General features: G+C 36.6%; 1 pseudogene; it reads left to right on the top strand.

Annotated features, from left to right (window-relative positions):
• The first annotated feature begins 5090 nt into the window (after positions 1 to 5090).
• LOC119251431 (guanine nucleotide exchange factor for Rab-3A-like) lies at positions 5091 to 39720 on the top strand (annotated as a pseudogene).
• Positions 39721 to 72089: the final 32369 nt, after the last annotated feature.

Here is a 72089-nt window from a genome sequence, read left to right on the forward strand (position 1 = left end):
CTTCACCTCCATCATCACCTGGCTTGCCTTTTCCCCTGCGTGCTGCACTGAGCTGTGTTGCACCTCCAAAACGGCTGCGTTATTACTTTTATCCTTGCCTCAGTCTCTCTTTTCTAGAAAAACTGAGCAATGACAGTTATATTTTCCTTGTAATTTGAGATAGGGAACCTTATCATTTTATTCTTTTTGTCAATAGATTTGTCAATAGATTTGTTACTTTGGGGGATTAAGAATGCTAGACTGTACACCTCCTAAATTAAAGTGACCTGATAGATTGTTATGAGCAATATGAACAAATAACTTGAAAGGGCCTGGGAAAAAAACAAATAATTAAATGTCTATTTTCACCTTATTGAGAGATCAAGATGATTCAGAATAGAGCAATGCATCTATTTATAAATATACTTAGGAGAAATGAAAAATACAATTAGATTAACAAAGCTCATGTCTTTTACTTTTCAAAGAAACCCTGGAAGAATCTAGCACTCAGAAGTCAGCAGAAGGGTGATTGCTGAGGAAAGGATAATCATTTATAGTGCACGGAATGCACTCAGCAAAGCTAGAAAATAAATGTGATTCTTGAGTACAGTAAATAGTTTTTTACAAAAGATAATGAACCCTATTTAATAGCTCAACAACAGGAGTTTCTTAGCTTATTTGTCTGTTTATTCCTGTTTGTCTCTAGCTTGTTTCTTGGAAAATAAATGTAATGATATATGCAACTCCCTACCCTCTTCCAATCAGTGGCCCTGATTAACTGAACACATACTATACAGAATCTCAGAGAAGAGCAAGAAGAAACCCTTATTCATGTCTACTGTGTTGCTGATTTTCCTAGTATGCAGTGACTGCTGAATGAAAAATAATTTTGAAATATGGCAAAATTGCCACGGTAAAATATGCCAATTTGGCATAAGGATTTGAGCTAAAGAGGCTCAAAAAAAATAGCACATGTAAGAAGGTCACTCTAATCTCCCCTTTTCTTCCTAAAAACAGAAGATGAGAACTCCCATGGCAAAGAAGGCCTCCCTGAGCAGAAAGACAAAAACATTCTTCCATTGGGAGTCATAAGAATTCTATACAAACACATCTTCTTAAAATAATTTTCATCTTCCTTTAACATCCTTTTACCTAGGAGGTTGCACTATCAGGAAAACCCTTAACATTATTTAAAGCTGTTAGTGAAGGTTTAGGTATACATTCCAGCCAACTGGTTAAACCCTAAGGCAACATATACAGAAAGGACACTCAGTGACCTAAAATTACCTGAGATTCATTAACATTCACTTGCCTGCTGAAATCCTTGCCCAAGGTGGTGGTGATAGGGGCACTAAGGGGCCACTTCCTGAGCATGAGCTCTACCCAGAGGCATGATTGGCCATAAAAGTACACTTCTCTTACCCAAGCAAGGTTCTAGACATTCAACCCTGCTCCAGCTGCTACCAATACCAAAAGTCCTATAAAAAGCCAAGCTACCATGGCTTCCCTGGTGGTGCAAGGGGTTAAGACACAACCTATGAAGTGATCTGCAGCCACTGCAGCATGAGTTCCATCCCACGCCAGGGAGCTACCCACATGGTGCAGCAGACCTCTCCTGACTCACCCGCTGCTCCCCTCAGCAGTGTATTTCAGTCTGCCTGTTCTGTTCCCCACTCTGTCTCTGATGATTTCTCTCATCCCCACACCTCTGGCCTGTACCCCATCTCTTGTATGCATAAATAAATAAGTCTTTAAAAAAAAAAAAAAAACATGCTACCTTTGAAAAGGAGACAATGCCTTGAGAGTTAGGTCTATGTTCCTTGTTTGATTTAAATAATGGAACTCCCATCAACACAAATTCCCAACTTGGTCCAGTCATTTGGCTGATGCATGCTAAGCAATAAACCCTTGAATTCAGGTACACTGCCTGGATATTTTAGCTACTTTTCTAGACTTGTCTCTTTTTGTTCAACCTAGTGTAAAGGTAATATAGTTTCAGCATATTAGGGAGACTTTATTTCCTAATGAGGGCTTCTGTGTCATGTAAAACATAAATAAATGTGTAAGCTTTTCTCCCGTTAATCTACCTCATGACAGTTTAATTTTTTCAGGCCCAGCAGAAAAACCCTCAGAAGGAAGAGGTACAGTTTTGCGCACCCCCCCCTACAATTTCCATCTCCCTCCACCTTCTCTCCAGTGCATTTTGATTCCTACTTAGCTACTGCTTGGGGCCAGAATCATTGGCAACAGCTGCTACTGTGAGCAATTGGAGGCCCCAGCAGCAGATCTGCATAGAAGAGGAGGCAATCAGTTGACACAGGATGCAGCAATCAACAAAATGTACTTTTCCAATTCTGTGTGGGCCTTTTGGCACTGAAGATTATTTCATGGTACCAGACTGACTAGAGGAATACAGTGATATAAAAGGGAATTGTCAACATGTGTTTTCACATAAAAATGAAAAGTGCTCGTGACCCCTTAAATAAATATTCAGGCTTTGTGCTATTGCAGTGTTTGACATTCTTCCTTTGAAATGTTTTCCTCCATTTTCCTTAGGGAGACTCTTTTCTCCTGCATGTTTCTCCTTTGTCTGCATTCATTTCATCTAGCAATTGCTAGTTTTCTCTGGAGTTCCACTCTAGACCCTGTTTATTTTTTTTTTAAGATTTATTTATTTATGCATACAAGAGCTGGGGTACAGGCCAGAGATGCAGGGGGTGAGAAGATTCACAAGAGACAGAGCAGGGAACAGAACAGGCAGACTGACTGAAATACACTGCTGAGGGGGGCCTCCCCAGTGGCGCAGCGGTTGAGCGCTGGGTTGCGAAGCTGCCTGCAGCCTCTGCAGCGCTGGTTCGATCCCCGGCTGCTCCCCGGCCACCGGAAGAGGGTCCTTCTGCCTGCTCTGCTCCCCGCTCTGGCCCTGGTGAATTCTCTCACCCTCCCGCGCTTCTGACTGTACCCAGTGCATGTACAAACAAACAAACAAATAAATAAATAAATATACATGCCTCTTTAAAAAAAAAAAATACACTGCTGAGGGGAGCAGCGGGCGAGACAGAAGGAGTCTGCTTCACCATGTGGGTTTCTCTCTGGCCAGCCGTGGATCGAACTAGTGCTGCAGTGGCTGTGGATTGCTCATAGTGTAGTGCTTAACCCCTTGTGCCACCAGGGAAGCCCTCTAGACCCTGTTTAGACCCTGTTTAAATAAAGGAGATAAAGTGCTTGACATGGTATCTACAGACCATAAAGAACATCTGGCTTCCTTTTCTTCTTTCAGGGTCTCCCTCTCAGTTCTTGGGAAATTCATTCAACAACAACTTTCAGCCATCTCCAGTAGGAGCCTGAAAATCTGTCTCCAGTCTGAAAAGCTCTACAAGGCCCAGGTCAATATAGACTAGTGCCTTTTATCACTTTCTCACACTCTCCTCTCCAATAAAATCCTCCTAATTCAAAGTATATGGTCAAATTTTTTGTGTGTGTAGCATTAGTGATGCCAGTTTGTCATGAATTTATAAGGCCAAGATGGGAGGTCAAGAGGATGGTTAGTAAGCTATTTTGTCAGAAGAAAGATTTTGAAGGCATTGTGTTGGTTGTAAAGATGGAGTTGGGGGTAAAGGGTAGGGAAGGAGATAGGATATACACTCAAAAAAAATATATAGGAGGTGAGTGAATTCTAAGTTGGGTATCAGGTTTCTGGCTCAAGTGACTGGGTAAAAAGTAAGACATGTCAATGAGATAGTTCTAGAGTGTTAGAGAAGGTTGTTGAGAGGATGTGGCCATTGGTTGAGTTGACCCTTAACTTGGACCTGGGCAATGGGAGACTCATTACATTCCTACCTTACACCCCCATTTGCACACTGGGAACTGTTGTAGGGAAGCAGCTTTGAGAGAGCAATATGTTGTTGAGACCTCTGGACAATCTATATGACTGAACCAACTTAAAACCTCTTTTTATCTGTACTTTTTTACTCTTGAGAACTGATACAGAGATATTTTCATCTTGTGACCACCCAAGACAAGCCTTCCGCATATGTTCCCTAACTTTTAAAACTGCTGCCTATTAATATGGAGTGGCCTGACTCTCTTCTACCTCTCCTTGCTCTCCAAGTACTGAACCACATTTCAGATTTCATTTGGGGAACTCTCAAGGGCATTGTTCAGTCAGGTTTAATTTTAAGAAACCCATAAGGCAGCCAAGTGGAGGTGTCCTGTAAATGGCTGGATATACAGGCCAAGACGCGGGGGAAAGACCAGAATAAAAATGCACAGTATGTTTTTCTAAGTAGTGAATCAGAGGAGAATGAGAAACCTGGACCTCTGATAACAGTTCCTCACTTAGTTCTTGAACTGGGCTTGAGATATTGTTTAAAAACTTCTGGAACCTAACCAGGTGTCACTTGGAGAGTAAACAGAGGAAGAGGAGGGGTTGCAGAGTTTGTTGGCAAAGTGATGAGACAATCTTGGCATTACTTTAAAAATGTAAACAATTAAACAAGTCATACCTAGGAAGTGATGGATAGGAAGGACAGAAGTTGTATGTTAGAGCTCCTTAATGGGGCATGTCTCTCAGATACCAGCACACTTTCTTTCTCTTCTTGGCACAGGTCTACAAGTTCCTCTAGGGACTCAAGAGGTTTGGCATCTCCGCATGAGTTCTTTATGACTCAGAGAAAGGTGCATTATTCAGAGAAAGAGCCAATAGCAAAAAGGCAAATGATTAACAACTTACTTCTTTTTTTCCCATTCAGGATAATTTCTACAAGTTTGCAATTCTTGAAAAGCCATATTTTATAAAAACACAAGAATCTCCTATTTATAGCACTCAAGATTATAAAATGGTACCTTGTACAAGTTGAACTAACTCTCCTCCAAACTGGAGAATAAATAGATTTTTCCCCTCATCACTGACCATTGTGTGAGGAATAGTCCCATGATTGCGATAGAATGGAAACCATCATTTTTTTTTTTTTTAATACAAGTGCAATAAGACTATTAGGTCAAAATCTTTGCAAATTTTTGCTAGCAATTTTAGTGAGGAGATCAGAGAAAAATAATGCAAAAAGAAAATGAAAATGAAACTTGTATAAATCAGTGAAGTTGATGGGGGAATGATGAGCACGGATTCCCTCCTCATTCACCTTCAAGGACAAGGGGTCTCTGGGTCTAGTCCACTCCGATCACTGGTAAGTCAATCTGTTGTTACAGATCAATTTTTCTAGTTATTTTTCTTGACACATCTTTGTGTCACAGCACCATTGTTGACATGTTTTCTTCTGCCTGAAATGCCACCCTTCTGACCTGATAAAATCCATGTCACCATTTAAACCCTCACTCAAATTTCTTTTCATTGAAACTTTCCATGACTTCGTTGCTCTTGCATGCTTCACCACTACTTTCTCGACAGCTGTAGTAATTCATCAAATGTCTTATAAATTTTAAGAAATGTATGATTAATGAATACATTTCAGTCTTTCTTCAATCTGTCATCAGCTTGCTACTACAACTGTAATCTTTACTGTACTATACATTGACATATGTTTATACCTGTCTCCCTTCCTAAACATGTTAGCGCCATGAGAACAAGAGGAAAAATGTCCCCACTTTCTTTTCTTATATTCGGCGTCAGCACCTAATATCTACTGTGGAGGTTCTGATAAAATGTCTTCTCAAATAGGTTTATTACATAACATTTTAAATTAGGAAATTTTTGCCTTTTGTATGAGCAAATTACTTATTTAATAATTTCTCTTGATTGGTTAATTGTATATCCCTTACTTCATACCCTGGGGAAAGAATCCCTGGTCTTCCGAGCCCACATAAGAAGCAATTGAACTTGATGAATATTGAGAAAGAACGCTAATTAATTAAGCATACAATTCTTTGTCTCAATTCGAAAATGGACCAAAAATACTCCTTGAAATTTCTTTCTGCTGTATATTTTTTTTGTTTGATGAAAAATAGTAAAAAATTCAGTTTAAATGGTTCCTATTTATTTACTTAATTTTATTAGTTTCTTTTAATACACCAGGTATGACATATAGTGTTTCTTGTTGTGACTGTTAGGGCATGTGAAGTCAAATAAGATTACTTCTACCCCCTAGATATGTAAAAAAAAGCACCAAAAGGCAAATGAATCAAGTGATAAACATAGGTACTGCAGTGCTGTGAAAGGATAAAATAGGAAAAAATAGCTCAACTGAGAGAACAGAATGTATTTCATGGAGCACATGGACATTTAGAGGCTATTTACCAAATAGGCCCTGATTTTTGATCCATTTCTAACCACTATTGACTCACTTTGGATTCTCCAAGATTTCATTTTTTCCCTTCCAGCAGTAACTAGTTTCCCTGTGTTAAATCCATTTCATCATTTCATAGACTAATGTAACTTTGCACATCATTTTAACGTCTTACTTGTTTAACTACTATGAAGTTCGGTACTAAGCACTACTTGGAAGAATGTATAGAACTTGCATTAAGTTAAGAGCAATGGTATTACTCTAGCATCTCTGAATTCAAGATCCTTGTGATAGCTGCTTGGAGAAGAATCTCAAAAAGTCATATTACAGACTTGACTCACCTGTTTTGTGAACAATGCCAGTTTTCCTGTGAATTGCTTAAGATGCTAGGAAAACTAATTGCTTTGAGATAACTCAGTCCCACCAGAAGTAAATGTTATATAGCATCAATATAGAATAAAAATTAGCTATAAGTAAGCAGCCATTCCCTTGTCGATCTTAGTTGAGGTATTAATAGACCCATCTCTTTTCTAGACTACATAAAATTGCTGCTCTACAAAAAAAGTATTAAAAATGGATTTCTCTATACTAATATTGAAAGCAACTAATACAATCATTATTTTGTATTTATGAGTTACCAGTAAATGTTTTAACATGTCTCCAAATCCTTACAAATTCTTCCCTACATCCCTGACATCTCCCATGTCTCACAATGTAACTTAAAATCCTTTCTCCTATAATCATGGATATAGGAACTCTCATTCTAGGAATAGAATGTTTATTCTTTGAATAAAATCTAAAAATTTATCAGTAATAAATTTAGTGATGAAATGTAATCACTAAATAAAGTACAGCCTACAAACTTGAAAGAATGGTGGAGTAGGTGGAGAATAGTAAAAATATGCTTTGCTCTTGAAGAGTACTCAAATATAGAGTCTTTCCCTAAACCTCTGAAATTTAAAAAAAATTCTATGTACATAAGGCATTTATGCTAAGGAAAGAAAAACTAAAGAGGCAATACCCAAGCAATATAAAGCACACAACAATTATTAAAGTATCTGCTTCTCATTAGAGGCAATGTTGATTAATGGAACTGTAATTTCAATCTCACTAATAATTCTGTATTATTGCACAATATATGTTAAAGTCTCTGTCTTAAGTTTCTTAAACAAATCATGTATGCAGTGTTTATTAACATTCAAAGAATGTAAGACTTTGTATGTTTTTATGAGTATAATTAATTTGTTGTGACTAATTAAATTCAGATTGTTTCACTTTACAACACTGTAATTTTTTGTTTCCAATTGTTATATACATTATTTAATCCACTTTATAAAGTTGAACAACTTGAGGTAGAAAGGGGGAAAAGATACAGCTTATGATTTATCTATAATACTTTAAACCAGCTCATATACTAATATTTTACCTCTCTGGTGGCATCTAAGTTAGCTGGGGAAGAAGACAGTGAAACAAGTATTATCTGTTTTTCCTTTTTGCTTTTTCATGGACCAGAAAAAATTGGTAAATGTACAGGATATCATATGGGTTCCATAGAGAGAGCAAGCAGATGTGGTCTTACCATGGCTAAGAAAGTTTCTTGATGGCTTTTATTGGCCTTGATAAGACCAATCACTGAGATAAGGATGTCTGTGTCTGATGACAACAGCCAACATTAATTGAATGCTAACTCTTTGTAGACATTGTGCTATGCAATGTGCATGTATTCTTAGTCTCATTTTCATTTCATTTTACATATGAGGAAAAGGAGACCTTACAGAGAAGTCATGTTACCTCTATACTGTAATAAAGTGTTACATTCTTTAAAAGTTTTGAGAAACATTGTATACATTATTTATGTTTTAGAAAATTGAGGCAGTAAATTCTTCCTGCATGAAGAATCCAAGGTCTAGAAATTTAGCTATGTGGTATACATCCAGGATGCCACATGGCATCACTGTTCACTAACCAAATTAAGCTAATTATCCACCTTTACATCATATTGTATTCAATTATCTAAAGTTGTCTAAAGATAATATCAATGACAGTGGTGGAGCAGGTTTATGAACATAATTTTCATTAACTTTGCCTTGCTCACTTCCAGCTATTTGTTCTTCCTTTTCAAATGGTGTGATAGCAGCAGCTACTTCCACTTCCCTAGTGAAGATAAGGAAAGGCAGTAGTTCTAATTTATTGTCTTTGAAAAAGCAAGAAAAAGAAAAGTGGGTCAATTTTAGACCCCTGGTAATTTTAACCCCTTAATATAAAGAAAATATGATGCAATTTGTATCCTAATATTCCCAATTTTCATGCCATCTCACCTAGATTACATTTTTCTAAGAAAACACTAACATTAAAAACTCAATATTAGAGAAAAAGAGAATATACAGAAAAAGAAATATAGGATAGGACCCAGTAGTTATGACCTTTCATATTCCTCCAGTTATAAGAATTTATTACTGAGAAAGACAAAAAAATTCTATTATCTATTAATCATTATTCTTATTATAAACTAGATAAGGTTGTGAGTTTCTGCAAATGATCTGAATTGAGGCCAATAAATATTATTTTTAAAAGTAAATCTGAGGATGAATTAAAATATCCAATATTTCCCAGCTAGCCTAAAGTTGAACAAAGGAAAGTAAATTTTAAAGGGCTCAATCTACTGTTCAATCCATTTTTTTAAAGTTTCAGGACAAATCATGACCTAGAAAACCAGAATCAACTTGTGAATTTAGTTGAAAGTAGAGAAAATGAGCACCCCTCTTAATTCTTATTATTTTCCATATTCATATCAAATCAACATCTTGAGATAGTGTAGAATGGGAACTAAAAATTCATTAAATTATTATTTCAACATAATCTTCTCAACATAAATTTTCTCATATTGTAGATGAAAATGTTATATATGATTTGATCTTTTGCCTCCTTACATGCTGAAAAAATAACTTGATTGCATGTGTGTAAAAAGCTGATATGTTGCAAGGACAATATGAAGAACAAAAAGAAAGGGCATGGCTAAGTGGTCCAGGCTCTCTCTGTATCTGTATAGATTCTAATCCCAGATGAGACATCCCAACATGAACCCAACATTTTCTCTAATGTAATAGCTCTCAGAATTACAGCTCTTTTTGTCTGCATGTTCTCTTATGTCAAGGTGAAGATGTATATGAAGTCACCCATAAGTGAGCAAAGTCAAATATAGTTTATTCCCTTTTCCAGAAGGTTACCAAATGCTCTCCCAAACAGGATGAAGAAAATGAAAGTTAATATGTACATTTTGATTTTTAGAACATAGATAAATCATTTTATTTGTAAATGATGGATTGTAACTACAGGAGTGTTCGTTACTATAAGTAAGAAATAGCTACATTACAGAGAAATGTCCTAGTTCAGAAATACATGGTATCAGTTGGTTAGACCTGCCTGGGACTCCAGGGATCATAAACTGTCCATCTTAATTTTATGGATGAGTCAATAAGAGAGACTGGGAAAGTGAAAGAAAATGGATAGGGCCTGAAATTGACCAGTGGGGACTAAAATGACAATTTCTTGACCACAAAGTGGTACATCTTTCATTGCCTTACCTGCTGTAACCCACTTCCTCAGGAACACTGTCCTTGTAAGATCATTATTAGAACTCTTGAAAACTTCTTTGTTCCTTGGATGAGTGAACATATTTTAAGTGCTATTGCCACATGCAGAGCAATGAAACTGCTATGATATTCTGTGTGTGTGTAGATGTGTGTATAAATAAAATAATTGTAATCAAATCAATATGCTAATGATATAGAACTAAAAAGACAACTCAGTGCCACAGAATAGAGAATCCAAAAATAGATCTCAATATATATGGTAATTTAATAGATGATGAAGATGACATCTTTATTGAGGGGAAAAGATAGATTATAGTACAGCCAAAGGTGTGTGTGTGTGTATAGATATATAGATAGATATATATATATTACATAGTATAGCCGACCGTATATATGTGTCATTCCCTATACCTGTTAGGTTTGTTTTCAGCCTTAAGTAACAAAAAAATCTTGTGCTAGAGTAACTTAATCACGTGGAGGGTTGTTTTTTCACATAAATCTAGTGGAGTGTAATTCCATTGTGCCAGCTGCTCAAGGACACAATCTCTTTTCTGTCTAGTTCTGTTCGCCTATCTTCAGTATGTTTTTTCTCCTCATTGCAAGATGACTGAAGAAACTGAGGTATATTTGTTTTTAGACAGAAAGAAGGAGACAAGTGTATAGGGAGAAGGAGTTTCATGAATTTTTTTGGTTTGTTTTTGAAAGACTTTTTTTTTTGGTCAGAAAAGTATGCCTCCCCCTAAAGACTTTTGCAGATAAGCCCATCCAGAGTCAACAGGTCCCCAAAATTCAAAACAATGTGAGATATCAAGTATTATTTGCTTCAAGTTCTGGTGACAGAAAATGCCATGAAAGCAGAATTTGGGGCATTTTTGTAGAGTAAATCAACTCATATAATCTGCTAAATAAAAAAAAACTTAAGATACATAAGGAATAAAATATAAATGAACAGAAAAGTTTGTTTAAAAAATTAAGGAGAATAGGGTCTCCCCGGTGGTGCAGCGGTTGAGCGCTGGGTTGTGAAGCTGCCTGCAACCTCCAGCACCGGTTCGATCCCCAGCCACCGGGCGAGGGTCCCACATGGCCCGCAGACCTCTCCAGCCGCCGTGCCCGCTGCTCCCCTCAGCAGTGTACTTTGGTCCTTCTTCCTGCTCTGCTCCCCGCTCTGGCTCTGGTGAATTCTCTCACCCTCCCGCGCTTCTGACTGTACCCAGTGCTTGTTTAAATAAATAAATAAATCTTTACAAAAAAAATTTAAGGAGAATACATATCCATCAAGGGGTGGAGGAGACATTCTTAACCTAGACTGGAAAATTATAGATAATAACAGAAATACTTATTTAATAACATTCTAATAAAAAATTATACAGTAAACAAGTAAACCTTAAGAAGATACCTGTTAAGTATTTGGCCAACAAACACTCTCTAACACACATCCACACACATCCACGTGTACACACACACACACACACACACACACTCAACACAGATTCCTTTCAAATTTAAGAGATGAAAAGACCAAAAGAATAAAGACAAAAGTTATTGTTGGGGAATTCATAGTAAATTAAAGAGCAAAATATCATATAAAAAAATACTCAGCTTTCCTAGTTGTCAGCACAATGTAAATTAGATTAACAATAAAACATCATTTTATATTTATTGGACCCATAAACCTTTTCTAAAAAGAGAGAGAGATCTTTTGTGGTGAAGTCGAGCAGAAGTATGTGCTTTTCCCTGGGGTGGAAATGTCAAACTTTATATCCTTTTCAGGAAGCAATCTGGCAGTATCTTTTAAATTCTAAAATGAATACACTCTTGACCTTAGAAATATTCCTGGGAACCTACCTCATAAAATAAAAGCACCAGTACATAAGGATGTAACTATAAGAATATTAATTGCAACATTATTTATAGTGGCAAAATATTGGAGGAAAATTTTAGTATCAATCAAAAGGAAAGTTGTTGACAAAATTGTGATATATTCACATTCTGGAAAAATATTTTGGCCACTATCAAAAAATATTAAAATTTTACCAAGTGATTTGAAAAGTTTTCATGACTTTTTGTGGTATGAGAGTGGAAGTACAGAATAATGCATGCATGATCATCCCATTTTGGATAATAAATATATGTACACTCAAAGATGATAGGTATTTGCGTGCGTGCATGCATGTTTGTATATAATTACATAAATATAGAGGAAATATGTAAGAAAATATGTTAGCTTGTTAACATATGACTGGGTATAAGGACCATCTATATGGAGGGTAGGAGATGTGGTAAAACAAAAAGAAAAAATACAGTTCTTAGCAACAATGTAATAGATACAATCATGGGCCTTCCTGGTGGTGCAAGGGGTTAAGCGCCACAATATGAAGAAATCCGAAGCCTCTGTAGCAGGAGTTCGATCCCCGGCCCACCAGGGAGCAAGACACATGGCAAAGCAGACCTCTCCTGTCTCGCCCGCTGCTCCTCTCAGCAGCGTATTTCAGTCCGTCTGCCTGTTCTGTTCCCCACTCTGTCTCTGATGAATCCTCTCACCCCCCACCCCACCAAGCCTCTGGCCTGTACCCCAGTTCTTGTATGAATAAATAATCCTTTAAAAAAAGAGAGATTACTTTTAGAAACATGCTATAAGCATTTGAAAGTGAAATTTCCTGATATTAAAGACTTGCTTCAAAATTATAGAAAAGGGAAGAATTGTTTGAGTACAAATGAGACAATATAAAAATTGCTTATACTTTAAGCTGAACAAAGAGTATTTGGGAGTTCAACATATTATTTTCTTTTTTGTAAATAGTTGAAATTCTCCAAATTATCTTTTTGGTTAAATCACCTCTTGATTCTCTCTTACATCTCCAGCAAATGTCCATATATCTCATTTACAGCATAAGAAATCATTGACTAAGTTATTCAGACTAGTATTAGCATTTCTTTCCCTTCAATCTCTTTCAAACTACCACCATCCCACTTTTTCACTCTTGCTACCACACTTCAACTACACTTTTCAACCTTAGCAAAGACTGGCATATAATTAATATCAGTGGTGCTTTTTAGTCCTTTTAAGTTTATATTTTGCCTCATTTATTCCTGTTATTCATTCATTTTTATAATAAAACTCATCCCTGTCTGATTGCTTATTGTATTTTTCCTCTAAGAGACTACAAATCATCTAACAGCAGAAATCTTCTCCGTCCTATTCATTTCGGTTTTCTGAGCACCTCACAGTCCCTAGTTCAGAATATTATCTTAAAACATTTATTAAATGAATTGTTAGCCTCACTGTTTGTTGGATGAATGGCTTTTCCTCTGTGCATGTTTTGTTCTTTGTTCCAGTATCCATAGAAAATTATCTTTGCTTGCACCCAAAATTCCTGACTCAAATCCAGCACAAGCTTTAAAGTGCACAAATTTATTTAAAGAATAAATTAGGGCAGTGTTCTAAATTCCAAGCACACAATCTACATTAGTGGATTAGTGGAGTCAATTTATAATTTACAATTAATTAAATACAATAGAAAATATCAATACATGTTATCTTGTAATATATAAGCATTTATTGTAATGTTTAAAAATAAATATATGATTATTATATGTACCTATATGTATTTGCTTATATCTGCATGTATTATACACAGGGTTAAGATGCAAAATGTATCTTTATTTTCTGCAAGTCTCAAAGCAAAGAATGTAAAAGGCCTCCACTAAGATTCAAGCAACCAGAGTCAATAAAATAAGAATGATTTTTTTAGCCAGAGAATTTACTCTCAGTGATTGCAAATAGCCCATGAAGAAGCAGTCAGTTCCTCTGGATATGGATTTTAATAAAAGCAATAGTTTTTATAGTAAACTGGTAGATGTAGGTGGCATTACCATTTAAAATCCACCAAGGAAGATTTGACATGCAATTTCCCTAAAAGCACCTTGACTTTAAAGAGATGCATCTCCTACATAAAGTCAAAGTAACTATAGAGGAGAAACCATTTGCTAGACTATATCAAATCGCCAATGAGGATTTCTTTCTTGGATATATTTTCAGATCCTTTCCAAGAAGCAATTTCCATATTGCATTGCTAAGCTTTTCAAAAGTATGTCAAGTTTGTCTACCCCATTTTCTACCATAGCCCAGCCTCATATCTTCCTGCTTACTAAATCATAATTCAGTGGTTATTTCTACCTTCCCAAGCCCCATGTGAATATACAGACCAATTGATCCATTACATTTTCTCTTCCAGAACCATGATCCTTTGTTACTCTGACTTTCAATTCTAACAGTATTCTTTCACTCTCCTTTAGTTATACAGGATTTGAGACACCCACCCCTCCAGTATCCCATATATAGATGAGTGACATTGAAGGACAGCGGGATAAAAGGAACACAAAATTAAATTCCTTGGCCACAGTAATATTTTTTGCTAAGGTTGTCCCTCAGGTACTTTTAAAAATGCAAAAGAATCATAAGTGACACTGAATTGCAAAGTACTCTTATGGTCATAGAAAGTGTGGCAGGGATTGAGGAGGGAGGGTTATGGGAGAGAGAAAATTGATGAGCGAATGTAGGTTGAAGTCTTTCTTTAGGCTGTGAAAAGAAAAGTGATGGTCGGCAAGATGGATGGAACTAGAAGGGCCTATACTAAGGAAAATAAGCAAGAAAAAGAAAGATAAATACTGGATGGTTTCAATTATAAATGGAATATGGAGAAGCCAAACAAAAGGTCAGATGAGAGGCCTCCCTCATGGCGCAAGGGGTTAAGCACCACACTACGAAGCAGTTCACAGCCTCTGCAGCACAGTTCGATCCCTGGTGGCCAGGGAGTTACCCACATGGCGCAGCAGACCTCTTCTGCCTTGCCTGCTGCTCCCCTCAGCAGTGTATTTCAGTCAGTCTGCCTGTTCTGTTCCCCACTCTGTCTCTGGTGAATCCTCTCACCCCCCACACCTCTGGCCTGTACCCCAGCTCTGGTATGCATAAATAAATCAATCTTTAAAAAAAATGGTCAGATGAGGACAAACCTTGAAAAGCTGACCGTAAGTAGGAGGCATCCAGGAAAGGAGAGGGGAGAGGAAGAGAGAAGAGAGGAAGAGAAGAAGAGAGGTTTAATGGAGAGTATGAGGAGAGGGGTGAAAACAGGAGGGGAAAGCACAATGGACTATGGCTAAGAATATCAGAAGAGGAGTGTGGTAGGGTGGGAGCAGAGGGGAGAGGGGAATCTAATGGAGCATTATTGGAGCTTTGGTGGTAGATGTAGTGAAATAACACACATTTGTAAAATTATAAAACTATACCCCTAAGATATATACACTGTGTTAAAGATCATCATTACCTCAACTGATATTCTTTAAAAAAAAAATAAAAGAAAGAAAATTGATGGTCCATGAGAAATACCTTGATGTTGTCTGTCCAAGAAAAGATGTTGCCTCGAAGCTAAGAAATGAGACAAATATATAGTATTTCTACTATTAGCTTGGAAAAATAATTGGCAATGACCTATTTAAAATGCCATCTTGTTAATTTCTTGGGGCTTTTTTCCAGGCATCTGCTTCATTCCATTGCAGCACTTTCTATGGGTTGACCCAATGGCCAGAAGAATCTGAGATGAATTCCTTTTGGAGAACATCTCTTTTTGAAAGTGAATAGGAAAAACAATTTAATCAGCTTGTTCACCCATTTAATACCATAGTACACAAATCAAATTGTCAATGTTTTGAAAACTTCTAATTCTAAAATCAAGGTCAGTGTGCCATATTTTATAATAAAATGTTATAAAATCCATGATGTAGGTAGAAATTTTTTTCTTTTTTTTAAAGATTTATTTATTAATTTATATAAGAACCAGGGGATAGGCCAGAGGCATAGGAGGGTGAGAGGATTCACCAGAGACAGAATGAGGAACAGAACAGGCAGACTGATGAAATACACTGCTGAGGGGAGCAGCGGGCAAGACAGGAGAGGTCTGCAGTGCCAAGTGGGACCCTCGCTGGCAGGGATGGAACCCCTGCTGCAGAGGCTGCAGGCAGCTTCACAGTGCGGTGCTCAACTACCTGAGCCACCAGGAGAGGCCCAGTGGAAATTATTTCTGTGTGGACTAATTAAAAAGATTAGAGTTGTACTTATTCTACATATTTTCATAACAAACATTTTCATAGCATAACTTTGAAATCTATGAGTAAAGTAAAATTATTAAAATAGATGTATAGTAAAATCACCATCTTGTCAAATTAATTTTCTTGGTATTATACATTATACAGTTTTCCCATATGTACAAATTCATTAAATGCCTTTGCATTGCTGATGTCTGAACATGGAAGACCGGCTAGTATTAAAACAAATTTACAATTTCGTTTTATTGCTGAAATTTATATTAGAGCATCCTTTCTCTTTCAAGTTTCTGATTGTCAAAGATTTGATTTCCTTTGAGTATAGCAGACATTCTTCTCATATTACATGTGGATTCATAGCCAGAGAAATAATTAGCAATAATAGAATCACAAAGGATGAAGACTACAAAGAATTGTTTCAGCATTTTAAGAAACAAAAATATAAAGAAATATTTTTACTTAAGAAACAGTAAGTTTCCTGTTTAAGAAATTTTTGTTTAAGAAACAAAAATAGTGTGTAATCACTAAAAGCACTGAATAATCTGCATTTTGTATCTCTCATGACATGTTTGATTTAGACTTCTCTTTCTGTGTGAGCCACATTAATGGTTTCTATTTAAGATATTGTTAGCTTTAAAATGAAGTACTAATATGCAATTTATCATCCATTTTTTAGTTTGTTTTATAAAGAATTCATTTATGCATGTAACATCCTAATAGACTTCTTGTGCACCACAGTTATCTCTAAAATTTCTGAACACCTCAGACATACATGTAACAATAATAAGTGAGGGTCAAGTAGCATCTGAGGGTTAAAAAGTACCTTATTTACCCTTCATAATACATAGAAACAGCATTGTGGACACTAGGGGGTGTCCACCGTAATGGGTTTAATAGGTTTAATGGAAAGTTCCTAGAGTGAGGATCAAGAAAGCATCACATTCTAGTGTAAATTTAACCACTAAATAGTTCTGGGACTTCAGGCAAATCAAACACTCTACTGTGATTTGCTTATCTATAAATAGCAAGGATTGGGCTAACTGGGCTTAGTTGACCAGGGTTTTTTCCAGCTTCTGCAAGCTGTGATTCTGAGTCAAATGATTTTTCTCACGTTAGTTGTGGTGTGTTCAATTTCTTCTTAACTATAAAAATGGTAAAATTGAGGGTCTCACTTAACCCATTGACTGGAAAGGACATGGCATAAAACCTTGCCAAAATAACTAGAATTCTTATGAAAGTTAGAGAAAAACAGAATATTTTTCACATTTTGTATATGATTTTTTAACTATTATTTTTACCCACAAACAGGATATATAATGTGAAATTTGATTTGAATGTTTTGTTGCCATTTATATGTATCTAAGACTGTATCTACATAAAGCACATGACTTGAACATAATGCCGAGACATTGTGCTAGTAACTCTCTGCTTTGCAGCAAGAAATATAACTCCAGAGCAAATGTTTATTGCCTTAGATGTTGAAAATTACTGTTGCAACCTTCATGACACCAGTATAGTCAGAATTGACTGGTTTTGTCAACATGTAGGATGACTCCAGAGTTCTTTTGATAAGATTGAACTTAACAATTTCATTTAAGTCTTACTTGACATGTTAATGAAAACAATGGTTGGACTATTCTATATTAATTGGAAAAAGGATATACTGTATCTCAACAAATATTACAAGCTGTCAACTAAAACTCACTTTTATTGTCTGCAGTCTTGAAATATATAAAGCATCAATTAAAGACAAATTTACCCACTCCTATTCTACTTTCTTGTTTTCTGGTATACAACTCTGCTATTTAATGACAAGCCACAGTTTTGAAAACATTTTAAATGTCAAACTCAATCACCAGTACAAAGAATCCAATTTCTATTACTTCAGTGATCACAAAATGAATACCAAGTGGCTAAATGTGTGTTTGTACATAGTCTGATCTCTTCAACATGACTACTTCTGACTGATACTGACTGCTGGATTATATTGTGATTTCAGAAATGCTCAAATGTCAACAGCATAGAATCAATAAATTGTAATATACCTTAATAAGAAATTACTATATGAATATGCTTAAAAGAAAAAAACATTCATTCAGTTGTCCAACAATGCTAACATAATAGCTATTGACGTACTGCATAGACCTTTCAGATTGTCCCTAAAGCAACTAGTCTAGCCTGCACTCAGATCACTCTTTTTTATATACAAATGAACATAACTACTCAGATGTTATCCAGACAGTTAAAATTTAAAGGTCCCCAAAGTGATCTTACCTCCCCAAATTACCTCCCTTCCATATATCTTCCAAATTGATTAATGCTATCCCTCTGCAGTGGTTTTACTTAGAAACTTTGGAAACCAGTTTTTAAGAATTAAACCACCTTTATTCTTTACTCTCAACATTTTTCCATAACCATGTTTTAAATATTCTGCCTCCAAATGATACTTTTCAATTCTGCTCCTTCACTACCATCCCCCAATCATGGTATTTTATTAATGTTGCCATATTATTCAATTTTAAGACATTGATGCTTTTGAAATGTGTGTATTTAATGCACTTCTCCTCTTTCATGCAGGAAGCTATAATAAAAACAAAACCTTTTTATAATGAATCTTGGAAATGAATAAATATGATTGTGATAGTTAATTTTATATGTCAAATTGACTGGCCTAAGTAATGTCCTGATAACTGGTAATTTATTATTTCTGAGTAAGAAGTCTTCCCAATTCCTCGCTTTTCCCTGTCAGTTAAGATTAGATGTGTGAAAAGTTGACCTAAGTGGAGCAATTTTACAATGGAGCCAGGGCAGTCATATCAGTGGAATTGCCTTACATGGACCAGGCCAAATGCCAACATTCCAAAAAGTCAGCAAGAACATCACAAAAGGACTGATTAAAAAGTCAACTTTTACCTATTTTTACTGTACAACTCCTTCACCTGACCATTATCTCATCCTTTTCTCTCCACAGCATCTGTCTTTTGTTCCACCTTCAAACATGATTCTGGAGTTCTACCTGGATTTGTGCTCCTGAATCAGAATTCTTTGATTTTGAAAAAAAGTTCTTTGCCTTTTTAATGGGTTCCTGACTGTTTAGGCTGACATATTTTTAGAATATTTTATTCTTTCTTTGCTATGCTCGCACCTGACATCTCTTTCTAAGACATGTCCTTCTATGTGTTCAGTTGTATGAGTGACTGCTGTGGGGGAAAGATCCTAAGATTCTTAGTAACACAATATGGCATTCTCTAAATATAATTGGTGACCATGATGTTTCCCTATATAACTTTAATCTTTCTGAATTCCTTCAAAGGTATATTACACCCATACCCAATATTGTGAACCCCAAGGCATTTCTCTTTGAGAGCACATTGCTGGCTAGAAAAACTGTCTAAATTTTATTGGAAAATTAAACATTCCATGTTTATTCTACCTGCCTCTTCTCATATTTTTTCAGTCAATGGCAATTTTAACATTCTACCTGGAAACTTCTCTAGCAAGAGCCTGAAATCATTAGATAATATTTTCTATCATCTACAATACTTCAGGCCATCATTCCATTGTTTTGCGAATATATAACTTCTCCCCAGCCTAAAATAATAGTTTTCACACTGTTCTTCAAATTTTCACAAATCTTCTCCTCCAGTTTTCTCTAACAAGCACCTTGAAGTTCTTCCAGATTTTTCTGTCACCAATCCCTCCCTGAGTCAATGCCACAGAAGTTCTGTGTTACAGCAGTTCTCTCCTTTTAAGGCAACATCCTAAATTCTGTTTCAATTATCTATTGCTACATAATCAACTACATCAAACAGTCATTTAAATCAGAAGAAATCTATTTTTTTCTCACAAATCTGCTATTTTGACAGAGCTCAGAAAGAAGGATTTTCTCAACTTCATGTTATACTGCAGAGCTGACTGCAAATGGCTGGGGGCGAGAAAAACTTCGGACTCTACAGGGATCTCTCTCCTTTCATATGGTCTCAAATTTTCTCAGGGGGCCTCTCTATAGGATCTTTCTAGACTGACATTTAAAGTATCTTAATTCCTTGTAAGACTGTGCAGGGCTCTAAGAACAGGTATTCAAGAGATCAAGCAGGGTCTTGCACATCCTTTTAGGAGTATGCTTTGTTACACAGGGTATTCTTCAATTTAATAAAGGGGATCCACAAGGGCATGTTAATAGATCAGGATTATTGGGAACGAGGGTTACCCTAGAAGCTAACTTCCATAATAGCATTTCTACTCCTACACTCTACACAGAAATCTTTAACTTAGCAGTTATTCCATAGGATTATAAGCATCCATTATTTTACTTCCTCCTTTATGCCAACAACCCTTAAAGAGACTATGCCTTTTCAGGTCACCATAGTCACAGTTTACTTATTATTTATATGTAATTATTGATAACACCACATTCTTTTTTTTTTTTCATTTTATTTTAAAAGACAGATTTCTTAGGAAAGGGAGAAAAGAGGCATCTGCATAGACATGGGAGGGCAGAGAGCAACTGCTACAGCCAAGGATCACATTCTGGTGATGAAATATTGGGTCACCCCTCTCATTATTGTTGTTGTTACATATTTAGCAACTCAAACAATATTTGGAACATATTTGGTAAATAATAAATGTCAAAATAGTCATTTTAACAATCATTACAAATTCACGGCGCTGAGAAACTGTCCACAGCCTCTACAGTGCGGGTTCGATTCCCCGCCGGCCAGGGAGAAACCCACATCAGACCTCTCCTGCCTAGTCTGCTGCTCCCCTCAGCAGTGTCTTCAGTCTGTCTGCCTGTTCTGCTCCCTGCTCTGTCTCTGGTGAATTCTCTCACCCTGCCACGCCTCTGACTATACCCCAGTTCTTGTATAAATCTTTAATATATATATTAGAAAATTACACTTGAGATATTATAAGTAATGCAGTATAATTGCAGCATGAAGTAAACAGAACTCATCCTGTTGTGTGAAGGAATCATCCTGAGGTCTTTTATAGGGTTACAAATTGCTAACATCAAATCAATCTGATGTATAGGTCACCTATATCTAAAGTAGTCAGCTCTTCACTTACAGCATTCAAAACCCATTTATCTTAAAGTTTCCCAAAATAAACACATATGAATATTTCTCTTTTCCAAACAACTCCCACAAGTCACTTCTTTTTTCAACAGATCTTTGTCAGATCTTCCTTGTATTTTTCCCTTTCAAAAACATAGGGTCAAATGTAAGAATCGAGAATTTTATATGACATTCTCAATATCCTTTTAACATACTCTTAAAAATAATTTTTAAAAAAGTAACTCCACAAATGGAACAGAAATGTTATTATCTATTTTTAATGATATTTCCCTTTCCTTATATAAACCTTGAAAAAAAGAAAAGGTAAACTTTAAAGTGCAAAAGAGACAAGGTCACTCTTGAGATTCGATATCACCTTTATCTCCAGTATAAGGAGTTCCCAAGTCATATTGGCTTCTAAATATATAAAGACATATAATGTATTTCCCAGTTATAATTCCTTACAAGATATCTTGTAAGTAATTACCAATCAATGATTATTTATTGAACAATTGCTGAGTTTTATCTGCCATTATCTTGCCAAGACTCCAAATAAATTCCTCATATTCTCAGTGTTCTTATTATCCATTAATAACAACAATGACGTTTACTTGTAATAAGTGTTGACATTATTGTTAATGCTATTAAGCACAGAATCCTAAAGCTATGTTTCATAATTTATTTATTATAATGTTTATAATATTCATAGGGAAAATATTAATCAATTAAACAAGATCTGTACTTGATTTGCAATGTTCAATGTGATTAGATTTAAAGACAGCTCAATAAATTAAAATCACTGTTGCCTAAAATAAGGTCTTTACAAGAATATTTTCCCTACTGTTTCACAGCTCTTTCTCTGCCATAACTCAATGTTAGTAAGAACTAACTACTGGTATTGCTTTCCTAATCATAGAAATAAAGCATGTGCAGTTACCAAAAGCATAAATTCAAACTTCAGATGAAAAGAATCAGTGTTCTAATTCCACTTAGGTGCCAAGTATCATTGCTCTCTGAAAAAAAAAAAAAATGTCAGATAATCTTTTAAAAACTTTTAAATTTTAAACTTTGAAATTTTTAAATAGCTATTAAAGAGCATGATGAGCAGAGAACAGTGGCACTTTTATTCTTGGATTTAATATCCTAGTCTAGGTATTAGTATTTAGTGAAGGTTATAAGACTTTGCTGTAATAGGAAAAATGAGCTTACATTTTTAAAAAAGTACAGATTGGCATGAGATATAGAAAAGAGGCCCTAAACACAATGCTGATTCTTGTCAATCAAAAATTGTCCCCCATAGGGCATTCACAGAGAAAGCAGTAAGATGGGAAATAGAACTGAAAAAAAAATATTCTTACAATGCTGAGGATCCAAAGAATTGCAGGAAGAGAGATCTTGATTGTACCCCAAGGACATTTAATATTTGATATGAAACAAACTAAGCAAGACTGCAGCCCAGGTCCAACACAATTCAATTTAACCAAAGGGACTATCCCTTCACCCTGAACTGTATGATGGTGAAAATGACGAGCATCTTAGGGGAAAAACATTACTTCCAGTGATAATAGTGTTTTAAACACAATATTTTATTTAAAATTAAAACATAGGAGAAATATGAAACCGAAATGTGCCCCATAGTAAAGAATGAAGCAACCAATAGAAATAAACTAACAAATGATTCTATTAAATAAACACTTAAAATAAACATTAGAAATGAGTTAAACGACTAAAAGAAGAGATAGATAAAACAAGAAAGGAGTTGGAGTACTTATAAAGATATACACAAACTCTAAAAAGAACCAAATAGAATCTATGGGGTTGAAAAATATGTAATATTTAAAATAAAGAACTTTATTGTAAGATGAACACAGACAAATGAAGGAGCAATGAATTAGTCACCTGTTAGAAAACCCCAATAGTCTAGCATATGTGTAATTGGAATCTCACAGAGGAAGAACATATATATATAAGACATAACAACTGAAAATTTTTACAAAATTCATGAAAGACATCAACCACACACTCAAGAAACAAACAGGATAAATGAAAGTATAACCACAACTAGGTTCATCATAATTTAACAGCTAAAAAATAAAAGGAAATTAGAAAACCTTCAAGATTTTTTTTTTAAATAATAAATTTTATTTTTATATTCCCCCATACAACTGCACATGCCCCCCATTCTGACCCCAATCCCTCCCCTCCCGGCCCCCACCCCCCAAAAAGTGTCTCTGGTTCATAGTTTTTTGTTGATTTTGATTTTCACTTTCTTATAGTTATTCATTTTCCTAATCCCTTATTTAAGTTTTCTAGATTCCTGCTATGAGTGAGACCATCCGGTATTTTTCTTTTTCTTTCTGGCTTATTTCGCTGAGCATAATCCCTTCCAGCGCCATCCATGTTGCTGCAAATTGCATGTGTTTATCTTTTTTGAATGCTGAGTAATAGTCCATGGTGTATATGTACCACATCTTCTTGATCCAGTCATCTATTTTTGGGCATTTGGGCTGTTTCCAAAGCTTAGCTATTGTAAACAGTGCTGCTATAAACATAGGGGTGCAGGTGTTCTTTGGAATTGATGTTTCTGTGTCCTTTGGGTAAATACCTAGGAGTGGAATTGCTGGATCATATGGAAGCTCTATGTTTAGTAGGTCCAGAAATCTCCACACAGCTCTCCATAGTGGTTGGACCAGTTTGCATTCCCACCAACCGTGCAGGAGAGTTCCTTTTTCTCTACACCCTCGCCAACATTTGTTGTTGCTAGTTTTTTTAATATGTGCCATTCTCACTGGTGTAAGATGGTATCTCATGGTAGTTTTGATTTGCATTTCCCTCATTACAAGTGATGTTGAACATTTTTTCATATGTCTGTTGGCCATTTGCATTTCCTCTTCAGAGAAGTTTCTTTTTAGCTCTTCTGCCCATTTTTTGACTGGGTTATTTTCTTTGTTGTTGTTGAGTCTCATCAGCTCTTTGCAGATTTTTGTGATCAGTCCTTTAGAAAACCTTCAAGATTATGAGCAAAACCAAGGTTATTACATTCGTGTGAAGACAAAAAGAGTTGTACACAAATATTGTAATCCAGATAGTATATTTTCGCAAGATTATGATTAGCAACCATGAAACTAGGATTTTAGAAGTTAACAAACATGAATGAGAACCAGATTTCTTATTGTAGGAGAAAGGAGTGATAAATAAGAACTGAGGTAAGCTAGAATGAATTTCAGTATATTGGATAGGAACTGGAGAAATGAGTATATACTAATAACTTTAATGTGTATTATGTACTTATTTAACATGTAAATATATATAGAATGTATATATTATGTTTATATGAAATTCATATATAAATATATAGAAATCAATATAGATATTTTTCTAGATGCCTGTGTATAACTACTGTAAAAGACCTAAAAGCATTAACACCGCAGAGGCAGTGAACATAACTAGTGTATATATTTTGTTTTCTGAAACCAATCTCCAATAAAAATAAAGGATACTAGCAAAATGACTGACTCCAGGCCTGAGCAGGAAAAACACTACTGTAGATGAGCATGGGATATCTCATGCTGCCAGAAAGTATGCAAATGCTTAAAACCAATTATTGGAGCATGTAGAAAGGAGATGGAAACAAATTTGAAAAAAATCTCTATGACCAAACCTGAGCAATTTGAACAAAAATAGGAATAAAAATAGTGGATTATAAATCACAGGAAAACATCCATGAATCCATGCCAATATAAATATATATTTGAACAAATAAACAAATGAGAGGGAAATTGGCAGTTCTTCCTTAAGGTACAATTCCAATTAATAAATGCAGAAGAAATTATGGAAATAAAAATATGGCAAGCATCACTGTAAAAATTTTGCAGCCAAAGATGTTCAATGAACATCAAAAAGAGAAGGGGAAAATATGATGAGAAAAGAATAATTGCTAAAGTTAACATTATCTACCCAGAAGATAATTGTTCATTACAATGAAAAAATTACTGGCGTTACATGAAGAAACTTATTTGACATCATCTTAACCAAGTTGTGAAGTTAACATCCCCATTAGTGGCACGGATGGATATTATACACCTTCTAATGAAATGCACTGATAAATACACAGTATTGCTTTCATGATGTTCTTACAACGTGTGAATAACCCAAACTTGATCATCAGGCAACATCAGACAAACCAAATTGGGGGATATTATGTAAAATAATTGGCCATTTCTCTTCAGACATATAAGATCATTAATATATAAGATCTCATATGTTTGAAAGACAAAGACTGAGTACGATTCTCAGACACTGGAGGCAACTTAGGCAACATGACCACAAATAAAACATGCGATCATTGGGTGGACATTTTGGAAAATGGGAAACTGTATATAGTCTGTAGAATCATTAATAATATTGAATCAGTGCTAATTTCCTGTTTTTGACACACTTTAGCTAAATGAACTACTAAACTTTGTACAAGAAATGTTAGTTCTGTTTTTGCAAACTGATACATATCTAATTATTTCAAAATGAAATATTAAAGATAAACAAAAAATGAACTATTTTTGTGATTATACAAAATTCTTGTTTTTAAAGATTTATTTACTTATGTATACAAGAGCTGGGGTGCAGGCCAGAGGTGTGGGGGGGTGAGAGGATTCACCAGAGACAGAATGGGGAACAGAACAGGCAGACTGACTTAAGTACAATGCTGAGGGGAGCAGCAGGCAAGTCAGGAGAGGTCTGCTGCACCATGTGAGTTGCTCCCTGGCTGACTGGGAATGGAAGTTGGTGCTGCAGTGGCTGCGGATAGCTTCATAGGTTGCGTCCTAACCCATGCGCCACCAGGGAGGCCCTATACAAATTCTTTTTAGCTGATATGTAACTACAAAATAGTAAGACAGATCTTTTAATAAACATGATAAATTATATATTAAATTATGCTTTAATATATAAAGCATATATATATAGAAGTATTCTCAGAGATTATTTTAGTAATGATTCTTTGTTCAAAATATATTTCAAATACTTTTTCTGGAATTGCCACAAAAAATAGATTATATGTCATTGAGAATATTAATTACATTAATTAAAATGTTAGGTTTATACTTGTATAGACAAATGAGGGTAAATAACAGAAGATAGGTAGAGAAATATATGCTTATTTATTTGTGCACTAATGAATATATATACATATATTTACTCCACCATCTTAGCTCTGAATTAATTACATCTGTTTTTAAATATGATCATCCAAAAAGAATAAATTTTGCCACTGGGAATATTTAAAATAAAAACCATTGCAATAATTCTTAAAAATCACAAAATATTTTTATGCAATGATAGATGTGCTGTCAGTGGTACACAGACTTCTAAAGAGAGCACTTTAAATTGTAGAGCACCCATAATTTCTGCTATGTTTATAAAATTAGCTTCATTCAAAGCTTGGTCACAGACATTTTAAGGACCCGAGGGTGCATTTTGAAAGTTGTAATTCAGCAATGCCAGCCTAAAAGTGCTCTACTGACTTGTTAAATAGGACTTGCCCTGCTATAATTGCTGTGAATGACATAAATCAGTACAACAGAAAACAGTTTACCTTAGTTGATTACACTTGAAAAGGACAGAAGAATTATGGGTAATAGGAGTAACTCTAAATGTCCATATAAGAATCTACATCATGGCTTCATCTATCCAATAAAATGGGATTGGCTGGCTTCTGCATTTCAATTATGGCATGAAACATTCTAGGATATTAACAACCAGCTGGTAATGGCCTTTTTCATTTCATGGCATAACATTTTTTAATTTTAAAGTAATAATTATGTGTTATGCCACTTTTCACCATTAGTTTTTCCCTCTTGCCCTCATTAATCTTGGTAATTATTATGTAAAAATCTACTTATAATTTCTTTAATGACTTAGTTGTGTGAAACATCAATTTAGCATTATTTACATACTGTTGAACATAAACATAATTATTAATTAGATTAATTGTATTAATCCAGCACAAACGCACATTAGGAAAATATTGCCATTATTTTTCTTTTTTTGGTACTGATTTTGTTCTGTATAAAATTTATAATATTTATATTCCAGATACCACTAGGAGCTTCAGATGTAATTCATGAATATTCAAAATGCATTTACTCAGCATTCTTTATGATATCAATGAATTCGGAATTTTCTCTTTTAAAAAGCATGGAGGAGGCCCAATGATCTATGGTGGGAGTGAACTCATACCTCTGAAGCATATATTGCATTGTATACCAATGTTATCTCAATATAAATAACAAATTAAATTAAAAATAAGATAGAAAAAAATCAAATGTGGGGCCTGCCCTGGTGGCGCAGCGGTTGAGTGCTGGACTGCGAAGCTGCCTGCAGCCTCTGCAGCGCCGGTTCAATCCCCGGCCGCCGGTGAGGATCCCACATGGCACGTTAGACCTTTCCTGCCATGCCTGCTGCTCCCCTCAGCAGTGTATTTCATCAGTCTGCCTGTTCTGTTCCCCGCTCTGGCTCTGGTGAATTCTCTCACCCTCCCGTGCTTTGACTGTACCCCGTGCTTGTATAAATAAATAAATCTTTAAAAAAAAAAAAAAAGAAAAAAATCAAATGTGTTTTCAAACACATGCGATTCTTATGTACATGATTTAGGGAGCAATCAAAAGTATTGGTGGACAGATTGGAGAGCTCCTTCCTTTCCTCTTTCTCCCACAGGATTACTTCATACTTTCAGGTGCAAGTGGTTTCCTGGTCTCTCTTTCTTTATTTCTCAAGCTATCAAGACATCAGGTTCAACTTGTGCTGCCATACATCTGCTGCAAAAGAGGACTCCACTGGGCTCAAAGATGAGAAGATGGGTACTGTCTTACAGGTTCTATTTTCTCTCCTCTAAGATACTGTAAACTTCTCCCCAGAGTCTAAGCTTCTGTTTATTTTCTAGTTGGTTTAGTTATTTGCTTTTGTCTAAAGTAATATATGACCATTCAAAATTCATCTTTATCATTAATAGGACCTATCTCATTTTTTCTTAAAAGCACTGTAAAGTATATTTAAACAAATGGCTAACACACTGGAGGACAGTGAGGTATGCTCTAGATGATTTAAGGGAAATGAAGGACTAAGGGAAATGAATAATTGGTGTTTGAGTTTGCTCTTCTGTCACCTACCACCTCTGACATAGACCATCATACATGATTATTAATAAAATATCAGGTTCTGAATTTTTATGATGTAGAGATTTCATTGAGATGTTTAATAACAATTCTAAGTTTGCCTACTACATAATGTTTACCAATGGAAGACCTAGGTATGAAGAAAATGCTTTAATTATGCAAAGTTCTAGAACTTTCACAGTCATTCACTACAACCCTGCTTTTGGAGAGAATGCACAGAATGCTGATATTTTACCACAAAATTTATACATTTAACATTAGGAAACCAGAGGCTCTGCCATTCAACAATTAAGATTAAAAACAAACTAAAAAGTTACCTATTTTTAACTAATTTATTTAAATTCTAAGAATCCCTTTCACATTAGAAAGATTATAGAAAAAGAGAAACTTCCTAAATTTAAATGTACTTTAAACTTTTACTCATGCAATTAATACTATTCAATTAATTTCTGCACACTGATGTTTTACAGCAAATAAACACTCATGTTCTGCATTTATTAGGCTGATAATTAATAACTAGTGTTTAGTTTTTTCATGGGCATGTTATAGCAAGAAATTTTCTAATTTAACTTCCAAATTTTGAACATTAAGTAAATAATGAAGTTATAAATTACCTTCCAAATCAGATTTTCTCAGAATCAGAAATTTTTAAAAATAGTAGTAGTAGTTTGCCTTTGGGAAAAAAAGTTTAGCTTAATTTTCAACAAACTGAATCAGTTTTTAAAAGTTTTTTTACTGAATTACATATGCTAAACCTTCAAAATAATAATTTTAAACTAATTCTCTTCCATTGATTCAACACATACATGTATTTACATTTGAATCTGCAGACATCTGAACTTATCTCTTTCTAAATATATTGATGATGTCCAATGTTAGTGAATATCAATTATATAAAAATTATCACTCATTAATTGCAGTTAAATACACAGACACTGAATATTCATAAGATTTTACTTCATGGGGCCTCCCTTGTGGCACAGGGGTTAAAGTCTCAGTGCTATAAAGTTACCACCAGCCACTGCTGACTGAGTTTAATCCCTAAGGGAGCTGACCCACATGGCGCAGCAGACCTCTCCTGTCTCACCCGCTGCTCCCCTCAGCAGTTTATTTCAGTAGATCTGCCTGTTCTGCCTGTTCTGTCTCTGGTGAATCCTCACATTCAACCCCCCTACCAGTACTCCCCCCTTGTATGCATAAATAAAAATATATTAAAAATATATATTTTTAGTTAAAATAATAACCATTGCAAATTCTTTAAGTATTTATGATATGCCAATCTGAATTAAAATACTCACAAAAATAGAGTTCAGGACACAATCTAATATTATGACTATATACAGTAACTAAGTATCAATAAATACAAATTATTACTGCAAATGCAATACTTTCATGTGATCCCTTAATAAAAAATGCAACATATCATATGATTATTTCATAGCAATATATGCAATAAATTATAAAATAGGAAAGTGATTAGAATTAAGGTATTAAAAATTATTTCTTTTGAAGGCATTTTAGATAATAAATTAGGTAAAATGTTGAAATTCTAGGAGTGAGCTCTTGAACTCCAAAATGATAAAAAAGAAAATAGATCAGAATATTTTTGTATTCTCAAAAACTTTTAATCTGTGGGCATCACATTTGTCAATATTTTATTCACATTGAATTAACCCATTCCAGCTGAGGCTAATATCTAGGGGATTAGGTGCAATCCAGGGCAGACAAAGCCATACAAACTTGAGTGGCACAGTCGCTACCTAACTAGGGAGTATTCCCACTGGACTTAAGTTGGAAATGAAGGGAACTATTGACTGAGATATAAAACTTCATGATTTTCCTTTTTCATTTCTTCCTTTCCCATTCTCTACTCCTCCTGCCCTGCCTAAATTTTACTAAATTTAGTAAAATTAAATCAAACTAAATCAAACTCCACTTCCCTACATCTGCCAGGGGTAAATATAATAAAGGCTTTGGTTATGCTCTGATTCAATACAATGGTAAGGAAATTAAAGAGTGAACTGACAGGCGATGAGTTGATGTGTCCCTATCACTCAGCTGTAGTCTGTCCAGTATCCATAGATGTAGACAAGCCATAAATGGAGCTAAAGTTGTAAGAAGCACTTTTGGTTTCATTGACACAAATGGAAAGCCGGATGAGTTGCTTTCTATTTTCTGTGTAGTTACAGATAAATCAGTATTCTACTGAAATCCCTTGCACCAAGTATGTTGTCATATACCCCTTGGATGCTCAAAGGCTAATAACTGAAAACAAAACAAACAAATAAGTCTTGGAAACTCATTTTGATCCTTGTAATAGTCAGAGACCCCAACCCCAAGGAAGAACAGTGGTTTACTCTGCCCCTTGAAAATTCTAGAGCACCCCATATCTGGTAACACGCCACCACATTCTATTTTTAATTTTAAAGACAAAACCCCTACACATGTTTAACACCCATTTACTTTTTAATTGGAAGGCATATCAATTCCCTAAGCAAAGAGGCTAATCAAGACCTATACATGAAGTCACTACCTACAGGAAGGAGAAGGGAATCCATGATTTCTGTATGGGCAAACCAACATAGAAATGCTAAAGTTGAAAAAAAGTTTTATTGATATCCTGGACCTGGGAGTCAGAGGAACTCTGACTATTTCTTTGGGAGTAGATACAAAATACTTCTCCTGAACCTCATTCTGCTTTTTTAGTAATGCAGGGCCAACAATTTAATCTCCCATGGTTACTAAAGGACCAAATGAAGGCTTTGGCAACAAAATTCAATTTCTAAGAATCCTTTTGTTTTACAGAAGCAGTTCACTGACAAAGCTGGAGCTGGTCATCCCACTGGGCCTTTGAGGTGGGCCTTTGAAGTGGTAGCGCTAAGACTTAACCCGCAGGTCACCAGGGAGGTCCTCAGATCCCACATTCTGCAATCAGCATACACAGACACAGAAAGGCATTTCTACCATGAACACACTCTACATAGAAATGAGATTCAATTCTGAAGATATACTGAGCTGGCTTCTTAAATTTTGGTTAAACACTTTATAGACTCTTGTGTCCATGGACTTTGTGTCTTTTAAGGTGAATTTTCCTATAGGCTCAGCCTACTTGGAGAATGAGATACTGAGAATTACCTAATGTAACTAACACACATCTTAACTATAATAAAGCTGTCAGCCTAATCAATGAAATTAACTCAGGTAAATGTTTTCAGTCATGTATTGGCAGAGTTGCTGTAGAACAGACAGCGCTCTACAGTGTTGATTAAATGTAACAAATTTTTCTCATGAGCCTTACAGAGATTTGTTCTCCACTTCTCTTATATGATCAACTTTGGAAGATAGGGGACAGAATATTGGCATTTATAATTTGCAATTTAACATTAAATCTAAACCTTTCCCACTGCTGGATCACACTGACAGATTTCTCTTCACACCAAACATCCAAGTACAAAGAGAACAGTGAGAGCATGAGGAATCTATCTGCCAGGTTATCTCTAAACTCAAAGTCTTTTGGTTTTGTTTTCCATAATCTACAAAGATATAATTTGAGAAAAACATCTGAAATGTTATGTGCAAATAATTGCTTATCTCACTGAAGCCACTACACACTAAGAGGAAAGATTTTCCTAACCTGAAATGGTTTGAGTCTAACTGAATTGTACAGCATTATCACACCCTACACCTATTCCTTGCCACACTCTTCTTCTCTTGAGAGTCATTTTAAAAGATCAGAATTGTTGGAATTGCCGACTGCTTCTACTTTCTTTTTTTCCCTGACAATTTTCTCCTAGCCATTTCTGCAAAGACTCCTAGACTTCAGGCCCCTTTGTTGCCTTTTCTCAATTTCTGATTTTACTTGTTTACCTTTGGGCACATTTGGATCTCACACACACTGCAAATGACCATTCACTTTATTCTCACCTAAAAGGCAGAGAAGATTACACAGAGGAGCAGTAGAGCATCAGAGTCATCAAAACATGTTTAGGCCAAAGCCAAGTCACTCCTTGCTGCCAGAACACTCCCCAACTCAGCTCAGGAGATCCAGGCCCCTTTCACATCAACTGGAGTCAGGGTCACTTCCTATGCCTATTTGCTAATCTGGCACATTTGTTGTGAGGAACAGAAACTTTTGATCAGAGAAAATGAGATCATGCAGTCATGAGTTATTTTTTTCCTTTGTCATTTTAGAAAAAGTCTAAATTATTTCAAAACTATTCAAGTCAATTATTTCAGGACTAAGATATCTATCAGTTCTCATGAGCAGTATAATTTTGTTCCTATCTCCAACTTTCCATTGCCTGCTCAGCCCCCAGCACCCTTAAGAGTCCCCCTTTTCTCCTCTTCTTCACATCTGTGTGCTGTGCCACTACTCTCCTGACAAGAGGTCAACAGGTAGCTCTTGCATGAGCCCTGGGGCCCTTATCAAGGAGGGCTGCCCCATGTGGTCACTCATCTGTTCATTTTGCTGTTTTCATCAACACTGGAAAAGAGAGAGAAGTGAGGATCAAGTCAGGTACAAAGCAAAGAGACAGAGAGACAGTGATTTAGAGGCTCGTCACAGAAAGATGTCAGGGTGGAAGAATGCCCCAGAGGGCAAGGCCCCTAAATGGATGGAACCAGCATTCAGTAATTCTCTCACACTTGGGTGGAATGTTCACTGGGATGGCATTCACAGTGACACTGGTTTGGGTGGATGCTCTCCAATCAGTTCCAATCATTGTATTTGATTTTATGTTCTAGCTCAATGATGCATCTACCTCCTCTGTATTTCTGGCTGCTTTCAAAAATAAGTCCATGTTTCCAGCCCAGGTCGGTTTGCAGATTGCACAGTAAATGTTGGAAACTGCATGCAGTACTGTTAGTAACACCTGCTCTTCTTCAGGCCCTCAGCCTGAACTCACTGCTGAGGTAAAGAGGTACGCTCATCCTTGACTTCCTTGAACAACTTGGAAAGGAGTTACACATGATTGGCCAAGTGGGCTCCTCAGCTTGAGGTTCAGTGGGAGGTAAAGCAGATATTCTTGGAAAGTCTTGGATCTCATCATCTTCGCCATTGTCAACCACCCTGTGAGAGGAGTGAACTCCAGGCAGTGTGCATGGCACCCCCACAGGATGAGTAACACAGAAACCACCTGAAGACACAGGTCAGGACCCTGATTTAGCAGGGGCCAAGTATGAGATACACTGCTGCATCTTAATCCCTTGTGCCAGCAGGGAAGCCCCTGATTCATCTTTGGTTTAGCAATAATATATTTACTAGTGCTTGCTCTAGGAATTAAAATATGTAGTTTTAGCCTTCTACTCTAAGTAATGTGAAAACTGCAGGGTTACATGCAAAATTTTGGGGAAATTAAAAATTTTGGTTTCTATTGACTGGAATTAGCTTTAATTATTCTTTACCCTTTATGTTTTCATTTTCATATATATTGCAAGTATACACATTATAAACCTTAAAATGCAATGTTCAAACCTTTTGTTTTAAACATTCATATACCACTTAAGTTTTCAGTGACCTTCTCCTTCCTGTATATCTAGTTATTATTTGGAGTCATTTCCCTTCAATCCAAGGAACTTCCTTTACCATTTTTGATAATGCATGTTCACTGTAATAAAAATATAATTTTTATTTGAAAGTTATTTTATTTTACCTTAATTTTGGAAAGATAATTTAATAAGATATAGAATTCTGTGTATTTTGTAATTTTTATTTAGCACTTTAAAGTTGTTGATCTTTACTGACGAGAAGTCTGTTGCCATGTGAATTATTGTTCTTCTACAGGTAGGTCAATTTTTCTCAGATTGTAGCTAAGCTTTATCTTTGTGTTTTAGCAACTTGACCATGATGAGCTTAGGTATGATTTCCTTTTATCCTGCTTATTCTTTTCTTGAACTTCCTAGACCTCCAGTTGCTAAATTTCAAAAACATTCAGAGTATTTTTGCTGTTAATTCTTCAAATACTTATTCTGTTCTCATCTCACTTTTGAGACTAATAATAGGTATTTTAGATTACTTATGAAAGTCTTACACATCTTTTGTCTGTGAATTTTCTGTATTTCAATAATATTCATATTGGATAATTTTGCTGTATTATCTTTAAGTTCACTAACTCTCCTACTGGTGCCAATCTGTTTTTTAGAACATTAAGTGGATTTTTCATTAGTTAGCATACATTGTAGCTCTGGAATTATCATTTGTTTCATTATTATAGTTTTTAATTATTTGTTGAGATTCTCCATCTTTTCTTTCATTGTGGGAATTTTTCTATAAACCTTGAATATATAAAAATATATCTAATTTAAATAATTGCCACATCTTAGTTACCTCAGGGTTGGTTTCTATTGACTGCTATTATTTTTAGTTATTAGCCACATTTTTTTTTATATTTTTGGTATGTCTATATCTTTTGGATGGCTTAAAAAATAACTATTGCATGTTGATTTTTTGTCCTATCACAGTTAATTTGAATTAATTCAAATTCCAAATCCTGTTTTCATATGGTGGGTAGAAATTGAAATTTCTGCTTACTCTCTTCAGTATTCACTGCTATCTTTTGAGCCCCCTGGGTGTTTTCTCTTTGTGCATATAATTGAACAGTCAGCCAATTTGTGGGTTCAACTGCCCTATTGCTTTCTACCTTCCAGAATTTCCACTCCAAACTTCTGACAGCTCCTCCAGCACTTTAGGTGTGCTTTCACACCTCATGTATACATGCTTGTGACTTTCTGATGCCCATATCATGAGTCAATCAGAAGTGTTCTCATATAAAAGTCACAAGGTCACAAACCTTTCCCACACTAATTCCTCTTTCAAGTGTACACTCCTCTACAGTTTCTGTTTGGTTTTTATTGCTACCCAGTTACTAGAAATAGGTGGTTTTTATAATTATTATGTTTAGGAGGAATAGTCTGACCAACCAAGCTACTCTACCATTACTGAAAATGAAACTGATATATTTTTAAATGTAAAGAAACTTTCCTATAAAACATTAAGGTCAGATAAGCTTCGTTTTTTTCTTTCAGAAATTTTGTTAGCTGTGCTGTTACATTTTCCTATCTTAAATCTCACAGGTAGTTCTAGTTTCTACAACTATTTCATGGTCTACTGATTTCAGTCTTTTCAATATACAGAATGTTCAAACCATAAAATCCTATTTGCCAACACAGGAAAATAACATTTATTAAATTTCTAATCTGTGGCAGACACTGCACTAAGCATTTAGCATGTCATTTCTTTTAACATATGTTGTGCAGCAAAGTCCATGCTTGACTTGGAAACTGTGGCACTTCAATTTACTACCAGATTGGATGTGAATGATAATAATAGTGATGATAATGAATGTTCTTGCACCTGATCTCTTATTTGTCAAAATGCTAGGAATCCCATTCCTGCCAGTACAACCACAGGGCAGTTCAGAAATGTTCTTTCATAAATTTAAAGATATTTCCTTGATGCAACCAGTGTACTACCTTGTGTCAGAGCTTAATGGCTTTACATGGTCCTCCCCTGCTAGTATAGGAACTATACGTAGACTAACTCTGGAGATACCACATTGGTATCGCTCCTTCTGTCTTTATATTTTACATATGTTTGTGCTGCTTGCTCTTTGAAACACTGAGTGTCCCCAATGGTGCTGAAATTATTTTAAATTTCAGAACACAATGACCTCTCACATTTTACAGCACCTTTAGTATTACTCATAATTACTTGATAAATGCTTTTCATTTCATGAAGAAATTTTGGACAGATTCCTTTTAACTGACATAAAAAATTATCATCTCAGTACAAAGTAGCTTCCCCTGAGGAAAATTAATTAATATTGTTAAAGTTAAGAGTCATCACTTCATGAGTCTCCACATTGCAAGTGCATTTCTTGGGCACATTTTATCCCATCTGAACAAGGGGGATAAAGTGTTATATAAGGTCCTTATATAAACATAATCTCTGGGGTTAATATATGCATTTGCTGATAGGGTTTTTGAATCCCTAGATAGTTCAAAGCTCACCACAGATATTTGCTATATACTGAAATTTTGGGTCAGTAACTCCAGAGAATGACAATAGCAAACATTTACAATAACATGGGTGCTCTAGGGGGGGCAAAGGATCAGGTGTAGAAGCTATGCTATTTTAGATGATTTTGTCATTATACAAATATCATAGCATTTGCATTATTTTCCAAACAGCACTTTTCCATTTTGCTGATGCAGCAATTCAGAAGTGCATCTTGAAAGAGGAGCTAAGTCACCCATGACTTATTGCTTTTATAGTACTGTGGCAATGTGTGCTTATTGTAGGGTTGAAAACTTTGGGTTCTCACTGCCCCAGATCACAAAGTGTTTTTGTAATCTATAACATTGCCTCCAAATATAACTGTAATTCTGTCCTTAAAAGCCTTGAAACCTGGCATTGATTTGGCCTTCAATGGATGAAAGTCCTTTCAGGCATTCATTCCAGAACAGAGTTTTCACCCATACTGATGATTTGTTCTGGCAAGTAATTTTCTTCCACAAGCAGCTTATCTAGAATTTCCAAAAAGTTTTAAGCTGCCTTTACAGCAGCTTTCACAGACTCACCACTCACTTTCACATTATGTAATGAACAACTATTCTTAAATCATTTAAACCACCTAGAGCTAGCAGTCAATTCAACATTGTAGTTGGGTTTGACCTTTTCCTTCAACATTGCAAACAAATTTTTTGCTTTGGTTGTCATTGTGATGATGCTGAGAGGCAGACACTTTTGTCTAGTCTTCAATCCAGGTCATTAAAAGATTCTTAGTATCAGGCCTCCCCGGTGGCGCAGAGGTTGAGCACTGGGCTGCGAAGCTGCCTGCAGCCTCTGCAGCGCCAGTTCGATCCCCGGGCCCCCAGCAAGGGTCCCACATGGCACGCAGACCTCTCCTGCCATGCCCGCTGCTCCCCTCAGCAGTGTATTTCATCAGTCTGCCTGTTCTGTTCCCCGCTCTGGCTCTGGTGAATTCTCTCACCCTCCCACGCTTCTGACTGTACCCAGTGCTTGTATAAATAAATAAATCTTTAAAAAAAAAAAAAGATTCTTAGTATCAATAGATTCTTTCCAAATTTTTGTTTGTCTTTTACTTTTAATGAAGCAGATTCTTCAGCTCCTTGTTCTTTAAGATCATAGGTAGTGATGGTTAAATGGGACAAACCTGACCAGCAAGCTGTAACGATCCGATTTTCCACTTTTATAGTCCTTAATCACTTTTAGTTACATTTCCTAGTCAATTGCAACATGGCCTCTTACTGGCAACATTAGCAGTAGATTTTGTACATTTTGGAGCTATGATGAACAAAACCTAAGATGAAGTCAAGTACAAGGGAAAATGATGGTATCAAGAGATGCAGTACTCATGACATATGAGGCTGCTACTGGTGTAGCAATATCTGGGCCTCTCTGGTGGTGTAGAGGTTAAGTCTCAGCACTACGACCACTACAGCCTGAGTTTGATCCCCAGCCAGGGAGCTAACCCACATATGGCACAGCAGACCTCTCCTGTCTAGCATGCGCTTCCCTTAGCAGTTCATTTCATTTAATGTACCTGTTCTGCTCCCCACTCTGTTTCTGGTGAATCCTCTTAACCCCCACACTTCTGGCCTATACCCCAGTTGTACACACACACCAAAAATGTCTATAATATTTATGCTAACTATGACATCACTAGGAAACAAGAATTTGGGGAATACTGTCACATCTGTGGTTCATCATTGACTAAAATGTCAACAAGCAGTTCATTACTATATAGTTCAGGCTGCCTCTGAAAGCTGAATGGTTCTGAGATTAGTCCAAAAAGAATGCATCCCAAGCCATCTGCTTATTCATACTCCCTTCTGTACCAGAAGAATCCTGTATAAACTGGGCATATGCCTGTGAACCAGCTGCTAGGAAATCAGGGAAAATATTTCTGATTTCCATTTTGGGAATGCACAAATAAGTGACTCTTGAAATTCCCCCAAAACACAAAATTTCAGAGGTATTACAATGGGATTGTGTTACATTTCTACTAGATGATCATCAGCACCTAGGTAGAAACTTGCATCATGGATTTAGATGACACCACCAGGAAAAGTACATGGTATAGTATTTGCCTGGCTTTTTCAAAATGATTTATTTCTTATGCTCTTCCTAAAAGAGCACTTGTGTATTATCCTATTTTTTCAGGGCAAAACAGATTCCATAGAAACACAAGAAGTCTTAAGACAAAGTGATAAAGAGATATTACAGTAGAATTATGGCCCAGGCAGAAACCAGTGTCAACATATATTTTATATATACTGGTTGGTAGATCTCCGCATCTAAGAACATCTATATAAAATGAAATGACTGTTTCAAGTGAGATCCAATGGTTTCCTGCCCGGAAATGTTTTTCTCGAAAGGGATCCAACAGCAACCCCCTCACCACCAGCAGCCTTAAAATGATGAAGAGTCAAGTATAATGTAAGAACTGAGGGCCTCCTCCGGTGGCGCAGGCAATTGAGCTCTGCGCTGTGAAGCTGTTCGCAGCCTCTGCAGCGCCAGTTCGATCCCAGCCAGCAGGTGAGTGACCCACATGGTACAGCAGAGCTCTCCTGTCTCACCCACTGCTCCCTTCAGCAGTCTGCCTGTTCTGCTCCCTGGACTGTCTCTGGTGAATCCTCTCACCCTCCCACGCATCTGGCCTGCACCCTGGTTCTTGTATAAATAAATTTAAAAAAGAAAAAAAAGAACTGAATGTGAGAAACTGCCCAAGATGCAGGAACAGCTGGAGCGGGAGATGGAGGAGCTGACCGCCAGCCTGTTCGAGAACACCCAAAGATGGTAGGAGAAGCCAACATGAAGCAGGAAGCATCAGAAAAGCAGCTGAAGGAGGTTCCAGGCAAGATCAACACCTTGCAGGCAGATGTGACAGCCTTGAAGACCCTGGCCATCACATCCATACCAGCCCCCTGGACCACAAGATCTACCCACAGCTGCTGAGACCCACCAAGCCTGGCCACTCCAGGGCCACTCTGGCCATAAGACACCAGCAGCACCCTCTACCCCCCCACAGGAAACATTATTACCAGGACAAGAAAGCCAAAGAGGTGGACGCCACCCTGTTTGCAGGTTTCCAGGACTGGGGGGAATCACCCAGCCTGGACAAGAACTCCCCCTTCCTGGAAATGTATACTGGGAGGACGTTGGCCCCTTCCTGGACTTCACCATACAGAGATCTCACACTCATACAGTTCGCTGTGGAGAACAACATGCTCACCATGGAGACAGCCCTCGCAAATGCTGCCAGTGTGAAGTGTGGCAGCACCAACCTCTGTTCCTTGAGAAGACTGGCCTGCTCCTGCTGCTACCACATCCAGATTGAAGACTCAGAGCCAGGAGCTACTACTACATCTCCCTCATCCCACCCCAGGCCAGGATCACCCTGTGTGCAACTTCTTCACCTACATCAGCTACTTATAGGTGAATCCACATACTGCAAGGCTGGTGCTGCAGGACCCGGAGCGGATGTTCTGGGGGATCACCTGGCTGTGGAAGGAGATGTCTCTGGCCAAACTCAGCTTCTTCCCCCAGGAGCCCCAGACATAGCCAGGCCTCTGAGCATGCAAAGTTTATTTGCTAAATGTTGGTGGGTTTTTTTGTTTTGTTTTGTTTTGGTTTTCTTTGTTTGCATTGGTTAAATCAATTCAAAGATCCCTGAGGCTCTTTATCACATAAGATTTTCTTTCTTTTGCTGAATTGCTAAGTACTATCCCTTGATAGACTTAGTGCATTACTTCTAGGAGTTTTCGCCCCCTTCTAGCCATTGGTCAGACAAATCATTGATCCTTAATTTCATTCAATGTTGTAACAGATTTCTTATATTTATTCCTACATGTAAGAAATTCATGGAAAATGGCAAACAGTAAGTATTGTCAGTGTGTTAGAGTGGGGATTAGAAAAGACATGTGAAGGGGCCTCCCCGGTGGCGCAGCGGTTGAGCGCTGGGTTGCGAAGCTGCCCGCGGCCTCTGCGGCGCCGGTTCGATCCCCGGCTGCTCCCCGGCCACCGGAGGAGGGTCCCACATGGCGTGCAGACTTCTCCTGCCGCCCGCTGCTCCCCTCAGCAGTGTACTTCGGTCCTTCTGCCTGCTCTGCTCCCCGCTCTGGCTCTGGTGAATTCTCTCACCCTCCCGCGCCTCTGACTGTACCCAGTGCATGTATAAACAAAAAAAAAACAAACAAACCAGCAAACAAATAAATAAAGCATGCCTCTATAAAAAAAAAAAAAAAAAAAAAAAAAAAAGACATGTGAAGAAAAATACAACTATAGGCACTGACACATATTCATCTCTCAGAATGCACAGGAGGAGCCCTGCCTCCTTGACCGCATCACCAACAGTGAGATGTGGACTCACCAGTGTCCACAGGTGATCACCAAAGATCCCACGACTTTGCCTAGCAACCCCGTGCATTTTCCTAATGTGCTTGATTTTCTAATGTCGAAAAGGACTATTTCTCACTTTGGTTTCTGTTCCCAAGTCTACTGTCCCATCCCCCAATCCACCCCACTTTGTCTCTCAAATGTCTCTGTCTCTCAAATTAAGAAATTGGAAACACCATAACTTATAGCTACACATCTGGCAACCATCTTTCATTTGTAGTGGCTCTGCCATCATATCAAAGACATGAGTGCAGTATTTTTGATCCTCTCAAAGGCTCACACTTCCTCTCTGATTGGAATCCCATTCCTTTCTCACAGAATCTCTCCTTGAATTTTCTCCCTTATATACTGCTGCACCAATTTCTCAATGGATCATTCTCAATAGCAGCACAAGTACTTATTAATTCCCAATTAACAACAAAAAAAATAAATAAATGAAAAATTCTTATATCACAAAATCTCAATTTTTCAAAATACCTGATCAATAAATATAATTGAAAAATGTTCTTTTGGGGTAGACAGCCCCATCTAATTTTCTTTTTGTTAAAGATTTATTTATTTATTTATACAAGAATCGGGGTACAGGCCAGATGTGCAGGTGAGAGGGTGAGAGGATTCACCAGAGACAAAGCAGGGAACAGAACAGGCAGACTGATGAAATACACTGCTGAGGGGAGCAGCAGGCGAGACAGGAGAGGTCTGCCGTGCCATGTGGGACCTCCCCTGACCGCCTGGGATCGAAACAGTGCTGCAGAGGATACGGACAGGTTCACAGCACTGCGCTCAACCGCCTGGGCCACCAGGGGAGGACCCCATCTCATTTTCATATGACACATTTTGTCTCCTTTGCTACCTCCTCCTCTGCTTGATGTATTAATATTGGGGTGTGCCTAAAGCTATCCCACACCTCTCTCTCTACTTTATTATCCATCCAAGGAAGCCTACATTATTTCTGTACAACTCTTAGTTTAAGTGCTATACATATATTAGGGAGCCACAAATTATTATGTCTAGCATTCATCTCTTACCTTTATCTCATAGTCCTTATAAAATGTCTTCCTTCTAGCTTACCATAGAGTGAACTCCCATTCTCTATCACCAACAACCTGTCTTTCCTTCTTAAAACTCTCACCTTACATTCAGTATTGCAAGTCAAATAAGCAGAAGTTATTCTTGATTCTTCTTTTTCTTTCATTTCAATTGCATGACAGGTACCTGGCTAACTGAACCACATAAGAGCTTCATCTTGACCAAACTAGAAGTAGGGATTAATTTAGATACAAATCAGGCTGACTCATATTTTTGGCCTCTTTTCCAGGGCAACCTCTAGTATAAACCTTCTTAACACTGCCATCATGGCATGAGTAAGATTCAATAAGTGATGATCACAAGGAATATCACACTGATTAATAGTCCATTTGTCCTGTCTTAGGCTTACTCACTATAATATCTATTATTAATACTTTGACATATTAATGATACTCCTTGGAAGGATTATCTATGCAGATCAGATGGTCCTGCCCATATTATTCTGGGAAATGAAGGAGGGCACCTGAGATCATCCCAAAGAGCAGAGCATACCACTCACATTACATCTTATGTGCGCGCATACACACACAAACACACATACACACTTCTTATTCGTGTTTTAATGGGCACTCACTTAGTTTCTAGGTTATTTTGTGCTGTGGGTAGCTGAGGGCATGTTTTTGCCATAGTAATTTTACAGTAAACTTGAAATATAAGCTGGGCTCTAACCTGTGTTTACATTGTTCTTTTTCATACCTTTTTTCACATTCAAAATTATAAAACTGTCAATTTCTAAGACACAAAGTACACACACACTCCATGTCTATCTCAGAGCAAGGAGGTAGAAACACACTGAGAGTCAAAATGTCACATTTCTATCCCTGTATAACACCAACTACAGTCTCTATGTCTCAGTTTTCTCATGAACTTTCATGGGGTTAATGTGAAAATAAAAGGGAAATATGTAAGTTAAATGTGCTAACATAAAGATTTGTATTAAGATCGTCACAGGGACAGGCAGCATATTTTTTCCTGACTCCAAAAAGGCTACAGCTCTCCTAACTCTTCATAATGGGTTTTCTATTGATATTTTAATGGGGATATTATAGAAAGAATCACACACACAAATACACATACATGTATGCCTCTCACATAAGCTGTTATAACTATTTGAAAATTAATGTAAGTACTAATAAATTGATATAGTAATATATTTATGGATAGTTTTGTTTTTTATTTTGATGAACAAAAAGTATGTTCTGTGCAGCTTCCATGTGCTACTCATTCTCCATTCATCTCTCTAACATAGTCCTTCTCAACCTTGGCACAATGGACATTTGGGGCCAGATAAATCGCTGTTGCTGCTGTGCTTCTTGAAAGGTTTAGTACCTCTCACTTCTCTATCCACCAGATGCCAATAATACAAAAACACCTCTAGTTTTAATAACCAAAATATAACTGTGGGGAATAAAATTACCTCTGGTTGAAGACCACTGTTCTAACAGAATTAAGAATGGTTTTCCTTTTAGAGATGACTTTTGTAAGATGACTTTTGTGAGAGTTAAGGAATAAATTATGCTTTATTACAAACTATATGTGTAACACAGGTTAATTTGGAGGACCTATTTCCAAGACAGAATGAAGAAGAGAGTGAAAATCATGGAGAATCTTTGTGTCACTCTACATACAGATCTTCCTCCACTTAAGATGGGGTTCATTGTCATGAATCCTTTGGAGTGACTTTTTGAAAAATCTATCAAAAACTTTCTAGTGAATATTTACTATATATTTAGAAAATTCCTAATGCTTCTAATGAGGCAAGAAAAGAGAACTGCATCTAATACTTGAAAATCTGTTGTCTGAACACTGTGCTTGTTTTTCATACATTTTATCTGTTAGCCCATTCAATAGAGCATTGGTTTTGTAAAAGACAAACATGAGTTTATCCCTTCTCAGCTACTTCACAGTTATACAATATTATATACATTATTTAACTTCTTAGAGCGACAGTTTATTTTGTATGTATGGTTAACAATAGTTCCACTTCATAAGATTATTATAAGGGGGCCTCCCCTGGTGGCACAGCAGTTGAGTGCTGGACTGCGAAGCTGCCCACAGCCTCTGCAGCACTGGTTCGATCCCCAGCTGCCTGCGAGGGTCCCACATGGTGCGCAGACCTCTCCTGCCGCACCCGCTGCTCCCCTCAACAGTGTATTTCGTCAGTCTGCCTGTTCTGCTCCCTGCTCTGGCTCTGGTGAATTCTCTCACCCTCTCACGCTTCTGACTATACCCAGTGCTTGTATAAATAAATAAATAAATCTTTAAAAAAAGATTATTATAAGGTTGAAGTGTGATAATGCATGAGTAAAGTCACAAACTAATGCTCCAAATGTTCCCAGATGTGACATAGGAAACATTGGTCTTTCATCATACTAAAATAGGGCAATTTGCAGGACATTTAACCTTCATGTCTTTTAAATCAAATTTCAATGATTTCTTTTTGTTTACTTATCTAATTTCTTTTTGCGTACATAGTGCAAGTTTTAAGTTTTTCAGTCTCGGGAGATTAATGCTATATGACAAATTCTGTCAGATTTAAAGTGATAATGTCCTCTGGCTTATTTTCAATAACAATTAATGAGCTATTTTGAGGCCCAGTGTCATCTGTAAAAACAAAAGTCTAAATAGTGAAGAGTAGATGTATTTTTAATGCACTCTATGAATAATAATAAGAGATTATAAACTGACAACATGTCAAAGAGAGGAAAGTACAAATCTCACTGCTCCCTTCCTTGTGTTGTTTGTATTTGACATTGTCATATTTAAATAATTTTTTAAAAGCTGAATTTTAAAACTGGTTGATTTTATAAGTATAACACAGTCACTTGAAATGTTTAATTTTTGTCAATTTTGATATCACATTGACACAGAAATGACCCCAAAAGTGATGTCCTAGTAATTACATAGACAACTTCTTGACTCCTTTTCTCTGTCTCTAGAAAAGTCTAATTAGATCTGAAAAGTGAGTGAAATATCATTACCCTGTCTCTTTATATGGTTGATTCTTAGATGACAAATTTTGTTAGGAATTCTAATTGCTGAATTTGGAAGAGATATAAATCATAGACCATTTGAGGAACAACTGAGCAAGTTATATGATTCTACACGGTCTGTTCTATAGTTCAGTGAGAAAAGTCCAGGGAAAGAGAAAAAGATTGATTATATTTAATTCCTGCTCTTGATTTCCATATATATCATTTAGGTCATTTAGGCTTATCGTTTTAATCTCAAATATTTAAAGTTTATAAATATTAGATATATTAAAGATCAATTCATGATCAGATTTACAGAACTACTAACTTGCATTTAAATTATGATAGTATAGAGGCCTACCCAGTGGTGTAGGGGTTAAAGTCTCAGCGCTATCAAGCTATGCCAGCCACTGCAGTGTGAGTTCAATCCCCATCCAGGAAGCTAACCCACATGGCACAGCAGACCTCTCCTGTCTTGCCTGTTGCTCCCCTCAGCAGTGTATTTTAATAGTTCTGCCTGTTCTGCTCCCTGCTCTGCCTCTAGTGAATCCTCTCACCCCCTGCACCTGTGGCCTACACCCCAGGTCTTGTATGCATAAATAAATTTTAAAAATCTTAAAAAATAAATTATAATGATATCTAATTCCCACAGAATTCATATAGGAAAAAAAAGTGTCAGTGTCTATACAAAAATGATTTAAAAATTCAATGTTCACAACAAGAAAATATAGGTAACTTTAAATACTAAATCAGCTATGACCATAATAGCTAACTAACTCTTGCATACAAATAAATTATGTTTCCTTTTTTCAAGACAATAAAAAACTATTTCAGAAATTATTCTGGTTACAGATTTAGTAACCGAGCTGAACCTAATTTTGGTACTAAGTTTTAAAGTGGACAACTTATATTAAAATCTTGTTTTAAAATTTATTGAAGATATGCATTTGAAGTATTATAATGAAACATTTTCCTCAAAGGTACTTAACTTAGAATTCATAAGTGTTATGCGTTTGACTGTTGTATCTTTGGAAGAGCACTTTATTTACCGTCCTGAGGCTGTAGTTTGTATTTAAATTCTATTTACTAAATCTATGGACTTATAAAGTCACATCACCTCTTTGAACATCCGTTTATTCACTGAAAAAATCAAGATAATACACACTTTACATTATCCTGAATGATAAAATTTACTATGCAAGGAACACTGTAAATAACAGTGCTATGTACCTGAAGGATTATTACTAGCACTTTGCTACCAGTTTGCAAACATGGCAAAGACATAGTTCCTGACTACCACTGAGTTTATAATCGTAGTAGATATTTATGGAAACATATATAATTAAGTCACACAAGCAAGACTTGCTGTAGAAAGGTGTCCATATAAATAAGATTCAATCTACAAAAAAGAGATATTTTCTTAAGAAAATCAGGTTTAGTGTTAGTATTTTCCTTCCTTTCTCTTCTTAATCTTTTTCCTTCTAGTTCTTGCCATTCAATTCTCCAGCTGCTTCCATGATAATGACATAAAAAAAAATTCATAGATCATATAAAACAACAATGAAAGAAGAGTACAAATCTTGAAAGACTTGTGTCTGTGGTCACATACAAGAGTCAACAGTTCATATTCCACAGGGATCCTTCAGAGTCTTTAATATGTCAATATGCCTATTGTCTACAAAATTTAGAAAACTCATTTGACCTTAGGAAACTGTAGTTCCAGTTTGTGGGCTGAAAATTCTGTGGAAAACACAGAGAAATTATTTTTTTAAAGGTTTATTTATTTATACAAGAGCTGGGGTACAGACCAGAGGTGCAGGGGCATGAGAGGATTCACCAGAGACAGAGTGGGGAGAAGAACAGGCAGACGACCAAAAAAGACCGCTGAGGGGAGCAGCGGGCAAGCCAGGAGAGGTCTGCCGCGCCATGTGGGTAGCTCCCTGGCCATCCAGGAATCAAACCCACGCTGCAGAGGCTACAGACAACTTTACAGTACTGCGCTCAACACGCTGAGCCACCAGGGAGGCCCCACAGAGAAATTATTTTATGGAGTCTAAAAGCACTTGAAGAAAGGGGGACTTGGGGCATGATTGATAGAACAAAGGCACTTAAAAGGCTGAGCTTAGACTATAGAATAATTGCTCAAATCAGTAAGACCCTCTCTCTCAGGATGTTTTGTGGGATTTTCAGAACATCCCCCATCTTATCATTGGTGCTCTGTCATGTGCAAATATCAGAAAGGCTTCATTTACTATACAAGTGAACTTCAGCCCTGTCCTTGGTGGTCCACCTCTGCATAGACACTCAAGGAGGGCTCCATTGCCCACCCAGCAGCACTGTGCACAAAGCTCAGAGCTGGATCTAGGCCTACTCAAATGCTTTTACTACTTCTCCAGCAGTTTCCAACTGTGGTTTTAGGCCACTTTTGTAGATAAACAAGCTATCTTGCACCTCACATTGAATACAGGAATTCCTGACATTGATTGTGTGTTTCTTGGTATTAGGGTCGTTGGCCATAGTTAAAGAGTTTTTGAGTAAGCCTCCTATTTCAAGGGTGATAAAAACATTCATTCATCCATTCAATTTAATTTATTAAAGGTTGACTAGTGTTTGAAATCCACAGCAAAGGAAGAGGAGTTAGCCATGATTGGAAAAGGAATACTTCCTCTCAATAAGAATAAAATATGATTATAGATGGATGTACATAAATTTTGTAACAGCTTAGGCATATATTTCACCCCTATCCAAATGTTTTCCCTTCCATCTGCATGTAAAATAGAAAATTAAAATATCATGTATACAAGATGAGATCTTGGCTCAAAGGTTTCAGGAAATAGAAGAAAACTATCATAATAACTTTGATGAAAGGGTAAATGATTTTATGTTAACAATAAAAGGGCTCAAATAAATTACAAAGCAATAAGCACAATCATTAACCAAGTCTTGCTCTTACTGCAAAACAAAAACTTTAATTGGAATAGTTAAATTAAAGCCTATAACTTCCTAACATTTACAGAAAAGCCAGCTTACTGGGCATTATTAATTTATTATCCTCAACAAAATCTTTAAAACGGCAAACTGATTGTTTTAAGGTATGCACAATTTTTATTAAAATCCTCTGTAAAACACTTAAGACTTTTCTAATATTCAACTACTATGTAGTATATTGTATAATTAATGGATGGCAGATCCATTAATTATCTGTCACCATGAAATCATAACTCTATATATACCTTGCTATGCTTTATTTTTGTTTGACTAAAAATGGAAAGAATAAAATTTACTGATTTTGTATGCGGCAGAAGGGGATATTTAATATTCTCAAAGCATCATAGTTATAAAGATGCATGAAATATTCCAGTAGGAAAAAAAAATTGCATTATATCTCTGGCATGTGAATGACAAAGGGGAAATTGCTTCCTACTCTGAAGGAGAAAATCATAAAATTACAGAACTTGAAACTTTAGGATGTCATTAAAACTGTTTCTTGTCAAGTTGTCTAAGACTTCAGATTTTAGGAAAGCAATCATTTAGAACTACTCATCTGATAGTGATGTCTTAGATCTCAACTGCAACACATAGATGACTAAACATTGGAAGGCCTATTGTGACTCTGTCCCTTTTGATAAATTGTACCTATTTTTCATATCATTCAGAGGCAGCAGTGCAGTTAAAAACACAGCAGGGTATGAAAATATACATGTGTAGGAGGTTTGAACCTATAACCCCCACAGCAGATACCAATATGTAAACCTACTTTTTACCTCAATAAACATAATTTGGGGGTTGGGGGAACAGACTCAGCAATAGAAGTCTCTAGGTTTACATTCTGGTTATAGAAACTTTTAATTATAAGATCTTGGTCTGAACATTTTTGGGTCTTAGTTCCTTCATAAATTAAATGAAGACAAACATTTACCTCAGAGGATTCCTGAGGGTTAACTTGGAATAGTGACTAGCAAATGTTTTTTATACAATTTCATCATTGTTATGAATCATAACTCATCAATATCCCTTTGCTAATGCTTGCATTTTCTTGCATTTAAATTGATATATTGAATCATTTTTCCCATCCAAAGTCAGTTATTTTCTTTTTTAACAAAGCTTAATGCACATATGGGGTTCTCAGCAAAATTTAATTTAAACAAACATATTTGTTTAGAAACCAATGTATGTCTCGGTCAAAAGTGAGAGAAAAAAACATTTTGACCAGAGAGGCAAGCTGACTGTAAAATAGACTATAAAACTTACCAGTGATATGGTTTAATGAGTAAAGAGAAAACTGGTTCAAATGGCCAAGAGCTAAGAGAGGCAGATTACTGAGCAAAGACCACTTAGTGTGAGAATTTTATGTGGACTTAGAGTGTGAAAATGTAGCCTGATATTTTCTTAAATGTTCTTTTTGATCCTATATTCAGAGAGAGGGGACTTGAAGCAGAAATCATGACCTTTACACTGACACATTTCTGCACTAAGAATAAGGCAACAGTTTCTAGAAGAAAAGTTAAAAGAGTTAGTCAAATGTTTTTAAAGAATGTTTGAAGAAAATGACCCTAACTCTCTGAGAAGCATTAGGATTGTGGACAAATAAGAATATAACTTTGTAAATATAAATTGTAAGACACAGAAAAAATTTTCTTATACTTTTTGTTGTGGTTAGTTTCAATGGTCAGCTCTTTGTGCCACTTGTGTCTGTGCAAGCACCTTTTTACCCTTCCTTTCTTCTGATAAACCTAACTTTTTTGGCTATAGAAAAAAAAAATGTCCCATTTTTACTTTCTGATTTCACTTGGACCCTATAATTTCTCTCCTGCCTTCCCTGAGCAAGGATGAGTTTAATGGGCAGTGTACTTGAGGCTTGCAATCCTTCTATGCTCTAGAATTCCACTTTCCACAATGCACTATTCCCTAACATTCTTGTACATATGTAGGGGAATAATTAAATGTCACAAGAACACTTAAATGTAAATTATAAATTGATGAGCCTTCTGAATCATCAAAAGTGGATTAAATTATGTCAGAGCCAAAGCGGCTCTGAGAAAAAAAACTAAAAAAAATACAGTCAGTTATGTTATAGGACCCTAGGATAACCAGTGGCTTTGCTTCCATGCCAAGTTTGTTTCTTTTACTTGCATATAATCTTGGTATCATCTCCGAGTCTTCTCTTTTTAACACTTAATGCATCCAGTACTTCACAAAATCCTACTGACACTACTTTAAAAATGCCTCCCATTGGGCCTCCCCTGGTGGCGCAGCGGTTGAGCACTGGGCTGTGAAGCTGCCTGCAGCCTCTGCAGCGCCAGTTGGATCCCCTGCCACGTGTGAGGGGCCCACATGGAGCACAGAACTCTCCTGCCGCCGGCTGCTCCCCTCAGCAGTGTATTTCGTCAGTCTGCCTGCTCTGCTCCCCGCTATGGCTCTGGTGAATTCTCTCACCCTCCCGCGCTTCTGACTGTACCCAGTGCTTGTATAAATAAATAAATAAATCTTAAAAATAAATGCCCCCCATTAAGGAGCCTCCCTGGTGGCACAAGGGGTTATTAAGACAGAGCACCATGAAGCTATCCATGGCTACTACAGCACTTGTTTGATCCCCGGCCAGGGAGCTAATCACATGGCACAGCAGACCTCTCCTGTCTTGCTCTCTGCTCCCCTCAGCAGTGTATTTCAGTCAGTCAACCTGTTCTTCTCCCCACTCTGTCTCTGGTGAATCCTCTTACCCCCCCCCTCCGGCCTAAACCCCAGTTCTTGTATTCATAAATAAATAAATCTTTAAAAAAAATTTTAAAAATGCCTCCCATTAAACCGACAAAGGGTTAGGAAAAAAAGACAAAACTTACAGGCGAACTATAGATCTGAGGCACAGAGCAGGGCAGGGGAGGGAAGAGCACTAGGGACTATGGTGATGGTGCATGGGTGATGTGGTGGTGGGAGATATATGGGTCTACCCCCAAATATTGGGCAAAAATGAACAATGAGGGGCCTCCCCAGTGGCGCAGCAGTTGAGCGGTTCGATCCCCGGCTGCTCCCCAGCCACCAGAGGAGGGTCCCACATGGCGCGCAGACCTCTCCTGCCGCCCGCTGCTCCCCTCAGCAGTGTACCTCGGTCCTTCTGCCTGTTCTGCTCCCCGCTCTGGCTCTGGTGAATTCTCACCCTCCCGTGCTTCTGACTGTACCCAGTGCATGTATAAACAAACAAACAAACAAACAAATAAAACATGCCTCTAAAAAAAAAAAAATGAACAATGATACAAGAAAAAAAAATGCTTAATTAGAAAAAATACCTTCCATTGCAATATTTTTTCCCAGGCAACCATCACCACTCTGACCTACACCACTAAATCTCCACCTGGATAATTTGCTCAGCCTTCTCACTGATTTTTCTCTCTACCTTTGTCCCCCTACAGTATTTTCTGCGAGGTCATGGTAGCGGTCCTTTTAATATATAAATTAGATTTTTAGTGGTGACTTTAATGTAACATATATAGGTATTGATTTTTTATGGTGTTTACCTGAAACCTATATGTTTTCATGCAATGTTACTTTAATTTTTAAAAAATCAACATATATTCATTTAAAAATAAGATATACAAGGATTGAAAAACAGAAGAAAATTCTCATCACATTCTGATCACATGATTGTGAATTCTTTCCCAAATGTAATTAATTATCTTAGGCACCAAATGAACCCTCTTCCTATGTGCCCTATTTTACATACTGAAAACTCTATAGATCATATTATAGAGGTTCTTTTGGCCTATTACTCCTGTTGAACTTAATCAATGAGAATCTCTGAAATGAAATCAAAGGTGAGAAGAGGGTAGAGTACTTACTGACCCACATCCATCCCTGTCCAGCTTAGTACTGGAAATAGCCACTTCCATTCCAGTTCCTTCCTGCCTTAGGATTCTAACAGTCTCTAATAGTGGTAGGGTCTGGCCACGCTATGATCCCGTGCTGCTTCCCATCACCCTGAACACACCTTTTTTACATAGCATTTTATTATATTATTTGGAGTAAACCCTTTCGAGTGATCCATCTGTTTCCTGCTGGTGACCTGAATGACCCATTACCTATAAATTCCAAACTTAATTCTCACACAAATGCAAAAGAAGTCATGTACTCCAAATAAACAGAAGCTGACAGCCAATCTTCAAAAAGACAAACATAATATGTGCTGAGAGGCAGGGACTTTACCTCACAGAGGAGCATAAATAATTCAGAAATTATCCACTCCTGAATAAGCAAGTACGACTACCCACTGTGATTTATAGTCGCTTGATTTTTTCGTACAAACTTCAAAAGCATAGTTTTTCTAGCCTCTTTTGTTTAACATCTGTTTAACTGAAAGATAAAATAGTAAAATAGCTTCCTGATGTTTATAGAACTCTCATTTCATCTCTAAAAGACATGTATCTTTGAATAGCAATTGTGAATACCAAAGCTATTTTCCGTGGAGTTTTCTTTCTTTTACACAAATTCCTCAGTGTTTTATTCTTCATATTGTTCATTTCTCTTTCTCAGTGGGGAATCCTCAGTGGCATTTCTTTTTGAGAGATAATTTATCTCTAGTCTACTCTCAGGATTTTTATCACCTGTGGGTTGAAATCCATGCCTTCTATAAATCTTCTTAAGCTTCCCCTCACAGTCTCTCTTTATTTCTTTCCTCGTTCATTCTCTAATCTTCTTCTCCCCACTGTCTTATCTCCCTCTGACTATTCATGGAACATACATTTCGTCTGGTCTTAAAGTGATGTGTTAAGGACAATTTTTCCAAGCTGATTTATTGTGACCATCCAGTGTGATAGCCCTGAGGTTCTAACAAGGCATCTCCGCACAGGCCTGTTCATTAGCTAGGCAGTAGCTCTATCAGTGGACACATGCTAGTATAAAGTCCTCAAAACCCTAGAGTGATTTGTCTCTGTTCCTTTGACAGAGGAAGATAATCAGAGTGGTTTTTGGAGCGATCAGAGCAAGTGGATTCTGACTATAACCTGCCAATGGGAAAATAGTGAAACATTAGAATTGGGGCCTCCCTGGTGGCACAGGGGTTAAGGCTCAGTGTTATCAAGCTATAGCCAGTCACTGCAGAATGAGTTTGATCCCGGTCAGAGAGAGAACCCACATGGCACAGCTGACCTCTCCTGTCTTGCCTGGGGCTCCCCTCAGCAGTGTATTTCAGTAGATTTGCCTGTTCTGCTCCCTGCTCTGCTTCTAGTGAATCCTTTCATCCCCTGCACCTGTGGCCTATACCCCAGATCATATATGCATAAATAAATATTTTTAAAAAGAGACTAGAATTGGGTTATCCCAGTGCACTGAACTGTAGTTCCAGGAAGAAAAAGGAGACATCTGTAAAAGTCTAGTATTTAGATGTGTTGGCAATGTTATCTTTAGGAAGACAGATTTTTTTTATATATTATTGTTCAGTATCCATAGTACTGAGTGTACTAAGGAGTCAATTTTACATGCAGACAACTAAGAATGTAACATAAAACAGATGAATCTTCTATCTATCAAAACTCACAATTTTTTAGTTAATATTCTGGAAGACAGAAAGGATTACTTTTATTGCCTGGGCATTTAACAGTAATGCAATATAGGATCAAAATAAAGTCTAGTGCTTTAAAGTTCAAACCTTTGCTGAATGATTAGTAGCCTTTTAGATCCATGGAAGACATATACTCCAGAGGATACCATTTTATATACCAAGAGTATTTGTAACAGAAGACTTTGTTAGTACCTTCAGTCTTAATCATTAATGCTACTTAAATTGATTTTTACTTTGAAGTAATTTCTCATCCTAAAATTTCAAAGGACATTTTTAATAATAAATGAAGTAGAGACTCTCAATTAACTAAAGTCATATTCATACCATTTAACTAATGATCTCATAATGCTTCCTATTTTCTGAGCATAATTTGTAATTTTCTCACCTAGCCAAACTCAACTCTCGTGTGTCTTAATCCATTTCCAATTTCTACTGCAACTTTGCAGGATATAAGCAAATATTTATGAATCTTATTAACAATTGTTTGAGATTTTAGATACCCAGGTTTAAACACAGTAAAAGCAGTCTTTTTCATCTCACCCTGTAAAGGCCCTTCTACCCCAACACTCTCAAGATGGTTCACCCAATCTCCTATGTAGAAACTAAAATATCTCACTCTGCCCTGTAGGCTGACATCCTCTTCCTGCCTCCCTGTACCCTATACTCTGCTGTTCTGTGATGGTGCCAACAATATGTGCACTGACATCAGCTTGGTTTGATCTATGTAACACCTTATCCAAGGTCTTTTCTCGCTATAGTCCATTTTTCTTCCCTTGCCACCTATTTTATTTTAACTGATGTGTCTTGATAGTTTAATGGATTTTCTTACAAATTGACAAAATGGTTCTCAGATTTTTAAAGTGATAAAGGCAGAACTCTTTATTCACTCTCCCAGTTCCCAGGCATATCAGAACTGCAGATAAATCTATAAGCATTGGGTCAAATATCAATCACAGCGGCTCTTTCAAGAGTGTCCTTTCTTACTTAAAATCAGCACGTTATTCTTCTCTCTTCCATAGCTTTATGGTTATGAATAAGATTAAAATAAAAGATTGGAAACAATATAAAGTATAATATATATTATTATAATATATTATTATAGTCTTATTATTATAAGTTATAAATTATTATAATTGTATTGTAAATTGTTGTAAGGACAAGAACATTGGATTTCAAGCAAAGATTTTAACTCTACCATTTGTGGAATGATATATGAGTCACTTAACCCCTCTTTGGTTACCCTAATCCTAGTGAAGTTTCACCTATATGAGCACTGTAATACCTCCCCTGTCAGCACAATAAAGTCCAAATTCCTATGCAAGTTATATAAAACTTTTAAAAATATGAGCCTTGATTTTCCATCTTCATATGACCATGACCTATCACTACCAATCCATTATGTACTCTAAACTGTAAATTCCATGCTATTACATATCTGTGAATATGAAATATTACATGTCCCCTTTTCAAATTGCATTCTCAATCATAAAGACCCAGTTAAAATATTCTGTAAAAAATTCTCAGAATTCTCCAATTTGTTAAAAATTTAACAATTCTGTTAAGACTCTTTAATCATCTAATTAGCACTGCCTAATCCTTCTACTAGGAACTACTTCTGATATGCTCATATATAGTTCCATGGATATTTATGTTTTAATACTTATCTTGCTCTGCGATTGTGTATTTACATTTTATATCCCCATCACAGTTAAGGGCAGCAGTTTTATCTTGCTATCTCTGTAATAAAATTTCAACTGGTGCTGCTTTTGGTACAAAATCAGTTCCCAAATGTTGATAGAAAAATAAATGAATCTATACACAATGGAATACTACCAAGCAATCAAAAAATACAAATGCATGTCATTTGTGGCCAGATGGATGTATCTGGAAGGCATTATGATAAATGAAATAAGTCAAAAGAAGAAAGACAAATAATTGATGATGTCACTTAGAGGTGGAATATAGAGAAATAAAACAAAGGGTTGTATAAAGCCAAACTTAAAAGCTAACCCTTGAAAATTGATTATAAAACTGAGGATTCCAGAGGGGGAGGAGTGAAAGGGAGAGAAAAATGTGGAGAGAGCAAAATGGTCTATGGTGGTGGAATGTGGATGCTTTGGTGTAGGGGCATCATGGTAATAACACCTCAAGGGGGAATCCTGTGCTCTCAAAATCCAAGCAACAATGTAAACCAACATTACCTCAATAAGAAAAAAAAGTATGTGCACAAAAACCAAAAGTAAATGAATAAACAAAATATATTATTCTAGGCTTCAAAATTCTCATTTATAAAATTAGGAAATTACATATGATTATCACTTAGGTAAACTTTATGATGTCATTCTTAAATAACTTTTATTTATAAAGATAAATGTTTCTATTTGATTAGAATCCATGCTTCATGAAACATAAAGATATTAGTATACAATATATTAATTTTGCTACACATATACAGTGTGATTGCTATGGAATAGAAAATATTGAGAACAATTTTTATCAAGGTGTTGGTTTAAATAATATTTCCATTCTAGGGCCTCCCTGGTGGCGCAAGGGGTTAAGACACAACCTATGAAGCTAACCACAGCTACTGCAGCACGAGTTTGATCCCTGGCCAGAGAGCTACTCATATGGCACAGCAGACCTCTCCTGACTCGCCCACTGCTCCCCTCAGTAGAGTATTTCTGTTGATCTGCCTGTTCTGTTCCCCACTCTGTCTCTGGTGAATCCTCTCACCCCCTACACCTCTGGCCTGTACCCCAGTTCTTGTATTCATAAATAATCTTAAAAAAAATTCCATTCTAAAGTGTCATGAAATAGATTGCTGCAAATCAATACCCCTGCGAAGAACAATCAAAAAATCCAGATGCAATTTTAAGTAGTCACCATTTTTAAGGCATTATGAAGTTGCAGAAGTAGTGTGGACCAGAGGGTCTAAAATCACAAAAGACAAAAAAAAAAAAAAAGCTTCAAATGCTTCAAATAAGTTATCTTATGGACAGTCATCTTTTTTCTGTATTTGTTCTGAAAATGGACTAGCATCTGTGAATTCAAACTTTGCTTTGAAATAGGACTGTCTTGAAGTGACAAAAAAACAACAAAATTTTGGTGATTATGTGGAGTCAGAATGACTTAACTGTAGAACTAAGTGATCTTAATACATTGCAGGGGAATTTGATGAATTATTAAACTAAGTTATAAACCAGAGGATTAAAAAAATGAGCTTAAAAAGAAAAAACTTGCGAAAAACAGATTGGAATTTTCTATGGTCTTATGGGACAAAGATGAAGTCACCAGTAAATTTCTAGACAAATGTATCCCAGGGAATTTACCAGATTGTGAAGTAGTTCTATGCCCATGGAGCAGGGAATTAACTAAAAGTAGAAAAAGGTATGCTAAAAGACAAGATAAGGGCCTTCCCAGTGGCACAGTGGTTGAGCGCTGGGTTGCGAAGCTGCCCGCAGCCTCTGCAGCACGGGTTCGATCCCCGGCTGCTCCCCGGCCACCTGAGGAGGGTCCCACATGGCGGGCAGACCTCTCCTGCCACCCGCCGCTCCCCTCAGCAGTGTACTTCGGGCCTTCTGCCTGCTCTGCTCCCCGCTCTGGCTCTAATGAATTCTCTCACCCTCCTGCGCTTCTGACTGTACCCAGTGCTTGTATAAATAAATAAATCTTTTTTAAAGAATAGCTATAAAAAAATTAAATAAAAAATAAAAAAGACAAGATAAATCATGGTCTGAAAAAGCAAAATTAACATAAGGACCCAGCTCAGATGTGCCACAGAATTTGGAAATATCAGATGGAGACTTTGATTCAAAAGTCAAGGTCTCTTATGGAAAACATAAACAGCATCCAAGAACAGAGATGGAAAATCTATGACATAACAGAAAGGAGATGCTAAAAATCAAAAACATCCAGAAATGAAGCATGCCTTGACACACCAACCAGTAGACTAGATTCCAAGTGAAGGACCAGAGTTTAAAAATCTATCAATAGAATCTTTGCAAACTGCTTATCACAGAGACTGTAATATCTTCAGCCAGGAGAACCAGTTCATAAGTCCAGATAAACCACTTAGAGGAAACGACCTGTAGAGTTAAGAACACCAGAGGGGGAAGGGGAAGGTGGATAGTAGAGAGATGGTACCCACTGGACTGTGGTGGAGGGCAATGGATGCTTTTGTGAGTGGGGTGTGGTAACAGACATCAGAAGAGTTGTGATCCTACGCCTCTGACTCATACATATTCTAAACCAATGTCATTTCAATAAAAAAAAATAATATGGGAAAATAATTTAAGATTATATAGATGAGAAATGGTATAATTGTATTTAATTTATCATCTGAGAAAGATTAGTTTCGTCTTATTGCTCCAAAGAAACAGTGAATCACTGTTGGAGCAATGAGATGAAACTGATCTTTCTCAGATGATAAATTAAAGATGTTTATACTTTAGCCCACTGAAAAATATCTTGAATATTTTATTCATTGATTACTATGAAATATTCTTAAATTTATTCTGATTCTGTTATATCTACCTCTCCTCTCTTCCATCCTCATCTATCCCCTATCACAAGAGATAGATGAAGATAAGTCTTCAAAAGGATCCTTTTCTTCCTGTATTTAATATTTGAGTATTTACAATACTCAAAAGCCCACTTACTTGTTCTTCAAGCAACCAATAAAATCTCCATTATACAAATGAAGAAACTAAGAGCAAAGAAGTAAAAATAATTATCTCTTTTAAGGTTATACAACCAATAAATAAAAGAGCTAGGACGCAATGCTTATAATCTTAATCCAAAAATCCATGTAATTTTCATTTTACATTACACAATTTATGAGGTTTGTCACTTGTTCATCCACTGCTCCATATATTAAATCTAAAAATTTTAATACATTATTAGTAGAAACGAATTTTTTTGTTCAACTTTGTGAATTTCCAGTCAATCTGTGATGTTTAGCTGTGAAAGTCAAGAGTATCTTCACTATTTAGAAAAAGTTATTGAAACCTTAAAAAAACATTTAGTTGCAACAATCATTCACAAATACCAGAAACACAGAAATGACTTTGCTCAAATGTGAAGGGTTGGGCATGTTAAATATCAGTAGGACAACTCTATTAGAAGCTTAGGAGTATATAAGGGAACACTTTTACCTATTGTTGTCTATCTTCCAAACACACTCAATTACTGCCATTAAATAGAAAAACACTTCTAACTGTGGTGACATCTATTCTCTCCAGAAGTTAAATGGAAAATCCCTAACATCTTAGATACATTTTACTACCCTTTTTAGACTCAAATTTTTACTTTCCACTACAAAGATTATAAGTATACATATACACATATATAGTGATACACACACACAGAGTTAAGTAATTACCAGTTTTAGGCTACATTTCTCAGTTTATCTTGACCTGGAATCATGGAGAGTCTCCCTTATTCATCACTATTTTATGAAGCACTTAGTAAATTCTATATACTATTATGTTTAGTACTGTGGATAAAATATAAACAAAGCATTGTCCTTAAGAGAGTTAAAAACCTACTAGACAAAATAGACATGTTTATCGATAATGCTCACATTATCAACCTCAACAGGGTTGTTTCACCAATCCCTCAGAAAGCCAAAGACTAAAACCATGAGGAATCTCCACAAAGAAAATTGTATTCTGGGTGTAGCCCCCTCCGGGAATATGGCAGACCTAGTCACTCTTACAGAGCTGTCTCTGTAAGAGAAGGGAATGCCTAAGGGGCTTCACCCGCAGGCTAAGGAAGTTTCAAGGGGTCTGGTCAACTGACAACTGTTGTTTTCATTCTTTGTTCTTTAACTGGGCCTAAAAGACTCCTAGATGGTGTCTAGGAGGCAGAGGTGTCACTGATCAACTCAGAAAAATAAGAACCTTCTAAAGGATTGTGCTGGGGTTATGGGGGTCAGCAACTCCACCTTTGATAATTATATTAAAATTAAATTATAAATGTAAATATCTTAAGAGAAACAGACCAAGAACTGAGCTGTTTTATCTTACACACTGTCCTCTTTCTTTCCCCTCAATATTTACTGTTCTTGGCAGGGTTAAATTTAATTTTACATTTCAAATTCCTTGGCTATTTCAGTACCAAAAATTAGCATAAAATGACCATAAGTAAAAGCCAAGTGACATTTTTATTATTTTACTTCTTAACCAGATTAGATTAATCTCCACCTATGATCAAGATATTACAGAAAGGGAGGGTATGCTATATATACATCACCTTCAAGAAATAATTTCAGAAATAACTATAATTAAAGAAAACACCATTATCGCCTAAGCATGGCTATTTTTAAACTCTACAAGAGTCTTGGCATTGTTTTTCTTAATAAATGCATACTTTCTAAAGTATGTACAAATTAATTGAATGAATTTAGTTCATACATATGTTATAGCAATAAGAATACAGAGTAATAAACAAATGAGTACCACCAAGGCATGGAGTATCCTATAATTTCAATCCATTTGTAATTATTACTCATGAAAAATACCTCCAAGTTCATTATCTTAAATTTTCATGAAACTGAGCATCCCTGGTGGCACAGGGGTTAAAGTCTCGATATCAAGCTAACACCAGCCACTGCAGCATGAGTTTGGTCCCCGGCCAAGGACCCACATGGCACAGCAGACCTCTCCTGTCTCATCCACTGCTCCTCTCAGCAATGGGTTAAGTCTCAGCACCAGTAGATCCAACTGTTCTGCTCCCCACTCTGTCTCTGGCGAATCCTCTCACACCCCACCCCACCTCTGGCCTATACCCAATTCTTGTATGCATAAATAAAGTTTTAAAAAAAATCTCCAGGCAAGATTTCACACCTTATAATAATACCAAATTGTTTGGTTTGTGACACTAAAGTAGAACCATACTTCCGTGTATCCCTAAAAATCAGGCAATAATAAATCTATTAACAATAGCAAATACCATAACTTCCCACTTCAAATTTTAATTTATTTAATTTAGATCCATGTCCTGCTCTAGTAGTCCCACTAAAATCCCTCACTCTTTCATCCTTTTAACAAAATTTATGTTTTCATTGTTATAGACAAATTATGGGCTATAAAAAAACAATTTGTTTGATTTCTCACCTAAAGGAAGGAGTTCATAATCTGTAAGCACGGTCCTGCATGTAGAAATTCAAATAGCAAAAGTAGAATTAACATTTGATGAATAAGAAAGGTAGTGCTTAATCACCAAATAAGTGATACAAACAATAAACCCATCTGAGTTGAAATGAGATCTATTTGAAATGGCATGTTACAGGAGCATCTACATGATGTTGAGGATTTTACTATGTGCTGGGATAATAAAAGGGATATGATTTGGCCCCATCTTCCAGGAGTTTTCAGTTCAGTTCATGAACTAGCAAAATGTAATCTCAAAACAAGATGAGCTAAGTGTAAATGTACATGTGAAATTTAAGTATATGCACAAAAGAGAAAGTAACACTGCAAGTGTAATGGAAAGCCTGGAGGAAAGACAAGAATCTTTTGAATATCAACTAAGGGCTAGGCATTATATATACATACATATATACATTACCTTTGTACCAAAACAATACTGCAAAGTCATTACTAGTTCTACTATTATTACTATTACTACATTATTACTATTATTATCTGTTTTCTAATGTGAGAAGTTAAATCAAATTAAAGAACTTGTTCCACATCATTTGTTTAGTAAATGGCCGATTTATCATTTGAGCCTACCTAGCCACAAATCCCCTGTCACAGGTGCAAATATTAAGGGAGTCCTTCTTCACATGGTTTATCTGAACAGAAAGTTTGTACCCACCTCTTATTACTTATAGATCTATGATCATGAAGTCCTAAATCTCATAACTTACTTCTGTATTAGGTTGGTTGGTTAGTTGGTTAGTACACAGAAAATGCCACGAAACTAACAGTTCAAAACACACATTTTTGGGGCCTCCCTGGTAGAACAATGGGTTAAGTCTCAGCACCATGAAGCTATGTTATGTGTAGCCACTGCAGCAGCAGTTCGATCCCCCGCCAGGGAGGTGACCCACATGGCGCAGCAGACCTCTCTTTTCTTACCTGCTGCTCCCCTCAGCAGTGTATTTCAGTCAGTCTGTCTGTTCTGCTCCCCACTCTGTCTCTGGTGAGTCCTCTCACCCTCCTGTACCTCTGGCCTACACCCCAGATCTTGTATGCATAAATAAATAAATATTTAAACACACACAAACACACACATTTTTAATCTCACAGTTTCTGTGGGCCCCTAGTCTGGAAAATCATGACCTGTTCTCCCACTGAGGAGCTCACTGGCTGCAATCAATGTGTCAGCAAGAGCCAAGTTCCTCTCATCTGAGGCTAGGGGTCCTTGTCTAAGTCTACAAGGTTGTGTCAAAATTCAGTTCCTTGGGCCTCCCTGGTGGCACAAAAGGTTAAGACAACCTATGAAGGTATCCGCAGCCCCTGCAGCACGAGTTCGATCCCCAGCCAGGGAGCTACCCACATGGCACAGGAGACCTCTTCTGACTTACCCGCTGCTCCCTTCAGCAGTGTATCATGGTTTATCTGCCTGTTCTACTCCCTACTCTGTCTCTGGTGAATCCCCTCACCCCCCACACCTCTGGCCTGTACCCCAACTCATGTATGCATAAATAAATCTTTAAAAAATTTAAAAAAAAAAAGAATTCAGTTCCTTACAACTGAAGCACTATGGTCCACAACTCCTACAATAGAGGACCTCACATTTCCCTACAGGGGGCCTCACTCTGCATGGGCAGTTCACATCATCTGAGCCCCTGACTTCTTTAAGGCATAGAGAGTTTGTTACCCAGAGAAGGAAGAATCCCTTTTTCTTAAATTTTATTTTATATATTTTTTACATCATTTTTCATTTTTGCACAATGTATGAATTTTCATCTTGGTTATAGTTCCCATACAATTCCCACCCCCCCTTATTTTGATCCTACTCCCTTCTTCCCCCCCTCACCCCATAGTGTATCTCTGGTCTCTAGTTTTTTGTTGATTTTTCATTTTTACTTTATTATAATTAGTCTTTTTCCTGGTCCCATATTTAGGTTTTTCTAAATTCCTGCTATGAGTGAGACCATCCAATATTTTTCTTTGTATTTCTGGCTTATTTTGCTGAGTTTAATCCCTTCCAGCTCCATCCATGTTGCTGCAAATTGCATGAGTTCATCTTTTTTGATTGCTGAGTAATATTCCATTGTGTATCTATACCTCATCTTCTTGATCCAGTCATCTATTTTTGGGCATTTGGGTTATTTCCAGGCTTACCTATTGTAAATAGTGCTGCTATAAACACGGGGGGGTAGATATAACCAAAACAAAGAGACACCCCACCAATTGGGAGAAAATTTTTGCACACAACACTAATGATAAAGGACTGATCACAAAACTCTAAAAAGAGCTGACAAGACTCAACAAAAACAAAGTAAATAATCCAGTCAAAAAATGGGCAGAAGAGTTAAAAAGAAACTTCTCCAAAAAGGAATGCAAATGGCCAACAGGCATATGAAAAAATATTCAACATCACTTGTAATGAGGGAAATGCAAATCAAAAACTACAATGAGATATACCATCTTACACCAGTGAGAATGGCACATATTAAAAAAAACTAGCAACAACAAATGTTGGCGAGGATGTGGAGAAAAAGGAACTCTCCTTCACTGTTGGTGGGAGTGCAAACTGGTCCAACCACTATGGAGAGCTGTGTGCAGATTCCTCAATCTGCTAAAGATGGAGCTTCCATCTGATCCAGCAATTCCACTCCTGGGTATTTACCCAAAGGAAGAATCTCTTTTTCAAGGGTTTTCATCTAACAATCTCCCTGTTGATTATTTCAAAATACTGATTTCAGACCTTAACATATTTGCGAGAATCCCTTTACTTCTGCCATATAACATAACCTAATCAAAGATCGACATCCTGTCCTTTTTTCCATCTTTTTATTGCTTAGCAGCACATCCCTGTGCTTCCTACATTTAAGAGAGGGGATTATATATGAATACCAGAAGGTAAGGGTAACAGACCACACCTTAGGACTGTCTATCACACCTTCCTTCACTACATTGTTCATGCTCCCTTTAACATTCTGTTTTAGGTTAAGTGCAGAAATATGATCAATAAAGGGTAATTTGGTGTATATAACTCCTGCTTGTTAACCTCTAACTAGAGTAGGTATGAGATAAGAAACACTGTAGCATTAGATGTCAAATTACAGGTGCATAGCCCCTGCTAATTTACTGGAAAATCTGTGTTCATAAACCTTTCTTGGTGAATCTCTAGACAAAGAGGAGGTACGAGAGAATGAAGCAGGAACATTTGGTGAGGGTCGATGTCAGGTAATAACTATTTTTTAATTCCTAAACTTGAGTCTTGGATATAGAGATGATATTGGACACCATTTTATAAAGGTCTTGTCATACAAATTCTGTAGCATATTGAGTATCATTTGAAACATCAGAAGTTACAAAGCCACTAGACAAAATGCCATGTGGGTTGCAAAAACAATAATGGTCAAAACAAAAAACATTTTGAACTTAGATAACAACTTGAGTAGTCATTCTATAGATGACTTATTTTAGCAGGGGCCTTTGGGAGAGAAATTTGGAAAGGTTGATTGACTTAGGGAAAATAAGCATATAATGGATAATTGAGTCATATGAAGCTCATATGCTTTGTGTAACATTTAAATCTCTGTTTTGCCTAATGAGAAACCATAGAGGGGATTTTCCAACATTTACAGGCTCAGTGCATATTTATTATTATAGCCTAAGAGAAGCCAAACAAACCAATGAGCCACTATACTCACAATTATGGAAGCCCTGTTGCATACAACTCACAGACTTCATTTTAAAATGCACAACAAAGATTCATCTAAATCCAAGTGTGGCAGCATTGCCAGATGAGGCAAAATTGTCTACAGAATGACTGTGACATCTCCAACACAGGCCTGACCATCACTGCTTTAGACTGAAGGACACCCACTTTGTTCCATATCCCTGTTATTTTTTGCTGTGATAAATATCTCTAATCCAGACAGCAGAGTGACTGTTTGACTTCTACTTTTAACAACTCAGATAAATTCACATTCTGAGTATAGGGAAAGCTGGCATTTGTCAGGATCAGCCAGGCTATATAGGAAGTCAACTACTCTTGGCAGGGATTCCAAGTCCTCCACATAGTGAAAGTAAACTGGAAGCTACTGCAGTAACTCTAAACTACCTATCCTCCTGGAACACACCCATAAACTTCAATTTCTCTCTCCAGACATACATATACTGTGGTAATAACATCCTGTGCCCCAAAACCATAATCTCTACACAAATTTTTTTAAGCCACAAACATTAACTTTGCAGTGTTCAGAAAATACTGGACTCAATTACCTTATAGGCTTTGTCAAACCTAATATAAAAGTCTAAAATTACATCTTATTCAACACTTACCCCTGTGGGCCTTCCAGATATATCAATCCTCTGTCCAAAAGAATCCTCTTACTGAAGAATTATCAGGCTCATAAGCCATTGAAAGAAATTTTACCATAGGGAGTCATACTGCTATGATGAAGCTGTCTGGAAAAATGCTGTCTTTATGTATTTCACCATTCCTGAAGTACTCATCTTGTAAATCACACCAAACATCACTGGCTTTTATTAGGGAACTGAATGTACTGCGAACCTCCAGGCATAATAGAAAATAATCACCTTTTTCCATCTAAAATCCTTTAACAAGCAACACCAAATCTGGAAGCCATGGCTTTTGTATTACACCACAATCATAGTCTCACTTTGAGTGAATTTTCTCTGAGAATTTTCTCTGATTCTTGAAGTTTTGTTATTATAGATTCACAACTTAAGGTTTTAATCACGGTTAAAAGGCAAATTTCCCTAGTGAAAGAAATACTCTATTCAAATAGTTCATTTACTTTTTTACTTGTTTTGTAATAGCACAGAGAAGTTTTTGAAGGTAAATATAAAGAGACAGCAGGATGATATAGGATACAGGATAAAAAGTTGTTGTAACAAAATTGTCCCTTCTTAAATATATTAGAGATGGAGTTTAAAAATCCCAGGAATTTTATATTCATCATAATCATTCATATTTATATTACATTGAATATGTTCATTGTGTGCTTACTGTCAGGAAGAAACTACCCAACATGAGGCATGAATATAACCTAGTGGGGACAGCCAAGGAGCAAATGAGTTCCTGAAATCAAGTCAGTTTGATTTGTCTTTGTTTTAAATATCTATCAAAATGCCCCAGAAAAGTGTCAGAAAGATAAATAAAAAGAGCTATAAATGTTAAAGAGAAACAGAGAATGAATACTTAGTATATTAACAAATAGAGATTAATATTCCAGAGCAGTGCCTTGAAACTGTGTCCATATCAATTCAAACAATTTATTTTAAGTTTTATCTAATCCTTTTTTTAATTTAAATATTTTATTGTATATAATTCTTACATCTTTTTTCATCTTTGCACAGTGTATGCATGTTCATTTTGGTTATATTCCCCATACAATTGCACCCCCCCTTATTTTGACTCTAGTCCTTCCTTTCCCTGCCCTTCCCACCACCCCCCCATGCCCCATAGTGTGTCTCTGGTTTATAGTTACTTGTTGATTTTGAGTTTTACTTTGTATTGATTAGTCTTTTTTTCTGGTCTCTTATTTAGGTTTTCCAAATTCCTGCTATGAGTGAGACCATCTGGTATTTTTCTTTTTCTTTCTGACTTATTTCACTGAGCATGATCCCTTCCAGCTCCATCCATGTTGCTGCAAATTGCATGTGTTTATCTTTTTTGATTGCTGAGTAATATTCCATTGTGTATATGTACCACATCTTCTTGATCCAGTCATCTATTTTTGGGCATTTGGGTCCAACAATTTATTTTAAATCAAGTAAAACTGCTATAGAAATCAAATATGGGGGGGTTAGTATTAAAAAATTCTCCACATGAAAAATATTTATAATACTGTATTAGCCAGAAGGCTGAGAAGAGGGATACCAGAGAATCTTTTAGAACTATGAAATTAAGGGAATTTCCTTATCCAGAAAAAGAGAATTTATCTTTTAAAGAAGAGGTAGTTAAAGCAAACATCACAGAAAATAGTGCAATGTTAAAAGTATTACATTTAAACTTAAAAATTCAGGTATGCAGCTATCATCACTTCCTTCCTTTATCGAAGTTACATAGCAAATGTTTGCCTGATAATTATCATTATTATTGCTATAAAATATATATCGTACTTTGAACATGTTTAAGCTCATGATACATTTTAGTAACAAATACCATAAAGCAAACTAAAATGTATATTCATTACTGTATATATAAAATTCAAGGTGTACCTAGGGAAATAAACTACATAGGAAAGTTGAAATCAGTATTTCTAGCTTCCAATTTCACTAATTGTCTGTATGGCTTATACAAGTCATTCCACACTTCAGATACTCAATTTATTTTCTCACAACTAACTGAATTAGATTTAATATCCTTTAAGATATGGTCACATATTCTGTCATTTTTTAAGCTAATTGATTACTGGGTTTGGTTTTCATTACTTAAAATGAATACTTTCATGTTAATATAAACTTTCTTGACAAAGAGTGGCAAAGCAAAAAATCACATAGCATTCAACTTTCTATGTCCATTAATAAAGTTTTATTGAAAGCCTCCCCTGGCAGCTCGGGCAGTTGAGCACAGCGCTGTGAAGCTGTCTGCAGCCTCTGCAGCACTGGTTTGATCCCAGCCGGCCAGGGAGGGTCCCACATGGTACAACAGACCTCTCCTGTCTCGCCTGCTGCTCCCCTCAGCAGTGTGTTTCGTCAATCTGCCTGTTCTGCTCCCCGCTCTGCCTCTGCTGAATCCTCTCACCCTCCTGCTTATTTGGCCTGTACCCTGGTTCTTGCATAAATTTTAAAAATCTTTAAAAAAAAAAGATAAAGATTAAAATGTGTTAAAAAATGAAAAATGAAGTTTTATTGAAGTGCAATCACGCTCATATATTATGCATTGTCTATAACTGCCTTTACACGCTATAAAGGCAGAGTTAAATGCATACAACAGATCCCATATGAGGCACTCTGCTTACATTTTCCTAGTGCTCAGTGAACAAATCACAATAATAGTCATAACTTGGAAGCTTTTCAAATGCCACATATATCACAGCATGTTAGGACTTTTTTCTAAATTACCACTCATAACCAACACATCAAAACAAAATAAGTAAACTTTGTACTTTTCAGGAACAGTCAGATGTAGATTGTTTTGATATTAAACTAGATTACCAAGCTTTATATTTTTCTTTTAATATTTATTTATTTATACAAGAACTGGGGTACAGGTCAGAGGCACAGAGAGTGAGAGAATTCACCAGAGACAGAGCAGGGAGCAGGCAGAGGGACCAAACACACTGCTGAGGGGAGCAGCAGGTGAGACAGGAGAGGTCTGCCGCATCATGAGGGTTTCTCCCTGGCCGACCGGGAAGCGAACCTGTGCTGCAGAGGCTGCGGACAGCTTCACAGCACATGCTCAACCTGCTGCAACACTATGCAATGATACTATAGCTGTGCTAAAAGGTTTCAGTATATGTCGACATAACCAGGTTGTTTATCACAATATTGATTGCAACTTAGAAACATGTCAAGAGAAAATAAAGTTGCTTGAAACTGCTGTCTTTTCTGTGACAACTGTTAGTCAGAAACAAAAGCATTAGAAAAATCAAAGAGCCAACTTTCAAAAAAACAAAAATGAATTAGCTTTTCTGAGCTCTTGATGTGTTGAAACAAAAATGAATTAGTTTTTCTGAGCTCTCAATACCACTCAGCTGTTCAAGATGTCAATATTGTGTTTGAAGTGACTGAATTAATCTTTGTGAGTAAACAACTGAGGAACAACTACAGATGAGAATATTTGAAAATAAGTTGAGAAAACACTAATTCAGGACAACTTACAATCTGCTAAAATGCGCTGCAATTGATGGTAGTAAAATACGTTTCGACCAAAAAAGTTTTTAGTTGGAAACATTTATAAAGCACATAAAAATGTAAAGTATTTAAAGCCTATGGTTATTCATTACATTATCATTGATGTAAGTATTTTAGAGAAAATATTTGAATGTGTCATATGTTACTGAGTCAGTATTGTCAACAATAAACTTAACTCATTTTTTGTGAACTTAACCATCAACAATTCCAGCAATTTTTGATGCCCAAATCTGTCAGAAATAAAAGTTGACTATCCTAACTTGCCACATTACATAGCAATTTAAATGCCTAGAATTTTATTGCAATGTTTAAAAATTCAGGCCAAGAATAATTTTTTAAATGAGAAGAACTACCCTCATCAATATTATTAAACATTGAATGGATTTGGAAATTAGCTTTTGCTGTAGATTTGAAATTTTTTCTTTACAAATCTAACCTAAAATTACAAGTTGAGCAAAATTTATATATAAAACTTATACTATGATAAAATCATAACAATGACAACAATTTTTATAAACACATGTAACGTCAAACTGCTTTATATACTTCTCAGCTTTTCAAAACCTAAAACAAGTGAGACATCCATGTCCATACATGGTTGTAGATGCTAAATCCTATGAGTTACAAAGTGCAGATTCAACAGTGTTTTGGGAATCAGGATGGAAATGCAAGGGAAATAATCCATATTTCAAAGTCCTTTTTACTGTGCAATTGAATAATATCCACCTATTCTTTAATTAGCAATGATTAATCTTCAATATAATAGCATAATAAAAGGCAAATATTAAGGGAATAAACTAATAGAAATAAATACCTTGCAAGCAACAAATATGCTCAATTAAAATAATATGCGTGCGTATTTTTATCAATAGTTAGCAGTAAACTATTTGTATGAAAAGACATTTTCAAAGATTCCTACCTCCTACCATTGATTTTGGCCTCTAGGTCTGCAAAGATGGAAATATTTTACTACTGGTCCTTTACAGAGAAAATTTTCTGACTTTTAGACTAAATTATAAAATTAAGCATACTCAGCATAGCCTACACAGAGTTTACTCACCCTCCTTTTATATATTTTGCAATCAATGCATCTTGCTTTGTCTTCTTCATCATGGTGCTATCAACATATAATAAAATACTATGGTAAAGTTGAAAAGTTGCTACAACCCAAAGGCAAGGTGAAAGCAACCTATTTTGTAGCTCAGATTTTTAAACAATGTATTCAATGAGATACAGTCACATAGCTACCATTGACTGTCTCATGAGATATACTGCACCTGAACTATGTCTGTAATCTCACTTATCTCTTGATTAACTCTATCATAATCCAAAATCCTATGGGACTGACCTGTCTTCCATTGAGATCCATTTGTCTTTTTCAATAGGTATATAGAAGGTTCTTCATCCTTGCTTGCATCTTTAAGATTTTGATGATGCTACTAATCTTCCTAATTGCCCTAGGGATCAAATATTAACTTTGATTTATTATTTGTATAATAATGCAAAATTCCAGGAGCTCCCAAATAGCCAATCTTACAGTAAGAACATTCATTAGTGAAATGTGGGAATTCTATCAGTTGCTGAAAATATGTATTTCTATTACTTTTCTAGTATTTATTTCTAGTATTTTTCTGGTATTAACACCAAAGCTGAAGAAATTACCACTGAAAGTTTTCTGAGACCTACTGAAACAGGGCAAGCTAGGGGGGGACCTCTGAAGAATTCAGGAAGGCTTCAGAGATAAGGACGAGCAAGGAAATGAAACCAATTCCACTGGGAAAAACAAACATCCTAGAACCACAGATAATCTTGTTAAGGATGGTCCTGGTTTTCTTCAGATGTAAAGATGCTCACCGGGAGGGCTAGACCATAAAGATAAAAGTGTAACAAATGGGGAAAGACAAACCTGTTAGGTAAGGAATGTGAAGATCTCTCACTCAGTAGCAAATTAAGTAAGACAGCCGAAAACTGACCAATCACAAAGAGACTGGTGGAACTTTAGAATAATGAGGGGAAAAAAAAGGTATATATTCCCTGAGACACAATTCCACTTTGGCTTCCTTGCCCCTCCCAGGCCTGGTTCCCTGGCCTGGGAGTCCCACTTTATTTCTGCTCTTTTTCTCCTCAATAAACTTTTTCTTCTTCTAAACAAACCTGCGCTTCTCCTTGCTTGCCTGAGCATCTGCGAAGTTCCTGCTGCGGCTTCCTGAGACACCAACCCGTGGGGGGTCTAGCGGCTGGGGCTCAGCACTGCCCTGCAGCCTGGAATCCGATCCTGGCTGGGAGACTAGGCCTGACAATTCCGGCATCACTACTAACCACTATGACAAACAGACTTGAACCAAAATTGTATATCTGACTATTCAATTTCCCCATTCTAACTAGTGCTCTTTTAAATCTGTTGTTTAAGGAATATTTTTAAAAATCTATGAGTTCTGTCGCTTTGTTAGTAGAAAAAGATAGGCAGTCCACAAACTTCCTACCTTGATCCATTTAAACAAAAGTACTTTAAACTGACTTGAATCTCCAAAATTAAATTATGGTCTCTCCTATCTAAAATTAGAAGCAGCTCAGGGCAGCCTGAGCTGAGGGGCAGCCTGAGGGGCACCCCAGGACACCCAAACCTGTCTGCTCAAAATGGGTTCAGACATCTACCACACATAGGCAAACATACTTTAGTTTTAGTGCATAAGACCTTCAATAGAAGGTGCAATAGAGAGAAGAGAAGGAATATAGTTAAAATAAACACCAGAAGTTCCTCATTCCTTCACAGGTAAATGCCCAGCCAAACAGGGTTGGCCCAAAGCAGGCCACTGAGCCCCAAAAGCTGACTTTATTTGGCTTGACACAAGTCTAAGGCACCTTTTGGTGGGGATCCATAGAAAACGGGCAGAAAGAAGCACGAAGTCTAGAAGAAAAAGAGCAAAAATAAAAATACAAGTCAAGATAAAGGCTGCCATTGTCAGCCTCCCCACAAGTCTCTCACCCACATCTCTGTCCCTTTCAAGTGTCTCCTTCCATGTCCTCCAAGTCCCTGGGACAAGTCCAAGGCTGAGAAGCAAACACAGCTTCTGCTTTACTTGCCTCTGCTCCACATGCCTCCTCCAGGTTTTCTCTTTGTCCAATCTCTCCTTCCTTCCCCAATCTTTTCTAACTTGTCCTCCCTGCCACTCCAACCTTCCTTGGGTGGGGCAGGGAACCTGAAACCTCCCCTTTCCAAGGCTATCACACTGTTACAACTTTACCCAGTCTGCTAATGTGTTAGTAAATGGCTGCAGGCTCCAGGGAATGCAGAGGAAGCTAGGAAATTTATCAGGCATACTTTGGCTGTTCTTCCAGTGAAAAGGTGAAGATGCATGAGTTGATTCTAATTTTAGTTTGGAGAGACCATAATTTAATTTGAAGATTCAAGTCAGTTTAAAGTACTTTTGTTTAAATGGATCGAGGTAGGAAGATTGTGGACTGCCTGTCTTTTTCTTGGATATTGCACACTCAATTATCCCCAAAGTTTGGTGAAATTTAAAACCTATGATTCCTTGGATTATGCCCTATCTTGGTAACCATGTCTACCACATCAGAAGTAAATAAAGGACCTTTTATGAAAATCACTTCGTTCACTTTACTGGCAGCATCTCCTAATTTTCTCTTCTTTCAAGTCCAAGAAAGCCACCGCAGAATTCTTCATGGAAAGTGGTATTCTCCTCCTTGGTGTGGCTGTTAGTATTTTGGTGAAGGGAAAGGCTTCTGTGCCTTTTCTTCCTAAGTACTTGGTTCCCTTCCTTGTCAGGGTACAATTTAGTAAGGTTAAAAACAAAGTCTCCACTCCCAACACAGCAAGCAGGTTTGGGAGGCTGGAGTACATAGAGAATTGGTAAGGCTGCCTTGGGAGATAAGGCTGTAAAATGACCACCA

Source organism: Talpa occidentalis, unplaced genomic scaffold (genome assembly GCF_014898055.3).
Source record: "Talpa occidentalis isolate TD23 unplaced genomic scaffold, MPIMG_talOcc4v2.1 talOcc4.2, whole genome shotgun sequence".
In the NCBI taxonomy this organism is placed as follows: Eukaryota; Metazoa; Chordata; class Mammalia; order Eulipotyphla; family Talpidae; genus Talpa; species Talpa occidentalis.